The sequence below is a fragment of the Emys orbicularis genome, chromosome 13 (genome assembly GCF_028017835.1).
Source record: "Emys orbicularis isolate rEmyOrb1 chromosome 13, rEmyOrb1.hap1, whole genome shotgun sequence".
Lineage (NCBI taxonomy): Eukaryota > Metazoa > Chordata > Testudines > Emydidae > Emys > Emys orbicularis.
Window position 1 is genome coordinate 223,798 of NC_088695.1, and position 51,377 is coordinate 275,174.

Consider the following 51,377-nt stretch of genomic DNA (forward strand, 5'->3'; position numbering starts at 1 on the left):
GAGTCACAGCACGTTGCCGACACACAATTAATGACATCACACCCAGCATCACAGCGCGTCGCCGACACACAATGACATCACATCCAGCGTCACAGCACGTTGCCGACACAGCATTAATGACATCACACCCAGAGTCACAGCACGTTGCCGACACACAATTAATGACATCACACCCAGCATCACAGCGCGTCGCCAACACACAATGACATCACACCCAGAGTCACAGCGCGTCGCCGACACACAATGACATCACACCCAGAGTCACAGCGCGTCGCTGACACAGCATTAATGGCATCATACCCGGCATCATAAGTCATCACCGACACAGCGTTAATGATGTAATATCTTGTGCAGTACCGTGGGGCTAATTAATATTATCCCAGCTATGTCCTAGCCCTCCTGCTAGCACGTCGTTATACGGTCATTATATGGTATCCCGTGCAATGCTGTATACGTTAATAGTCTTCAGACCTGTCCTAATCTAGTCATTCTTGTATTAGAGACAGCCTAGCGCCAGGTCATTAATCGTAATTATATCCCGTGCTCAGCTCAAAGGGGTGCCAGATGACACCGAGAGGCATCCCTCTGCCATGGGCTGGGGCAGCAGGGAGGGTGCTGCCCTGGGTCTGCCGGCATCTCCCCTACCACGTGGGGCTGGGCGAGCTGCAGGGGCAGGAACTGTGAGCTAGCCTGGGACGCCCTGGCCTGACACCGCCAGCAATGTCCAGGAACTACCCACCTGGAAGAGCAGATGGGGGTTAAATGCTTCCCCACTACCCCCTGATTCTGGGGGTTCCCTGAGTCCTGTCTCCAGACCCTAGCAAGCACAGCCCTGGGGTGTCCCAGATGTGAGTTCTTGTTTGGTCCGTCCAGCACCACCAGGGGGATGGTTCAAATCACAGGCCATGTTTGGGCGTTTTCTAGGGGACCAGCGGGTGCAGCTCAGAAAGTGCCGGCTCCGCACCCCGACTGGTCCCTCCCTTGCAGCTACCGGATCCTGCCCGCCCTGCCCCAGCCCGCCAGGTGAGTGCAGCCACCAAGCCCTGCCGGGGGGCCTCAGAGGGGTGACAGGCCAAGCCCTGGCTCCCGACTCTGGGGAGCAGGAGAGGCCCACAGGGAGGTGCTGAGTGACAGGCCACCGACAGGAGCGACACTCGAGTGAGAGGCTGCAGGTACCCCCCCAATGCCCTCCGCACCTCCCCCACTGCACCCCTCTCTGCCCCATCCCCCCAGCAGTGGCCTCTATTTGGGCACTTGAACTGTGGGATCCCTCGGTGCCGGGGGTGCTCCCACGGGTGGGGGGGCAAAGGGCCATTGGGGGTTTTCTCCTTCCTCGCGCACATCGAGCAGGGATGGTGCCAGTCCTGACCCCTGGGCTGCCCCACCCCCGGGGTCACTGCTCTCATGGTGAGGGGCTGGGTGGGGGTAGCACCTGGCCATGTCCGGGGCGCTGGGGGGCGCTGGATGTGCTGAACCTGCCGGATATGCTGGGAAGCAGCTGCTTTGGGGACCCCAAATTTCACCCTCCATCCAGGGGGCAGGCACCCTAGACAGCCATCCTCCTGCCTCTTACACATTCCTGGGGGGGGGCTCCCCAGGGCTGGGGGCTCCCTGGGGGACTCTTCCCCCTCCCTGACTCTCCCGGGGGGGGGGCAAATCTCTCTCTGCTGCTGCCCTGCGGGTCTGGTGGCCAAACGAGGCCCAGGGCCCTTGGGAGGCAGGTGCTGCCTGCGTAGAACCGGGGGGTGTCTCTGCTCAGGGGGTGCAGCTCTCCTGCTGTAACCGGGGGGGGAGGACATGTGTTGTACTGCACAGGATCTTTTTGGGGGGATGAGGCAGAGTGCCACATTTCTTGGTAATACATGTATCAATCAACACTGTATCATATGCATATGAGATATATTACACTCACACACACACTCCATCTTGTTGTTGTTACCAACTAGTTGCTTCCCTTGACTGCACTGGCCAGGTGAGTTAGATGGGGGAGGGTTGGAGCCGGGCTTCTGCCGATCTGGATCAATGCTCCCATGTTGACAAGACAAGACCCGGGGTCCTCTGCAAGACACCTCACATTTATAGCAGCTTCCCTCTCATGCAAATCTGTACCAGATGCAAAGTCTGTGTCTGTGTCCATTGGTCATCTGTGGCGCTTCCTTCTGGGTGTTGTCTTAATGCTGCCACGTTTATTTTCAAAGAGGGTGTTTTCAAAAGAAAGTGCTCATGTCTAACCCCCGAGGCCGTCAATATGTCTGATCTTCTTTAGTGAGCCCACTTGACAAGTTTTATTGGTCTTGGGTCTGGCTTCTACTCCGGGCAAAAAGACAGTTTCCTTCTACCTTAACTCTCCTTAGGGGCAATAACATTACACCCAGGCTCAATACAAAGTTTCTATCTAAGGATTTGATACAAAGTTGTATGAAAATAGAGGTTATAGATGGAAAGACTTAATACAAGGTTCTATGAAGAGGCACAATACAAAGCCATGTGAAAATGATACACAGTTATGCGAAAATGCTTAATGAAGAGATTTATCTACACCTGGGGCATCTGGGCCCAGTGCGGCTGGCTCTGGTTTGGGCAGAGGGTCTGTAAGTGGGGTGGGGGTGGGGAGCCAGATGTGTTCATGGCCAACGTGGGGCCCAGAGATGTTCAGTGTCACAAAGGCTGCCTGCCCCTAAGGGGATCCGGGGGAGGGGACAACAGCCACCAGCCCCCTTGGAGCCGCCCTGGAAGGAAGGGAGCAGGGTGGGGAGAGAGGCTCCCTTCTTCTCTGGGCTTGTGGGGGGGCCCTATCCCAGCCTCCAGAGCCCACGGCCCCCTGGAGAGAATCCCCACACGCTATGGGGTGGCCTCAATATGGCTGCAGCTCAGAGCCCCCCCGGCCTGGACAGGAGCTGGGTGGGTGGAACAGGAGCCGCTAGCTCTGTTCTGGGGTTCGGGCAGGCATCTGCGCCTCGCAGCCCCCTCCCTGGCTGGGAGCCGGTGGGGTTCTTGTCCGACTGTGACTGCTGCGGGGTGGGGGGGCTGGGAGCCAGGACTCCTGGGTTCTCTCCCCGGCTCTGGGAAGGGCAGGCCGGGGCTGGGAGCCAGGACTCCTGGGTTCTGTCCTTCCCATCCACCCCAGCCCCAGAGCTCCATGCTCAGTGCAGGGATGGGGCAGAGATGGCTCTGTCCTGCTGGCAGTGCCCCTGGTACCTCCACAGGCAAGGGGGCTGGGGCCACGGCTGGTTTGAATGCACCGTCTCTGAGCACTGTCTCCTGCTCCGCCTGGGCCTGCCCCTGGTCCGGCTAACCCTGTGGGCAGTGCCGCTAGCAACACGCCGACGCTCAGCACAGTGGTGGGGCAGCGTGATGCAGTGAGACACCCGTGCCCTGGCCCTGCCGATCCAGCCCCTCTCGGCGACGTTGCTCAGCCCAGCTCGGGGACGGCTGTTGGGAGGGCTGGGGGTGAGCATAGCCTGAGGGGTCAGGGTGGCGTACTGGAGTTGCCCCATAGCACCGTACACCGTGGGGTTCCCTGTCTTGGGGGTGGGGGGAGCAGGAGGGAGTAACCTGTCCCTGAGAGCTCCCAGGCCATGGGGTGGGGGCTCAGTTCATGGTGTATGGAGGGGGAAGAAGCGGTGCTGCGTGGAGCGCTGCTGGGGGCTGCAGGTCCATGGTCCCACTCCAGGTGGGGGCTAGTGGCACCCCATTGGTGGGGAGCGCTTTGTCCCCCATTGCCACGGATCCCAGCGGCCGATCGGTATTCCCTTCCCCACAGCCTTAGAGCAGCCCTGGGTCTCAGCCTACAGGTCCCAGCAGTTCCTGCGGGGGCCGATGGACCCCCAAGTGGGGCTTGCTCCTGGGGGCCCTGGCCGGTGAGCCGGTCCTGCAGTGTGCTGGACAGCCTGATTGCCCCGTCCCAGGCACTCCCCCTCCTGACATGGCTGGGCCAGGCTCTAGCAGCCCCCTGTGTGCTGGGGGTCCCCGGCTTCGGGAACCCCCGGGGGCCCCCCAGCTACACCCCAGCGGGCGGGAGGGAAGGCAGAGCTGGGGAGAAGAGGGTTGAAGGTGGCTGGTCTGTGCACACAGTCACCATACCTCCCTGTCCCCCCCATGGGCTTGTATTTTCCTGGGTGCCGCTTCCCTGGTGAAATCCGCTCCGCGAGGCAGGGCAGCTCGCGACAGGGGATCTGGGTGTGCCCCCGGCACACGCACGGTCCTTACACAGATCTGTGCACTCCGCTCACGAGCTACCGCCGGGGGGGCGGGGGCACTGGCTGACACTGACGCGGCGGGGGGGGGGGAGGCACTGACGCAGCACGGAGCGGAGCGGGGCGGGGCCGGGAGGTGAGTGCGGCTCCTCGGGCCCCCCCTTCGCCCCCTGCCCCCCTCCCCTGCCACGTACCCGCCCCGGCTCCTGCCCCGCGTCCCCCCACCCCGGCTCCTGCCCTCGCCCCTCCCCCTCCGCAGCCCCTTCCGGCTCCTGCCCTCCTCGCAGGGCCGGCTCTGGCTTTTTTGCCGCGGGGGGGTGCGGAGCCCGGGGGGGCGGCGGCTGGAGCCCCGGGGCGAGGGTGGCGAGCCCCGGCGGGGGCTCCGCTCTCCCCCCGGCGGCCGGGGGCAGGGCGCGGGGGGGGCAGGGTGGCGAGCCCCGGCGGGGGCAGGGTGGCGAGCCCCGGCGGGGGCTCGGCTCTCCCTCCTGTGGCCAGAGCGCCGGGGGCAGGGCGGCGAGAGGGCGGGGAGCCCCGGCTGGGGCTCGGCTCTCCCCCCGGCAGCCGGGGGAGGGCGCGGGGGGAGGGCGGCGAGCCCGGCTGTGGCCCCGCTCTCCCCAGCGGCCCGACCGCCGCGCCGCCCCCCTCCAGGTGCCGCCCCAAGCACCAGCTTGGTTGCCTGGTGCCTGGAGCCGGCCCTGCCTCCTCGCTCCTCCCCCGCCACGATCCCCTGGGGCCCTGTCCCCCTTCCCCTCCACGGCCCCCCCGGCTCTTGCCCCCCTCTGGCCCCTGCCCCCCCTTCCGCTGCTTACCCCACCCATCCCCCCAAATTTCCATCCCCCCAGCCACTGTCCTCCCAGTCCCCCCTCCCCACGATGTGCCTCTGTCTTGCCTTCTCCCTCCCTCCACTGCCCCCAAGGGGGTAGCTGTGGGCCGGGGTAGTGGGGGGCTCACACTGGGAGGCTTTTCTGTGCATGATCCCCCATCTCTCTCTCTCTCTTGCAGGCAACCTCCACCACCTGCTGACCCCCCCTCACCCCGTATGGCCCCCCGGCTCTGCCCCGCCCGGCGCCCCTCTGCCTGGCTGCTGCGGGGGCTGCTGGCAGGGCTGGGGGGGCTGGCGCTTGTGAGCCTCCTGCTTGGGGGCACAGGGGAGGAGCTGCTATCGTGGTCACTGGCCCCCTTCCTGGGAGGCGGGGGAGGTTTCCTGCACGCAGACCCCCCCTTGCCTGGCCCCGACTCCTTCCTGCTGCCCAACGTGGATGGCTGCAGGCCCCGGGCCCCCTTCCTGCTGGTGCTGGTGGCCAGCGCGCCGGGGCACACGGCCCAGCGCCAGGCGGTGCGTGCCAGCTGGGGGGGCGCCCGCAGGGCCGGGGGGTACCCGGTGCGGACGCTCTTCGCCCTGGGGGCGCCGGGCTCGGGCAAGGAGCAGGCCCGGCTGGAGGAGGAGTCCCAGCGGCACGGGGACCTGGTCCAGGGCCGCTTCGCCGACACCTACGCCAACCTGACCCTCAAGACCATGATGATGCTGGGCTGGGCGGCCGCCCACTGCCCTGGCGCCGCCTTTGTGGTGAAGGTCGACGACGACGTCTTCCTCAACCTGCCCGCCCTGGCCCGCCACCTGGGGGCGCTGCCCAGCCCTCGCCGGCTCTACCTGGGCCGGGTCCACTGGCGGGTGCAGCCCAACCGCGACCCCGGCAACCGGCACCATGTCCCGGCCTCCGCCTACCCGGCCGGGGCCTTCCCCCCCTACTGCAGCGGCACGGCCTACGTGCTGTCCGGCGACGCTGCCCTGGGGGTGCTGGGGGCCGCCCCCCACGTGCCTCCCGTGCCCCTGGAGGATGTCTACGTGGGGCTGTGCGCTCGCTGGGCTGGCTTGGCCCCCACCCACACGGCCCGCATGGCTGGATCCACCCACTACCCCATGGACCCCTGCTGCTACGGGGAGGTGCTGTACAGCGTGCACCAGGTGGGCCCTCAGGCGATGGGGGCAGCCTGGGCTATGGTGGGGGGAGAAGGGGGAGCCTGTACCCCACTGCATAGGGGGCTGGGGGTGCTGAGGTGCAAGGTGCTAGCCCTGCTGGAGGGTCTGTGAGGGGCAGGGGGCGCTGGGAGCCAGGACTCCTGGGTTCTATCCTCAGCTCTGGGAGGGGAGTGGGCTCTAGTCCAGTGGTTCTCAACGAGGGGCACGTGTGCTATTGGGGTACACCAAGGTCTTCCAGGGGGTGCATTGTTGCATCTAGAGATTTGCCTAATTTTACAACAGGCTAAACAAAAAGTATTAGCTAAGTCAGTACAAACTAAAATTTCATACAGACAATGACTTCTTCATACTGCACTATGTACTATACACTGAAATGCAAGTACAATGTTTATATTCCAATCAATGTATGTTATAATTGTATGGTGAAAATGAGAAAGTAGTGATTTGTCAGTAATAGTGGCTGTGACACTTTTGTATTCTGATGTCTGAGTTAGTAAGCAAGTCGATTTTAAGTTAAGTGAAACTTGAAGGTACGCAAGACAAATCAGACCCCTGAGAGGGGTACAGTCATCTGGAAAGGTTGAGAGACACGGGCCTAGTGGGGGGGGCTGGGAGCCAGGACTCCTGGGTTCTAACCCCAGCTGTTAGTGCAATGCTGCTCAAAGGCGGCCCCTGGGCCAAATGTGACCCGCCAGCTCACCTTAAAAAAATATTTGTAACTAAATTCATGACCAGTGATGTGCTGCCTATGGCTTCCTTAGTAAGTAACGTACTGGAGCTTAGGTTCTCCGATAGCATCGGCTACGACTGGGTTGGGACGCCGCCTGTTTTATCATTGGTGATGTAAATGGAGCCGGAAACAAATGCGAGTGGGGGAGTAAACGTCACAAAGTCGCCAGCGAAAACCGAGCATTTAACCCAAGCTGCACAGCGGATTTTCTCTTTATTATGCCACTTCATTTAAAGGCAAAGCCTTTGTGTTTCCTCTGCCAAACCACTGGATCTGTCTGTAAGGTTGCCACTGGGAGGTGCCACTTTGACTCAAAGCACAGTGACTTCCACACGGCCTGGCCTCCTGGTGGTGCTGCAAAATGTGACAACACTGAAAATCGGAAGTCTTCGTGTCACACTTGAAATGTTCTCACGAGATCAGCAACTGTACAGGGGAAAGCAACAGCTGCCTCTCGTTGGAGAATGTGGGCACGAGCTAAAAGGAACAGGCCTTTTCTGGATGCCGAGCTTGTGAAGGAGCGCACATTGGAAACGCTGGAGGAGCTCATTGAGGGGGATAAAAACAAAGCTGACATTGTGACCCGTGTGACGCAGGTTCCCCTGTCTGATTCCATGGCAGTGCGAAGAGTGGCTGATATTTGTAATTTACGTGGATTGTCTGTCAGCACTACTTTCCGATTTAAAAATGCCAAACACACAGCTCCTGTGGTGGACAAATCAAGCAATTTAAGTGACGCCCCCCAGCCAGTGCTGTTTGTTAGATTTTATGATGGTGAAATTTTCAAGGTAGAATTTTTATGCTTAATACCATTAGAAACCTACCCCAGAGGAAGGAGCATTTTTGGAAAGGTAAAATTTTTTTTTGAAAAAAAAAAAATGGGTTTAGGTCTGCAGAAAGTAAACTTGCTTGTTACAGACGGAGGTCCCTCCGTGACAGGGAAAGAGATGGGCTTTGCTTCACGTGTGGCAGTGACACACCCTTAATGAAATACACTTCACTGCATCATTCACCAGACTGGCCTGTGCGTAAGTTCTCTGGAGACTTGAAAAAAACAATGGGTATTGTGATGAGATTAGTGAAGTACATATGCTGGCAAACAGGGGACATCATCCCTGCCCATCCGCTCAACTTCTAGCTTGCAACATTGTCTTTATAAAACTGTTTTACAAGACATTTCAGCCGAATTCAGTGACCTGTTGCAGCATGACTTTCGCTGGTTAAGTAGTGGGATGCATGATACAGGTGTTGTGCTCTTTAAAAAGAAATAATAGAATTCCTTTCAAACCACAAGACCAATGAGGTTGCAAGTTCCTGGAATTTATGAATGATGTCACAAGTAGCTTTTCTGTGCGATATTACTGGTCACTTGAATTCCTTCAGCTTGCAGCTCCATGGTCATGCAAGCAGTGTCAGGGATCTGTCTGAAAAAGTGTGTGCCTGTCAGAGGAATCTTGAAATCTTTCAGGCAGACTTAACAGGAAAGATGTTGCACTTTACCACATTGCATGTTGTTGCTACAGATGAAACCTCAGTGAAAACACTGCACGAATTCCTAAACAATCTGATCAACATTTTTAAAATGGGATTTGAGAATTTTTAAATTCCCAAGGAGTTGATTTTATTTGTTGTCTCTGCCGATGGCCCTCACCCTTCTGAAGCAAAGAACACTCTTGATTCAATCAATGAAGGGGCCTTTCTATTAGAAATTGTAAGGCTCCAGCGCTCAGATGTCTTGAAGGCAAAATCCAGAGAAGCGGGATGTTGCGAGTTCTGGACTCAGTCCGCTGACCAGTTTCAGAATAGCCAGCATCTGGCTTTTAACCGTGTTCGGACCAATGTACCTCTGCGAAGCTGGGTTTTCTGCCATGAACATTATAAAAAACCCAATCACCTGAGGGACGAGCATCTTCATGCGTGCATGGGCCTTGGCCTGACCGCCTACAACCCACTCGTCACGCTTGTCGCTGTCACCTCTCCCACTAGCGAGTGCCACAAACACGGGTAATAATGTTGCATTTTAAACTGTGTTAGAAGATAGAATTACTAATACTTACCGTGCACTCAGGGGCTGTATTTATTGGCAGCTGAAGTGTTTTTTGTCAGACATGTGCCAATGGGCTGCTTTGTGTCGTAACATTCTCAAAGAGTGGGTAGCTCTCACTGAATATCACTGGGCTAGTGGGTTAGAGTTTGGGGGGGCAGGGGGCGAACCAGACTCCTGGGTTGTGCCCTGGCTCTATGTGAGACACCTGGGACAAGTCACTAAAGCACTTTGTGCCTCAGTTTCCCATCTGTTAAATGAGACTCTTGCTCTTGTCGAGTAAACCGTGAGTGTGTTGGGACAGTGAGTGTCAGTGTGTGTCTGTGCAGGGCTCAGCCAAACCGGGGCCCTGATCTCGGTCAGGGTCTGGGCAGCGCCCGGCCCAATGGTGGGGGGAGGGGGGGCTTGCTCTCACTCATGGGTCTTGCCACGCACAATGAGGGCTGTCATAAACCTACAGATAAGGGCAGCTGTACTGAATCGCTTTACTGGTAAGGGGTTAAGAAGCTCAAATAACCTGGTTGGCACCTGACCAGAAGAACCAATAAGGAAAGCAGATACTTTCAAATCTGGGGGAGGGAGGTTTTGTTTGTGCTCTCTTCTTTTGTTCCAACGGAAAGAGAAGCCAGGCAGGGACAACATCTCCTGAAAATATACCTGGCATAATCCATCTAAGAATTACAGAAATTGTAAGTAATAGCAAGGAAATGTGTTAGATTATCTTTTGTTTTGGCTTGTTAATTTTCCTTGTGCTAAGAGGTAGTTTTATTCCTGTTTTTGTAACTGTGAAGCTGAGTCCAGAGGGGGAATCCTCTGGGTTTTAAATCTTTTTATTACCCTGTAAAGTTACCTTCCATCCTGATTTTTGCAGGTGTGATGCTTTTACTTTTTTCTTTATAATAAAGTTCTTAAGAACCTGATTGATTTTAGTGTCCTAAAGATAAAAGGTTTGGTCTGTGCTCACATGGTGAACCAAGTAGTTGGTATATTATTCTCAAGCCTCCCCAGGAAAGGGGGTGAAGGGGCTTGGGGGGATATTTTGGGGGGATAGGGATTACAAGTGACCCTTCCCTGAATTTTTGTGTAAATCACTTGGTGGTGGCAGCAATACTGTTCAAGGACAAGGGAAGGAATTTGTGCCTGGGGGAAGTTTTTAACCTAAGCTGGTAGAAATAAGCTTATGGGGGTCTTTCATGGGGGTCCCCACATCTGTACCCCCGAGTTCAGAGTGGGGAGGGAACCCTGACAACGGCCCTGTGCTGCACCCAGCTCTGGGGAGGCGCCGGGACATAGACTGAATGGGATGGGGTGTGGTGGTGGGCACCACACCTGTAATGAGCAGGGAGGGGACAGGGGACAGGAGCCCCCCCTTTCCCTCAGGGAGCTGGTACCTGCCCCCTCGGGTCCCTGGCAGTGGGGACGGCAGGCTTGGCGAGCCCTGTCCGATGTCAGCATTAACAGGTCTAACGTTGGCCAGGCCTCAGAGCCAGAGAAACAGCCAAGCCCTTTGGGACCCGTGCTCAGTTCGTGGGCTCAGCACCAGCCCGCGGGTGAATGTGCCCCAAGCCACTCAGTGCCAAGGGGCAGGGGTCACCACCCGCTCCTGCTGGGCCATGCCTGCCACTGTGTGAGGGACGTACAGCTGCCAGGTGAGGCGTTATGACGACGCTGACAATGGGGGTCAGGGATTCGTCGCCAGCCAAGGGGAACCCAGGCTCCCTGGCAGCCGGGGGGGAGCCCCACACAGTGGGTGAGGTCTAAGTCCTTAGCGTACGCACAACGAGCCTCAGCTGGCCCATGACCAGAATTATCACTGAACTTGGGCTTGTGAGTGGATCACTAGCTTCCCTGGGCCGGGCAGAGAGAGAGAGAGAGAGAGTGAGTGAGTGTGAGTGTGAGTGTGTGTGTGTGAGAGAGAGAGAGAGAGAGAGAGAGAGTGAGAACACTGATGCATGGCCCCCGGGATGTGAGTTTCCCCTGTGTGGTGCATGGTTAACAAGGGGGGGGGGGTTAAATGTGGGCTGCTGGAGGCAGGAAAGAAGCTTCTGGACTGGGATTAAAGAGGAGTTAGAGGGCTCTGGACGGATCCAGATCCACCTGGCTGTAACTTTCCATTGTCTGTGCTAACTAAAGACTTGCTACGCTGTGTTACAGACATCTAATAAACCTTTCTGCTTTTACACTGCTGGCTGAGAGTCACCTTAGATCAAGGGAGCTGGGGGTGCAGTGCTCCCTTTGAGGGTGCAAGTCTTCCCCGGGTGTCCAACTCAGGTGGAGTCGCTATGGGGCGCTCACAGCGTGAAGGAGGGATGCTGAAGGCTCCGAGGGTCAGTCCCAGGAGGTGACGCCGAGGGGCTGACCCCAGCGAGAGTGTGACACGCTAAGGGGGGCTGATACACTGAAGGGGTCCCCCAGGACTAAGCCAGAGCCATGCGAGAGCACCGGGCCTGCGGAGCCGTGTCTCAGCGCACAGCCAGTGACCGTTCAGGGGCAAAGCCGGCAGTCCCCCAACCTGCAGCTAGGAAGCGAACGGGCAGCGCATCGCCATTCTGAAGGCAGGCTCTCAGCCAGCCCGGGGCCTCCCTGGGTCAGCGCCTGTCCTTGCTCACCCTGGGATAAACGGCTCCAGCTCCACCTTGCGCCCAGCACGGGGGCTGTGACACAACAGCTAAACACCAGCCGGTGCTGTGCACAGCCCCCCTGGGGACTCCACGGGGGGCTGGCAGGGGCTGCAGCTCATCCGCAGCAGAGCAGGGACGCTGGGGAGTCATTCGCCTGCCTGGCCGGGGGGGGCGAGGGTGTAATTGCCTAAATCAGCACCTTTCCCCTCGCATTAGGAGAGCAAGGGGGTGGCGGCAGAGAGGGAGCGTGCGCGTTACACCTGCCACGCAGCGCATGAGAAGTTAACCTGTGACCCCGCATCTGGGCGAGGGGGAGTGAGTGCTGGAGCTGTGGGGGCAGCACTGGGCAGCCTGGCAGGGTGTGATCTCAGCTCTGGCCGGGGGGGCTGGCCTGTAGGTCCCCCCCACGCACAGGCTCCATTCCACTGCAGAGGCATAAAGCAGACGGGGCTCCGGGGCCTGGGCCCAGAGGGAGCATTTGCCTGGAGCCGAGCCCCCTCTGTGCCTGGGGGAGGCTGGTCCAGAACCTCCCGCTGACACCCGCAAGCCTTTGAATTTCCAGCCTCCCTTTGCTCCGGGCCTGTTTATCCCCAGCTGGCCGGGTGCTGGTATCGGCTGGGAGCTCTTCTCCCTCCCCACTGTACAGAGCCGCCCGAGCCCCCCCCTAGCCTGTGCTTGGCTCCCAGCCACGCTCCCCTCTGTCCCCCACCTCAAGTAACCCCCTCCCCCTGTCTGCCCCAAACCAGAGCCAGGCAAAGCCAACGCCAACTTTAATACAAAAATATCAGGGTGACAGTGCAGGGTGAGTGGGGGACCCCACCCTGCTCCCGCCCCCACAGCCCCTACCCTGGAGGGGATGGGTAACGCTCGTGACCCCTTTCGCCCCCATGGGGGGCAATCCCCTCCCCCCCAGCCTCCCCGAGGCTATTTCTTGAACCGATCCAGCGCCGGCCTCTGAGCCCGGGGTGCCGCCTTCGGTTCTCGCTCCATCGCCTGCTGCTGCTCCAGGCTCTTCCGGATCTTGGTCTGGGGGGAGGGGGAGCGGGGGTGAGCCAGGGACACCCCAGTAAATGGCCCAATGGGGGGGAGCAGCCCTGGGATCCAACCCCCCCACCCCACCCCCCAATTCACAGTGTAATGGAGCCCTGGGGTATGGGGCAGATGCCCCCGGACGTCACTGGCCCAATCGGACGGGGGAGTTGTGGGGGGCGGGGACACGGGAAGTCCCTGTTTGAGACAGGAAGTGGAGAGCTGGCTCTCCGGGGTGGGGAGCAAAGCCTGATGGGTAAGGGCTGGCCCAAGGGCGGATGGGACAGACAGGCGGACAGTACGGACGTACGTACCCGCTGCTCCTCGTTCGCCACCTTCTTCTTGCGCCGCAGGAGGCTCCCAGCTGAGCTGCGTCCCTTCAGCTTCCGGCGCGGCTGGAACGCCGGCTTGGCCTGGGGGTCGAAGCCCTGGGGGCGGGAAGGAGTGAGAGAGAGTCCTCCTGTATCCCACAATGCACCACGGTGCCTCCACCTCCCCCCGCTCCTGACGTGCCACAGCGACCGTGACACTGCCTGGTCCCCACTGTCCACCCGCCCCCCACTTCCCACAATGCACCACGGTCCCCCCCCCCCGCTTCCCACAATGCACCACGGTGCCCCCTGCATGAGAGCCACGGCACTGCCTGGTCCCCACACCCCACAATGCACCACAGTGTCTCATCCCCCCACTCCCCACAATGCACCACGGTGCCCCCCCCCCTTCCCCCCGAGTCGCTCACCAGCCGCTCCACTCGCTCCTGGTGCTTCTGCTCCATGGTGATGGCGTCCACCCGGCCCAGCTGCCCCGGGTCCAGCGTGATCAGCTCCGACGGGATCTGCCGGGGGCCAAGCTGTTAGGGGGGGCCCGGACCACCCAGGCTCCCCCCTCCCATGACACCACCCCTCCTGGCGGTGCCCCCCCAGACATCCCAGCTACCCACCCCGGTGTCCTCTCTCCCCAGCCCCAGAGCTCCCTCCCTTAGCATCAGCCCCCTTGGCCCCGGAGCAGTGGCCCACCACTGAGATCCAGCTGCCCCACAGCTGGGGCTCCATGGGGGAGGGCGGGGGGGGACGGACAGGGCTGAGTATTGTGTGCGGGGGAGGGGAGATGACGTTACCTTCTCCAGCAGGGCCTTGACCTCCCACTCCTGCCGCTGCTTCCGGCTCCGGAACGGGTTGTTCTCCAGAGCATCAAAATTCGCCTGTCCAGCACCTGGGGGGGGGGGGGGGGAAGACAGGAGGTTAGTGGAGGCGGGGAGCCATCCCCCCTCTGCCATGGGCAGACACACAGCCGTGCCAGGCCCCCGCAGGCTGTAGCAGGGGGCACATGACAGGCATGTCAGCTACCGGGCACATGGGGAGTTGTGGGGAGCCATACCTGGCACCAGGAGGCTGCTGACGCGGTGGGGGATGGGGAGTTGTACGGGGGGGCGCTATGGGGGGGGTCCGTACCTGGCACCAGGAGGCTGGTGAAGCCGTGGGGGATGGGGAGTTGTACTGGGGGGGCGCTATGGGGGGGTCCGTAGCTGGCACCAGGAGGCTGGTGAAGCCATGGGGGATGGGGAGTTGTACTGGAGGGGCTATGGGGGGGGTACGTACCTGGCACCAGGAGGCTGGTGAAGCCGTGGGGGATGGGGAGTTGTACTGGGGAGGCGCTATGGGGGGTCCGTACCTGGCACCAGGAGGCTGGTGAAGCCGTGGGGGATGGGGAGTTGTACTGGGGAGGCGCTATGGGGGGTCCGTACCTGGCACCAGGAGGCTGGTGAAGCCGTGGGGGATGGGGAGTTGTACTGGAGGGGCTATGGGGGGGGTACGTACCTGGCACCAGGAGGCTGGTGAAGCCGTGGGGGATGGGGAGTTGTACTGGAGGGGCTATGGGGGGGGTACGTACCTGGCACCAGGAGGCTGGTGACACTGTGGGGGATGGGGAGTTGTACTGGAGGGGCTATGGGGGGGGTACGTACCTGGCACCAGGAGGCTGGTGACGCCGTGGGGGATGGGGAGTTGTACTGGGGGGCGCTATGGGGGGTCCGTACCTGGCACCAGGAGGCTGGTGAAGCCGTGGGGGATGGGGAGTTGTACTGGGGGGCGCTATGGGAGTCCATACCTGGCACCAGGAGGCTGGTGACGCCGTGGGAGATGGGGAGGTGGTACTGTGGGGGGGGGGGGGGGTAATGGGGGGGTCCGTACCTGGCACCAGCAGGCTGGTGAAGCCGCTGCCGTGCCCTACGCCCAGCACATCCTCGAAGGGGCAGAAGCGCAGGCCGTGGGCCGCCCGGTGCAGCGTGTGCGACAGGTAGGGCTTGTGAGGTGGCTGCACGGGCACGTCCCGGTACACCTGGGGGGGGGGGGGGGGGGGCAGACATGGGGGATTAGTGCCTGCAGCAGGGCCTGGTTCACAGGGGGTGTCAGGGCACAGGGCAGTCCGAGCTCCCCCTCGGGTGGTGTCCAGGTTGTGGGTGGGGGACAGACGGGGCCCAGGCTCATAAGAACGTCCACACTGGGTCAGAACAACGGTCCATCTAGCCCAGTATCCTGTCTACCGACAGTGGCCAGTGCCAGGTGCCCCAGAGGGAATGAACAGGTAATCATCAAGTGATCCACCCCCTGTCGCCCATTCCCAGCTTCTGGCAAACAGAGGCCAGGGACACCATCCCTGCCCATCCTGGCTAATAGCCCTTGATGGACCTATCCTCCATGAACTTATCTAGTTCTTTTTTGAACCCTCTTATAGTCTTGGCCTTCACAACATCCTCTGGCAAGGAGTTCCACAGGTTGACTGTACGTTCTGTGAAAAAATACTTAAACCTGCTGCCTATTAATTTCCTTTGGTGACCCCTAGTTCTCTACACCAGTCATGATTTTATAGACCTTAATCATATCTCCCCTTAGCCATCTCTTTTCCAAGCTGAAAAGTCTCAGTCTTATTAATCTCTCCTCATACGGCAGCCGTTGCAAACCCCTAATAATTTTTGTTGCCCTTTTCTGAACTTTTCCCAATTCCAATACATCATTTTTGAGATGGGGTGACCACATCTGCGCACAGTATTCAAGATGTGGGCGTACCATGGATTTCTATAGAGGTAACACAATATTTTCTGTCCTATTATCTCTTTCCTAATGATTTGCAACATTCTGTTCGCTTTTTTGGCTGCCGCTGCACACTGAGTGGATGTTTCCAAAGAACTATCCACAATGACTCCAAGATCTCTTTCTTGAGTGGTAACAGCTAATTCAGACCCCATCATCTTGTATGCATGGTTGGAATTATGTTTTCTGACGTGCATTACTTTGCATTTATCAACACTGAATTTCATCTGCCATTTTGTTGTCCAGCCATCCAGTTTTGTGAGACCCCTTTGTAACTGTTCGCAGTCTGCTTTGGACTTAACTATCTTGAGTAGTTTTGTATCATCTACAAATTTTGCCACCTCACTGTTTACCCCTTTTCCCAGATCATTTATGAATATGGTGAACAGGACTGGTCCCAGTACAGACCCCTGGGGGACACCACTATTTACCTCTCTCCAAAGCAGTGCCCAGCTTCTTTTTTTTTTTCCTTTTTTTTTTGGGGGGGGGAAGGGGGGGGGGGAGTGGGTTTGAGCAATCCCCAGTCTGCGGGGGAAGGATGCAGGGCGGATGGGGCCCTGCTGAGTCCAGCGAGAGCGGGGGGACGTCCCAGAGTATAAGGGTCCCTCCTTTACCTGCACCACGGCCCCACAGCTACCCCCAGCTGGCTGAAGGCCCGGTGCCGGTGTGTGTGGGGAGTAGGGGGGTGCCGGTGTGTGCAGGGGGAGGTGGAATTGTTACCTGCACCACGTCCCCGCAGGCGGCCGCCAGCAGCCCCCGCTGGCTGAAGCTCAGGTGCCCGGCGCCCACGGGCAGCACCAGCGACTGCAGGGGCTGATACGCCCGGAGGTCGTAGACACGCAGCTTCCGGTCCAGCCCCGACGTCGCCATGTACCTGGGGGGAGACGGGGAGAGACCACAGCGTGACCCCCCCACCCTCCAGTGTCACCCCCCAAGCCTCCCTTCCTCTCCCACCCCAGCCCCGACGTCGCCATGTACCTGGGGGGAGAAGGGGAGAGACCACAGCGTGACACCCCCACCAGCCCTGACATCACCATGTATCTGGCGGGAGGCGGGGGCAGACCCACAGTGTGACCCCCCCCCTCCAGTGTCACTCCCAAGATCCCCCCCCACGTCCCACCCCAGCCCTGACGTCGCCATGTACCTGGGGGGAGACGGGGAGAGACCACAGCGTGACCCCCCCACCCTCCAGTGTCACCCCCCAAGCCCCCCCTCCTCTCCCACCCCAGCCCCGACGTCGCCATGTACCTGGGGGGAGAGACCACAGCGTGACCCCCCCACCCTCCAGTGTCACCCCCCAAACCCCCCTTCCTCTCCCACCCCAGCCCCGACGTCGCCATGTACCTGGGGGGGAGACGGGGAGAGACCACAGCGTGACCCCCCCCCACCCTCCAGTGTCACTCCCCAAACCCCCCCTCCTCTCCCACCCCAGCCCCGACGTCGCCATGTACCTGGGGGGAGATGGGGAGAGACCACAGCGTGACCCCACCCAGCCTCCTCCTCTCCCATGCCAGCCCCGACACCGCCATGTACCTGAGGGGAGGCGGGGAGAGACCCACAGCGTGACCCCCCCACCCTCCAGTGTCACCCTCCAAGCCCCCCCTCCTCTCCTACCCCAGCCCCGACATCACCATGTACCTGGGGGGAGGTGGGGAGAGACCCATAGAGTGATCCCCCCCTCCATATTCTACCCCTGCCCTGATGACACCATGTAGCTGGGGAAAGTGGGGGGAGACCCCCCCAGCTGCCCTCCTTCCCCCACATGCACCCCTGCAGCCCCCTTTCCCTGCTCACCCCTCAGGCCCCCTCCCCACCACAGCAGGGCTGCCCCCCCAGTCACTCACGTTCCGGAGCTGTCGACGGCCACGGCCCGGACCCCCCCTTGGTGGCACAACATCCGCACCAGGGGTTCCTTGACGTTAGGGCTCCACAGGGTCACCGTGCCTGGGGGGGACACACAGAGCACGAGGAGTTAATGGGGGGGGTCACCCCCCATCGGGCACAAGGGGTTAACGAGGAGTGGAGGGAATGGACAGGGCCAGGTTCACGGCTGGGGGGGGCGCTAAGGGGGAGTCATAGCACTGGGTCTGACTAACCAGGCCAGGCTGCGGGATGGGGCCAGGGGTCCCTAGGGCAGAATGGGGCCACGCTGAGCCCAGTGCATGCTGGGAGGTTGATGGAACGTCCCTGTCTGAGCCGGCGCCTGCCCCAGCGATGGGCCCTGCCGGGGGGGTGGGGTGGGGATAACACACTGACACACACAGGGCCTGAGGGCCCCGGGAGAAACGCTCCTAGCAGCGTGGGGCAGGGGATGATGGCGCAGAGGTGGGTCTCACTGCTGCTGTACCAACAGTGGATGATGGCGGCGCTGGCCAGGCTGCGGGTCGGTTATGGGGTACAGAGGTGTCAGGGGATTATGGTGGGGCACAGGGAGGTCTCACCGTTGCTTTGCCCTGGTGGACGAGGGCAGTGGCTGGGCGGGTGGTTGGCTATGCAGTACAGGGGGGTAGCAATGGGGTTGGGGGCGGGGTTGGGGGGTAGCGGTGGGGTTGGAGTCGGGACGGGGTTGGGGGAAGAGTTGGGGGTAGCAGTGGGGACGGGGTGGGGAAGCAGTGGGGCGGGGGAGTAGCAATGGGGCAGGATTAAGAACATAAGAACATAAGAAAGGCCGTACTGGGTCAGACCAAAGGTCCATCTAGCCCAGTATCTGTCTACCGACAGTGGCCAATGCCAGGTGCCCCAGAGGGAGTGAACCTAACAGGCAATGATCAAGTGATCAAAATGAGATATCCTATCTCCTAGAACTGGAAGGGACCTTGCAAGGTCATCAAGTCCAGCCCCCTGCCTTCACTAGCAGGACCAAGCACTAATTTTGCCCCAGATTCCTAAGTGGCCCCCTCAAGGATTGAACTCACAACCCTGGGTTTAGCAGGCCAATGCTCAAACCACTGAGCTATCCCAGGGGCAGTCTCACCATTGCTGTGTCCCAGGTGGACGATGGCATTGGCTGGGTTCTGCCCCATCACGCCCAGGCGCCCCCCCCGGGTGCAGATGGTGGCAACTTCCTTCCCCACCGAGATGTCCAGGTACTGCAGGAACCCCGTCTCGCTCTGCACAGGGCACGAGGGGTCAGTGGGGCACCGGCCCCCAAACCCTGGCGCCCAAGCCCACTCCCCGCTTTACCGCATTGGCCAGCAGGAGCCCTGGTGTCCGGGCCCCCCCCTCTTTCGCTGTGGTGAGCAGTGGGAACCCCGGCATCTGGACCCCCACACAGCGGGACCCCCCCCCCATTCACTGTGATGACTAGCAGGACCCCCCTCCCCCCGCTCACCGCAGTGGCCAGCAGGACCCCCCGCTCACCACGGTGGCCAGCAGGACCCCCCCCTCTCACCCCGCTCACCACGGTGGCCAGCAGGACCCCCCTCTCCCCCCACTCACCGCAGTGGCCAGCAGGACCCCCCGCTCACCACGGTGGCCAGCAGGACCCCCCCCTCCCACCCCGCTCACCGCGGTGGCCAGCAGGAAGTGGTAGGGCAGGAACTCCATGCGCAGGACCCCGTTGAAGCGCTTCAGGCAGTTCAGCTCCACGCCCTGGTTGTCGTAGACGTACAGCCAGCGCCGCTGGGCCACCGCAAACATAGTCTCCGTGTGCAGCCACCTGGAAACGGGGGTGGGGGGGTGGGACGGGGGAGGGGACGGGGGAGGGGACGGGACGGGGGGGACCACGAAGTGTCCCATTGCACGGCTCAGCCTGCGTGCAACCTGCCAAACGCTGCCTGTGCAACACGCCCCCGCGTGCAACCCAACCAGCCTCCCCAGCCACGAGCAGGCAGGGACGTGCACACTCGCTTTCCCAATGCTCGCCCACATGTGCAATGGGCACGTCCCGCTGATGCACCGTTACACCTGCAGGGAGCAGTGGATGCAGCCCCCGCCCCCCCTCGACTCCTCTGTGTTGCACACTCCCCGGTCGCCCATCCGCGCCCCCCCCCCCGGTCGCTCATGTGCCCATCTGTGTCGCACGCCCCAAGTCGCACACTCACGTGACGTCAGTGACCGTCTCCATGACATTGATCTCACACAGCAGTGACTTGGTTTGCCAGTCCAGGGCTGCCACGTGGCCCCGCCGGCCCCCCAGCAGCAGGTGCCTGTGGGGGGAGATGGGAGGGATGAGGGGAGCAGCCGGGGAACCCCCCGGCCATGGACCGGGGAGACTCATCTTCTAACACACACAATCTAGTCTCCGTATGTCTCCTGACCTGCCCCTATGGGACGCTGCTGGGACCCCCAGAGCAGCTCAGGGGAGGCCTGTGGGGTTAGGGGTCCCTGACGCAGACCCTCCCCCACACAGGAGAACCCAGTCGGGCCCTGCCTCTCCAACCGCTGCCCAGAAGACCTGCCACCTAGGTACAGCCAGCCAACCCCCCACTCCTTCCCCACTGATTTCCACCTGCCCCACGGGTCCCCCTCCCTCCTACTCTCCCCCCACATGCTCCTCCCTGCCCACCCCCCCACTCACCGGCCAGGTCGGGTATAATCCATTCTGTAGGGGCCAAACTGGTTCAGCGTCAGCTCAAAGTGCTATGGGGGGGAGAGACCTGGTTAGACACAGCACAGGGACCCCCAACCCCGGGTGAACCCCCCAGAGACGCTGCCTCGGGATCCCCCCGGTGACGCCCATGCACCACTGAGACGCTGCCCCGGGATCCCCCTGGTGACCTCCCTGCACCACTGAGATGCTCCCATGACCCCCCCCCACATCCTAGGGGCGACCCCTCCCCCTGCCATTCCCCCCACCTCACGACACACACACCCCGGCGCGTGGGGGCGTCTCTGACCTTGGTGGCGCTGGCGATGTCGGCAGCCTCTGCAATGTCGGCCTGGGCGATGGTGCAGGTGTCCTCGCCGGGGTCCCCCTCCAGGAACCTGCGGGGGGCGGGGGGTGAGAGCTGGGAATGGACGGCACTGGTGGGGGAGGGGAGCCGGCTGGGATCGGGGGCATGTGTGTGGAGTTAAGGGTGTGTGTGTGTGTCACCTATCCCATGGGGGGGAGGGGCTAACCAGCGGGTAGCCCCGGCTCAAGTGGCAGCACTGGGCGGGGGCCCGAAGGTAGGGGATGATGGGGGCACTGGGGCAGCTGCCCCAGCTCCGGGGGGGCACTCACCCTGGCTCCTCGGGCAGCAGCAGCTCCATGCGTGCTGCCTGCTGCGCTGCCAGCTCTACCTTCTGCTCCAGCGAGGCCAGATGGTCCCGGAGCCGCCGGCTGGATGCCCCTGCCTGGGGGGGTGGACGGACAGACAGACAGACGGGGTGAGAGCCACACGTGGCCCCGTCCCTCCCGCCCCCCACCACTGGGGGTCAGTAACCCCCAGGGACCCATCTGCCCCCCCGATTTCCGCCACGCCCCTCAACTCACCAGCTGCGATTTCTGGCCCCGCTGGAATTTCTTCACCTTGTGGTGAGGGAGGGGGGCGGCGCCGGGGAACGGGTCCCTCTTCTAGGGAGAGAGACACACACACACACACACAGACAGACGGGGGGTGGGGGGCCTGCTACAGGCCCCCATCCCCCCCAGAGCCCCAACGGTACTCTCTTTTGTCGTGCAACCCCCCGTCCCTCGTCCCCCCCGACCTCAGCCGCCCCTCCTCCCCCCATGGCCAGCCCCCCAGCATTCCCAGCCTTACCCCAGAGATCCGGCCTGCGGCCTCTGACGCCCGCGGCCCCTTCCTGCCCTCCAGGCTCCCCTTTGCCCCAGCCCTTGGCCTGGTCTTCTCATTGCGACGACGCCTCTTGGCCTTGGGGGGGGCAGCTGCGGGGGGGTCCGGCTGGGGGCCCCCTTCCCAGTAGCGCTGCAGCTTCTTCGTCATCTTCTTCTTCAGGGGGTGGGGGGGAGAAAGGGGTGATGAATCGTGGGGGAGAATCAGTTACCCCCAGCTCGGGAGGTGGGGAGATTGGTGAGGGGGTGAGACATGGGGGGAGTCAGTTCCTCCAGCTGGGGGGGGGGGGCACAGACGACAGGGACTAAAACTGCCCCCCAACTTGTGGGGAGATACCTGCCCCACAGGGCAGAATAGCCAGCCACTCCCACTGGCCTGATTGGGAGCGCCGCCCCCCCAGGGGCAGAACCACCAGCCACAACACATATTCGGGGGGTGAACTGCCCTCCAGCCCCCCCCCCCCGGGAAAGACTTGCCCCCCTAACCCAGCAAGGGACTAGGTGCCCCAGACGTATCCTCGGGGCTGCCCCTGCTGTAGCCCCTGCAAGAGGGCCAGCCCTGCCCCCCAGATCACTCCTCGCGGGACACCCCACAGATACAGCCAGCTCCTCCCGCATGTCCCCAGGTTACTAGAGTTGCCGTAGAGACCCCGCCGCCCCACAGACACGGGGGCAATAAACTCCCCCCAAACCCCTGTAATTGGGTGTTCGCCCCCTGGATGCACCCGACTCGAGTTAGTGACCTGCCCCCTCCCTGCTCATGACACGGGGTAACCACCGCCCCCCCGGGGGAACCCCTGCCCCACAGACACAGGGTGGGAACTGCCCCCCCCCCCCGGGGGATCCCTGCCCCACTCCCGAGGGGAGGGGCTCACTGCCCCGGCACTCACCTTCTTGCCCCCCCCGGCTGGCCCCCCCTGCGCCCCGGTCCCAGCCACCGCCTCCATCCTCAGCGCCTGGAACCACGTGCAACCTCCAGCTGCGGGCCAGGCTCTTCCGGTCCCGGCCGCCGCACCCAATCACAGAGCGAGGCGACTGAGCTCGCGGCCAATCAACGCGGCGACAACCTGCGCGGTAGTGAAGCCGTACAGGTGACATCATGGGTGAGGGCAACTATTCGGCCGCCGAGACGCAGGGCAAAAGGGCGAAGTCAAGCGGCGGCCATCTTGGATGAGGGCACAGGCCTAAACTATCCCATACAGACCCATCGGCAGGGAAGCCAGTGAATTCAGCACAGCCCACGTGGTAGGGGGAACTCACCAGGGTCACGCTACGGGGCATAGGGATGCAGCCACCTCTGGGGAGGGGCAGGGGGTTTCACAGATCCCAAGGCCAAAAGGGACATTTGTGCCCATTAGTCTGACCCCAGGGCAGTGACTGGCCCCACCCTAACCCCTAGTGCAGAATTCGTTTTAGAGAAGCAGCCAATCCTCATTTAAAACCCCACCATTGACCTCCCGGAGCCTAGCGCCGGACGGCCTTTTTCATTCCTCTCTTCGTTCTCACGGATCTTCTCTGACTCCGCCAGCTTGTCAACAGCCTTCTGGAATTGCGGGCAGCAGAACGGGACACCCGATTCCAACCGCGGCCGTGCCAGGGCCCCCTCCGGAGGGAAAATAACCTCTCTGTTCACAACTCCCCTTTCTGCATCTCGGCATCCCGTGAGCGCTTTTGGCCAGCCTCACACGGGCAGCCCCTGTGCAGCTGATTATCCACCATGACCCCCACATCCTTTTCAGAGCCCCCTTGTCCCAGGACAGTGCCCCGTGGCATGGCCGTGTGCATTGAGATTTAGCTTAATTAAAACACTTTCTCTGGGGCCATCTTACCAAGCACCGTGGCTCCTGCTAAATTAGTGACCAACCATATTCATTATTACCCACTCCCCTAATTTGGACACAGGGACCCACCTGCAGCTGCCCAAGGTGGGGCATGGGGGCTGTTTATGCAGGGATCCCTCAGGGGACACAGTCATGGATGGGGCGAGGTGCAGGGTCTGAAGCACTGCACACAGGCCATGAGGAAGCCTCCTGTACCCCACCCCCAATTGGGGGTAGTGCAGGATGCAGAATGGAACCCCGCACTCCTGCCCCAACCCCGCTGGGGCCTGCACTGACCACCCTTACCCAGTTCACAGGGGGAAAGGGCCCCCTGAGACTCAGCCCCACATCAACCCCCTCCATCTTTGGGGCCCAGGCCAGAATGATACTTGCCCAGCTGGGCCCTGTGCCCACGTTTACTCCTCCCCGTTGCCTTTCCACTGAGGCGATGACAACCCCCTAATCTCTCCCCGTTGGGGGTCACTCCCTAGTCCCAAAGATCCCCCCCCACACACACAGCGCGAGGAGGCAGCTCTGAGAACAGCACTTTATTGCAGACACAGGGCAGACACTACTTCTTCTTGGACACACCGACGGTTCTGCCCCGGCGCCCGGTCGTCTTGGTGTGCTGGCCCCGCACGCGCAGCCTGGGGGAGAGAGGGGAGTGAGATGGGACCAGACCCTGGCCCGGTTCCAGACCTGCCCCCCAACTCTGAATCCACCCCCCAGCCAACTCCCTATGGCCCTGCACCCCCAGCTCTGCATCGTCCCATAATCCCACTACACCCACATGCAAAGGCTCTGCGCCCAGTTCCCCCTCCCCTTATCCAGCCCAATGACCCCTTTTATCTTCAGCCACCGTCCCCACTGCACAGCAAAGGATGAAGGGAACCCCCACCCCCATCTCCCAGGGAGTAGGCAAAAGGCCCCACCCCAGTTCATTAGGTCCCACCATTCACCCCTCCCACCCCCACAGCTCTCACTCCTCTCGTACCCCCAGAAGTGGCGTAGGCCCCGATGCGCCCGGATTTTCTTTAGCCGCTCCAGGTCCTCGCGCAGTTTGTTGTCCAGCCCGTTGGCCAGAACCTGAGGAGGAGAGAGACATGGGGATGGGGAGGTCAGGCACAGCTGGACTGGCTCAGAGACACCCAGCCCAGTTTCCCTCTGCAATAGGGGCCAGCACCAGCTAGGGCAGAGCCCCACAGGAGCAGCTGTGGGACAATCTACTCCAAGTCAGGGCTCGTCCTGATCTGGAATCAGCAGAGATCGGCTCAGGCCCTGCAGCACAAGGTCTGAGATCCCTGCCCATTGTCAGCATGAACAGAAATGGCCAGTCCCTTTGTGAACCTGGCTCAGCGACATCCTGTGGCAGTGAGTTCCACAGGCTAAGTACAGGGCACATATGAAAAAGTCTTTCCTTGTAGCAGGTTTGAACTTGTCCCCTTTCAATTCCATGGCGTCTCCCCTCATCCTCACGGCAGGAGTCAGGGAGGCCAGAAGCCCCCGATCCGCCCCTCTTGAGTGCCGAGGGCGTGCATGCTGGGACAGGAGTCTTGTTAACTCTGCAGTGACAGCCAATGGGCTGGTGCCCCCCCAACGCACTGGGGTGACAAAGTCCCCTACTGCCTAGGGGACCCCAGAGCAGCCCCTGCAGTGGGGGGAGGAACGAGCCCAGCCCCACACTGCTCTGAACATCACACACACCCAGCAATGGGCTCCGCACCCCGCTCTCACCTGGCTGTATTTGCCATCTTTGACGTCCTTCTGCCTGTTGAGGAACCAGTCGGGGATCTTGTACTGCCGGGGGTTCTGCATGATAGTGATGACACGCTCCACCTGTGGGGGGCACAGAGATGGGGTCAGGCAGGGGGCCCCCTTCACCCCAGAGAGACCTCCCTCCTTCACCCCAGAGAGACCTCCCCCCTCCGAGACATTCCCACGCTCTTGACGCCAACCTCCAACTAGATACCACAAGAAACCCACCCCCACCAGACACCCCTCAGCTGGCTCCCAGATACACCCTAAGCCTCAGCCCCCTACCCAGGTCCCCAAGTGAGAGCCATGCCACCTTCATCCCAGAGACCCCAGCTTCCCTTAGACCCCCCCACCCCATCTGAGACAAGTGCCACCCCCCATGGTCCCAGAGAGACCACCCCTGCCCTCCCCCCTTGCCCACCTCATCCTCAGTCAGCTCCCCAGCCCTCTTGGTCAGGTCAATGTCTGCTTTCCTCAGCACCACATGGGCGTAGCGCCGACCCACACCCTGGAAGGGGGAAGAAACATTAAGAAAGCCCCAGGGTGGGGACTCAGTACCACCCGCCGCATAAAGTGCCCAGGAAGCTCAGTCTCTGATGCCGAGAACAAGACCCCCCCCACACACCAGGACAGAAGAACCTGCTTCAAGAGACACCCATGGTACAGCCCAGCTTTAACCCCGCCCCCATACATGTCTCCATATACACCCCCACCCTTGCCCATGTAAGACAGACCGTGGGATCGAACCTGGGGCCTATACTGCATGAGCTAAACGCCACTGGGCTGTTAGCGATGGCTGTAGAGCAGACTCGTTAATCTCTCTCTCTCTGAGTGGTCTTGGTGCCACTAGATGGGACAGACACCACACCCCGGAGGTGTGTGGGTTAAACCTGCACCCTGCTCAGTGAGACCTTGTGACAGGGAGTTCCCCAGGCTAACTGCAGGCGTGAGAATCTTTGGGAGCTTGACCCCCTTCTCCATCCCAGCTGTGCAGCACCTCTCCTTCCGCCGGCCTGCCCGCTCCACCACACAGGGTCAGCCCTGACCCCTAAGTCTTAGATGGGGCACCTACAGCAGAACCCCATCTCCCCAGGGAGGGCGCCCCATGGATGCACATAGAGGCACTGGGATGTTTTTGACGTTCTCTCTCTGGTACAGAAATCCCAGGGCTGACGGCAGGGACACCCAGCCATGCCCCATTGGGGGTGGGGGGGGGAGATACCCCACAGCCCCCTCACCTTGATGGCGGTGATGGCGAAGGCGATTTTCCGTCGCCCATCTATGTTGGTGTTGAGCACTCGCAGGATGTGCTGGAATTTCTCAGGGATCACAAGAGACTGCGGAGAAAAGGAACGGGGTGTGTGTGTGTCAGCACAGGAGAACTGCCCCCTATCAATGCCCCCCGACTAGGGACACACTCCCCACAAGGCAGGGGTCAGCCCCAACCCTCTCCTCCAGGATGCAGCACCCCCCAGACCTGGTTGCTATATATAGCAGCCAGCCCCCCACCCTCCCACATACTAGCCTGGTCTCCAGTGCAAGTCCCCTGGAGCCCCCAACTCCCCCCCCAGCAGCCAGCCTTCCCGCACCCCCAACAACCCCCTCCTACTCCCCAGCAGCCAGCATGTCCCAGCCTCTTCCCCCCCCCACCCCCCCGGGCCAGTTCCCCTGGAGCCCCCCACTCCTCTCCCCGCAAAGCCCCGCTTCTACCCTTCCCAGGGAGCGCTGGCGGGCCCCGCTGCCCCCTGCTGGGGGCGGATGGACCCCGATCCCCCCCCTCCATTCCTCCCCCCAGGTCTGATCGCAGCTGCTCCCCCCAGGCCCCTTCCTGCCCCCTATCGGCTCCCCAGGGAGCCCCCAGCGGGAAATGGGGGGCGCCCCGTAAAGCCCCGGCTCCGCCCCCTCGGACAAGCCCCCGCCGGCCCCGCTGCCCCCCTCCCCGGGGCGGATGAACCCAGATTCCCTCCCGCTCTCACCATGGCGGCTACTCCGCGCTCTAGTCTCACCCCGTCCGGAAGAGAGAAAGGAAGTGACGCGCTGCCTCTTATAGACACTCCCCCTACAGGCAGATAAACTTCCGGTCAGGGCAGTTCACCTTCCGGCAGAGCAGACAGACTTCCGGTTCTCTCCGTAGTCTTTCCGGTCATCCTCCCGCAGAGTTCCACTAGGGACACCGCTACCGGGTTGGGCAACAATATGTGCGGTCCGGGTATGAAACCTGCCCCATGACAGAAGGTTCCTATGGGATTAAATCACCCCTATTGGATAGGGACTGACCCCCTTCGATTCCGGGGGGCATTTTCATGCCAGTCACCCACTCACGTTCCCTAAAGGGGGGCTTTGTTACCCCATTTCCGGTAGACTCCCGCCCACCCGGTGCATCATGGGAGTTGTAGTTTTTTAAAGGCGCACGGCCGGAAGTGAGCCTTGGAAGCCCGGATGCGGCGGAAGCGAAAGAAGGAGCGGGGCGGGGATGATGGCGGCGTTGAGGCCCGATGAGGAGCTAGGACTGCGGGCGACTGAGATGGAAGAAGAGGACGGCATGGTGAGGTTCCCCCCAGCCCTACTTCCGGTCCCCATGAACCCCACTTCCGGTCCCATTCAAAATAGGCCCGTAGTGGGGAACCGCCCCCTGCTGTCCAAATTGGCCCCCACTTGTCATCTACCCCCCCCCCAGCGTGCTGAGGGGCGGTTCTGGGTCTGGGAAGGGTTTGCATGTGACCCCGTTAAGTGTTGTGTTAAATGTGGGAGCCTGAAGGTTCTGTGACCTTTGATCCTGACCCCAGTGACCTCAGGCCCTTGCTTGGATCACCCTGACCCCAACATGACCTCATCCCACTCTGTCGCCCCCATGCCTGTTCATGTGACCCCTGATCCTTGTAACCTCTGACCCCACCCTGAACCTCCTCCCCCCATGCCCCTGACCTCTGCCCCTCCCCCGCTCTGTTCCCTCTCTCTGCGCTCCCCCCCCCCCGACTCCGCTGCCAAGGCCCCCACGTTGCCCCTCCCATCCGGACCCGGTGGCGTCCGTCCTGTGTCTCAGCCGGCGCATGAGGTTGCTGGCCTGGCGCGTGGGGCTGCAGCACCTGGTGACCGGGCCTCTGTCATGCAACATCCTGAACTTCCTAAACACCGTGTGACGTTAGCGACCCTCGCTGCGCGCTGACCAGTGTCCCTCTCATTTTTCCCACCCATGTGCGGAATGAATTTTGTTATGTGCCCCAATATGGAGGTGACATGTGTTAGCCAATTCGGCTCGTTTCCCCCTGGAGCTTGTTCAATTACCCCAAGGAGGCACGGAGACAAGGATACGGGCACCAAGTGTTTATTTACGATCAGCTGACGGGTGCTCTATCATGGCCACTGCCAGAGGAAAGAGACACACCTTACTGGCTCAGAATGCCCTCTTATATACTAGTGTACAAACATGTTTACGTGCAACGGTATACATTTCTTAAATTCCTTTTTGGACATACTAGGGGTCTGTTTAACATCTTTCCCCTAGGTATTTTTGTGTACGTGTATCTAAGAGAGATTACATACATGCAGAGATCAACTGGGATAATAAACAGAGGGTATGGATTAACTGAGGTGATAAGCAAAGGAATGCCCCGAGCGAGTAGCTGTCTTTAACTATTTCTCTATCAGTTATCCCCCCTTAAAAGCATTTTGAGAGCTTCTAGACCCCCCAGTCCTCCGTTTTTACTGGTTGATATAGTGCCATCATTCGCTGATATACAATCTGATTAGTCATGCGTTTAACTAATGCAACTAAACAAGGAGCAAAGCAAGCTAGGGTTAATAGGGTTGCGATACAAAATACAACAAGGAGGAAACCCTTTCGGAGCCATCCTATTTGTGGTAGCCAGGAGGTAAACCAGTCTGTGTCCCACCCACCCCAAGTTTGGACTGGGACATGGGTTAACTTTCTCATTTCCTTTGTTAGCTGTTTTACCACCTTTCCATTATCATCTATTTGTAAACAGCAATTGGACTCGTTTAATTTTGCACAGACTCCTCCTTCTTCTGCCAGCAAATAATCAAGAACCATGTGGTGCTGATAAATTGCATTTCTCATTTGGGTTGACTGATCAGCCAAAAGGTCGAGTGCTGTGGCTGTCTGGTTAGTGACTATTTCCAGAACAGCCTGCAATCTAATTATCCGGTTTAGGTTATAAATAGGCTCCCTGGCCCCAGATATTAACTCGCTAGGGTTCCAAGTGGCTGGTCCATAATGTTCTATAATTCTTTCAGGAGGCCACTCCTGAGCTCCCCACTTTTGGGAACTCCCGGCGGTTAAAGAGGAGTCCACGAACCGCTTTTCTCTAACTAGGTCATCATATACTTTGACTCCCAACTTATTTCCCAGTGTTTGGGGTAGCAAAAAGAACAGGGGCCTAATGTACCCAACATAACATATGCCCGTCCAATTTGGAGGCAACCTTCTGTAAGCATATTGCCCGCAGATCCAATAGTGACCTTTTAGGGCCCAAGTCCCTTTAGCAAAGGGACCATCCCAGGTTTCAGAATCCTCCAATGTTGTGTCAAAATATAAAGAATTGCCAGCTCGAAAAGGCGCTCCCGTAATGGTAGGTTCACCTTCTGAGTCACAGTAGTGGCATTTCCAAGCTCCGGCCCCCGCCTTCCAGATACAATTACAGCCTCGTCCGGGCTTATCGGTGCTAGACCAAAAATGATTGAAGAAGGTCCGGGTCCCATTATGGTGCTGCCATGCCCACTGATACCACCGTACCACATGATCTTTACTAGTGGTATTGTCTCGCTGACAACTTAGAACGAGAGCATCAAAGAACCCGTCTAATCCTACTGCCTCACAGCCTTTGCCCCTGTGACGCCAATAGGAACATTTTACCCAGCTACTATTAGAAAGTTTCACATGGGTATGGTTCCATCGTCCTTGGTACCTGGAACAATCATACGTGTTACAGTTGGAATCATAGCAATCGTATCCTAGGGATAAAGTCCAATCACATTTGCTTTCTCCTAAGTACACTCCCCCTTGCCTCGACCGGTTAAGGCAAAAGGTTCCTATTCCGGAAGAATAGAGTCGCCAGGGACTACTATCCTCAGTCCATATTCCCGTTCCTTCGTGTACTATGCTTAAGTTACTGACCCACCATTTGGGTTGCACCGGCTGAGCTACCCAAGGCCATTCATTTAAACCTCCTGGACCCCCACATACCCAACATTTACTAAGATTAAAAGAGCTTGCTACTGTTTCCCCTAATTGTAAAAACCTATTTTCCCAACCATAGCAATAATGGGAATACATAAACAGAAATATTATAAATGACTTCATTGCTTCTTTCTTTTAAACAGTCCCTTTAGTCCGTCTAATCCTTGGTACTCCCAGATGGAGTCTTCGCCTGTGCCACCCCGGGCTTCCGGTGCCAGGGCGGGCAGAGGGCTGGTGTCCTCTTCTGTTGGCTCGTTCTCCTGACTTTCCTTGTTAGGGTTTAGAAAACGCTTTACCCGTGTATGGTGTGTCCACTTGTCGCTTCCAAGGATCTTAACTGCAGTCTGACTGATGAGCGAGACAGTATACGGGCCGTCCCAACGTGGAGTGAGGGGATCACGCTTCCACCTCCTGATAAGGACTTGATCCCCAATCTGGAACGGATGCACGGGCTGATCCAAGGGGAGGGCCTGGAAAGATGCCGCGTATCGATGTAGCTGTAACAAAACAGATTGCAGCCCAGATACCTGTTTCCATAAAGAATCGTTCCCCACTTCCCAGTTTACATCTTCCCGGAATCCTGGGATAAGTACTCGGGGGGGAAACCCAAAGACCAGTTCAAAGGGTGAAAGTTTAAGACCCTTACGTGGGGCCCTTCGAACGCGGGTCAGGGCAAGTGGTAGAGCATCGAGCCACTTTAAACTGGACTCTGTACATATTTTAGTAAGAGTGTCCTTGAGAGTTCTGTTCATTCTTTCTACCTGTCCTGAGCTTTGCGGCCTCCAGGGTGTATGCAATTTCCATTGTATACCGAGGGCCTGAGAAACCTGCTGAACCACTTGTGAAGTAAAGTGGCTCCCCTGGTCAGACTCAATTACCTCGGGGAGATGGAAGCGAGGAAGTATTTCATGTAACAAAGCCTTAGTGACAGCTCGGGCTTGACAATGTCCAGTGGGATAACATTCTACCCATCCAGTGAGCTGATCCACAAACACGAGTATGTATTTATAGCCCCTACAAGGAGGCATTTCAGCAAAATCAACCTGCCATCTCTGAAAAGGGAAAGCAGCCCAGGGCCGTCCTCCCCTTGGGGCAGGAGGGCCGCACCCTTTTTGGTTTGTTCGCTGACAAACAGGACAATTACTGACAATTCTTTGAGCTTCCATGTGCATGCCCAGCCCCTTAAGGGATCGGGTAGCTAAATCAACCATGGCTCCCGACCCCATGTGTCCCTCTCCATGCAAAAGCCGAAGAATTTCCTGAAGCACTGGTCGAGGGACAAAGATTTCTCCCCCTGGTAATTTCCACCATCCAGAGGAAATCTGCCTGGCTCCTGCAGCCTTCGCGTGGCAAATTTCCTCAGCTGTATATTGGGGAGGAGGAGCCTCAGCCTCTGTGTCCTGGACCATCAGAAGCCAAGAGGCCCCGTCTTGGGCGGCCTCCTTCGCAGCCTGATCAGCTAGGTGATTATACCTACGCTGCTCGGGCTCAGGGGCTTTCCCATGGGCGCGCACATGTATCACGGCGACCCGGAGGGGAAGCATCAGTGCCTCAAGAAGCACTTTAATGAGACTTCCGTGTGCAATCTTTTGGCCTGAAGCTGTAATAAACCCTCTTTCCTTCCATAGGGTTCCGTGCGCATGCACCACCATGTAGGCATAACGACTGTCAGTGTACAGGTTAAGAGTTTTCCCGGTTCCCATTCGGAGAGCCTCTATAAGGGCCACTAGTTCTGCTGCTTGAGCGGATAGATTAGGGCTGAGTTTAAACCTGTGCACTCCCTTGCCCTTAATCACTACCGCTGCCCCAGTAAACCGCTTGCCGTTCACTATATAGCTAGATCCATCAACATACCCCTCGATATCGGGATTGGGCCAAGGCAAGTCCGAAAGGTCAGGGCGGGGTTTAGTTTCCTGTTGCAAGACTTCAACACAGTCATGAGTGGGGCTAGCCCCACGGGAAGTCTGGGGATCAGGTAGCAAGGTAGCTGGGTTAAGGGAGCTAACGGTCTTAAAAGTTAAGTTAGGGGCCAGCAAAAGCCCTACCTCATACCTAGTATGTCGGCTGGGATTTAAATGTTTTTCTCCTGCGCCTGTTCCCAGTATTTGAGGCACCCCGTGGGGGACCACAACCTCAGTGTCCCCACCCAGGGTCAATTTTTCGGCTTCCTGGACAAGGAGGGCAGTGGCCGCAACAGCCCGTAGACAGGCAGGCCACCCCTTGGCGACAGGGTCCAACACCTTTGAATAATATCCAATAGGTTGCCATGTTGGTCCCGACCTTTGGCATAGGACTCCAGCTGCTACCCCCCCTCTTTCATGAACATACAAGGTGAAGGGTTTCCGGGGATCTGGGAGGGCTAGAGCTGGAGGCTGAACCAAGGCTTCTTTAAGCTCTCGAAATGCTTTTCCCATTTCCCTATTCCATGTCCAGTGAAGCAGACCCTCCTTAGTCAAGGATTCATATAATGGTTTAGCCTTTCCCCCATAATCAGGGATCCAGAGCCGACAAAAGCCAGTCAAGCCCAGGAAAGCCCTTAACTCACGGGGATTCCGGGGTTCAGGGCTGTCAAGTATAACCTGGATTCTTTCCTTGCCCAAACTACGTTTCCCTTGGCATATATGATATCCGAGAAAGGTAACCTGTTGTTTAACCAATTGAGCTTTTTCCTTTGAAACCTTATACCCCTGTGCCCCGAGGTAGTTAAGGAGTTTTACTGTCTGTTCTTTACAGGCTGCTTCTGTTTCAGTGCTTAAAAGCAGATCATCGCAGTACTGAACTATATTGCATGAGGGGTGGTTAGCCAGAAACGGAGCCAGGTCCCTTTTCAACTGGCTGCCAAAAATCTCGGGTGCACAAGTAAGTCCCTGGGGGACCACAGTCCAAAGATACTGAGCCTTGTAGTGAGTATCTGGGTCCTCCCATTCAAAGGCAAACAGCCTTTGAGATTCCTCATCAAGGGGTATAGAAAAGAAAGCATCTTTTAAATCTATCACAGAGAACCAGCTATGGTTCTTAGGGACCTGTCCCAAGATAGTATGAGGGTTTGGGACTACTGGATAGGGGGCCTCTATTAGTTTGTTAACCTGCCTTAGATCTTGAACCAATCGGTACTGCCCATTAGGTTTAGGGACTCCTATTATTGGGGTGTTATATGGGGACGTACCTTCCGTGAGCCACCCATACTGCAGAAACTTTTGAATAAGAGGCTTTAACCCAATCCGAGTGGTTAGCTTAAGGGGGTATTGTCGAATTTGAACCGGGCTGCTCCCTTCCTTAAGAGGGATATGCACCGGTAAGGCATTTCTGGCACGGGCTACGCCTCCCTCCTCTGCCCATACTTCTGAATGGACTCCTTGCAGCTGGTTCTCATCCCTCCCCCGACCCTCCAGAGAGAGGTTTCTAGCACTCACAAGTGCCATCTGGTAGTTAGAGGCTTGTTGCTTAGGAAGCCTGACCTCCATAGTTCCATTATCAAATGAAATTTCTGCCTGTAACTTAGTGAGGATGTCTCGTCCAAGAAGTGCTATGGGACAGGAGGGGCTACAAACGAACTGATGGGAAATCTGATGGTCCCCTATCTTTACGAGGAGAGGCAAAGTCTTTTCCAAAGCTGTAGTTTGTCCCTCAATCCCCTGTACCATTGCACATCCCTGAGCCCTACCTCGGGGAGCCTTATTAAGGGGGAGCAAACTAAGGGTGGCCCCAGTATCAATAAGGGCTTCAATTGGGCGGCCCTCTATTCTGATTTTTACCGTGGGATCCAGGCTGGCGGCTTGTGCTGCCAGGAGGGGCCGCTGGGTCCCCCGGCCTCCCTATGGGGAGGATTCTTTCCCCGGGAGTCCTGTATTGTAGTAGAAGATAGGGAGGGGCGGAGTTCTATCCTTACACTCCTTTCCTGTAACCTGTCGTTGGGGGCATTCATTTTTCCAGTGCCCTTCTTCCTTACAGATGGCACACTGATTCCGACCCAGACGGGGGCCTTTTCCCTTTCCCAGTGGCCCTGTCCGTCCCTTACTTTTGCCCCCCTTTTCCTCATATCCTCCCCTCAGGGCCATGGCCAAGGCGCGGGCCCCTTTCTTTCGCTCTTCATCATCCCTTCGATCATAAACCTTCATGGCAATTACTAACAGTTCCTCTATATTTTTGCCCGCCGCCCCCTCCAGCTTCTGCAGCTTTTTCCTAATGTCCTCATAAGATTGCCCAATAAAGAGAGGAATTAGTACCTGTTTCCCACTAGCACTTTCAGGATCTAAGTCTGTGTATCTTTTACAAGTATTACAGAGCCGCTCATAGAAAGCAGCTGGATTTTCGTTCTTTTCCTGTCTTATGTTATACAGCTTGGACCAATTCGGGGTTTTTTGGATACAACGTTTCATTCCCTGTACTATGGCCGCGGCGTATTCTCTATGTTTAGGCTCGCCAACTTTATTCTGTGGCCAGTCAGGGGGGCTCTCAGGCAGCAGATCATTCACCTCAGCCGAGGTTTTCCCTTGCTCAAGTAACTGTTCGCGAGCTTTTGAGAGAACCAGGCGTCTCTCTCCTGCGGTTAATAGAGTATTAAGCGCAACTCTCATATCGCCCCAGGTAGGATTATGAGCCGTAATTAAGGTCTCAAATACCGCAGTTAGTGGGGCGGGGTCCTCCGAAAACGGGGGATTCTGCTGCTTCCAATTATATAAGTCACTAGTGGTAAAGGGAACATATATCATATTAAGCTCACCACCGCGGTCCAAAACCTCTCGAAGGGGTGCTTGAAATACTACGCCACCCTTCTTACCCGATGGACTAACAAATTTTATCTTCATTTCCCCAGGTGGATAAGTGGAATCTATGTCCCAGTCCTTGGAGCCAGCCTTGCCCCTTGTGCGACTAGCTATCGGGCTATGTAAGGGGTTTGGGGTGGACTCTTCTCCGGAGGAGTCTTGGCTATTTGACTCATCCCCTGCTTGGTCACTCGGCTCCTTTTCAATTTTTACGGGTGAAGGGTCACTTGATTCCTTTCTTATTTCTACAGTTGAAGCGTTACCCTGAGGAGGCGGGGAGGGGCCCCCATTTTGGGGTGGGGAAATGGGAAGGCCAGGGTACAAGGGAGGAGGAGGCATCGGATCGGGGGCCGAAGGAATTACAGCTGGCGGGCAAGTTTTCTTAACAGGAGGACAGGGTTTCTTAATAGGGTCACGGGCCAGTAAAGTTTTAATGGTCCTTGCCTTACATTTTTGCAACCATGGGGGAGGGCTAGCCACCAGGTCCTGCCAGATGTCTATATAGGGGTATTGGTCCCAATGCCCATCCCTGATCACAATACTATGTACTGCCTGTACGGTTTCTGGCTTGAGTGTCCCCCCCTCAGGCCATTCTACCCCAAATGTTGTCCATTCAAGAGTACAAAACTTTACAAGATTATCCTTACATAATGCAATTCCATAATCAGTATGGTCTCTAAACCTTTTCCAGTTATTTAGCATACATCTTAAGGGTGTCCCGGAAGAGGTACTCTGTCCGGACCCCATCGTGCTCTTATCCAACTTTCGAGATAAGGAAAAGACAGGGCTCTAGCCCTAATTTAGGGAGACACTTGGTCACGAGGTTCGGCTGACCCCCCTTGCAATCAAGATATCCTGGTCACCGGGTTTCCCCTCGCAGGAGTCTTGGGGCGGCTGAAGTCAGCTTAAGCCTCGGACCTGGTCAATGTTACTTTACATAAATAAAATCACAGTCTTTTATATTTTTGGTTTCCAGCAGATCATTAAGAGGAAAAACAAGATTACTCCTCCTATGAACAGGAGCACTCCCTGGGGCTTTTCTAAGTCCCAGTAATTATCCAGAATGGCCCACGGACTCGTAGAGTTAGTGGAATTATACATGGGCCATTCCTTATTTACTTAACAACACAACAACACAATAACAAGGTATACACAGAATACAACAATGCCAATATACCCTTCCTTACACAGGCTGCCTAGAGGGTATCTACCATCCAACCCACACTTCGGGGGCGTTATTCCTCAAACCCAGGAGGTAAACGCACTTACCGCCCGGAGTGGCCGCGTCCGGCAGTTGGATCTTCCCTTCTTTGGAGCCGTCCTGCTTCCGTGTCTTTTGGAGTTCTCTTTAGAGGGGACACAGCCGCCCCGGCCGATTGTAACAACCTGAGGCCCGAGCAAACCAACGCTCAGGGTGGCCACTCCTCAGAATTGCTCTCGGCCGTCGGTCAGAGTCCCCTACAGGGAGAGAAGTCCCGGCGGAGTCGCCATTTTGTTAGCCAATTCGGCTCGTTTCCCCCTGGAGCTTGTTCAATTACCCCAAGGAGGCACGGAGACAAGGATACGGGCACCAAGTGTTTATTTACGATCAGCTGACGGGTGCTCTATCATGGCCACTGCCAGAGGAAAGAGACACACCTTACTGGCTCAGAATGCCCTCTTATATACTAGTGTACAAACATGTTTACGTGCAACGGTATACATTTCTTAAATTCCTTTTTGGACATACTAGGGGTCTGTTTAACATCTTTCCCCTAGGTATTTTTGTGTACGTGTATCTAAGAGAGATTACATACATGCAGAGATCAACTGGGATAATAAACAGAGGGTATGGATTAACTGAGGTGATAAGCAAAGGAATGCCCCGAGCGAGTAGCTGTCTTTAACTATTTCTCTATCACATGTGACACATCACCTTCATATTGGCGCACATAACAAAATTCATGTGGTGGGGGTGGGGTCAAGGGGTTCGGAGAGTGGGAGGGTCTCAGGGCTGGGGCAGAGGGTTAGGGTGTGGGGGGTGAGGGCTCTGGCTGGGGCTGTGGTGTGGGGCCGGGGATGAGGGTTTTGGGGTGCAGGCTGCCCCAGGGCTACGGTGGGGAGAGAGGACTCCCCCCAGCTCTCTCCACACAGCAGCACCTGGGCTGATGGGGGAGAGGCACCTCTCCCCGCCATGGCAGCTCTGGGGTTGGGGCCGCAAGATAAGTGCCCCGGCCCCAGCAGGTCTGAGCCCGGGCTGGGGGAGGGGTGCCGCAGCAGGTCTGGGTCGCAGCAGAGTTGGGGCCGGGGGAGGGACGCCCCAGCCACGGTAGGTCCCCAGGTGGGTTCCCTGAGCACCTGCGCGGCGCTAAATAGGCTGCTGTGTGGCTGCGCAGCTTACAGGGAACTTAGGCACTGCCCCTCGCGAGTGCTATTTATCCTCTGTCTCCATGTGTTAGCCATGATCTTTCACCCCCTGCGGTGCCCTGACCCCCCCATAACCTCAGATTCTCCTATCCCCATCCATCCACCCTTGCTACATATCCCCTGAATCCACCCTCAGCTCTCATCTTTGACCCCACACTGCCCCCCATGACCCTGGGACCTCCTGTTTCATGGGTGATAGAACCCCACTGGCCCCTTTTTGTGCCCCACACCCCATAGCTTCCAACTCCTATTCCATGTCCCCGTAGTCTTTGATCTCTGCAGTGAGCCCTACGTTCTGTGCTCCCTCCTTGACCCCCACTTGTCCCTCTGTTCCTAGCCCACCCCCCGTAACCCTGAGCTCTATTCCCTGAACATCTATAGCACTTATACCCCCCAGCCTCTGGCCTGCCTAGCCTGGTCACTGGGTGTACCTCTAAGACCCCTTCCCCAGAGCCTGCTGGAGCTCACTGCTCCCCCACAGCCCCCCGTAACAGCCTGACCTGCACACCCTAGGGCCGTGGAGAGGAGCTGTCGCTGCAGCTGAACTTGGGGGACCTGGACCTCACCTCAGATGAGTTCATCCTGGATGAAGTGGACAGTAAGTGTGTGTGGGGGGGGGGGCTTACCCCTGCACAGCAACCAGTGGGGGGCGACAGTGATCTGGGAAAGTGAGGGGAAGGCCGTGAGGTGGGGGAGGCCAGGAGTAGTTTGGGTGGATGTAGGCAGGTGGGGGAGCACTGTGGGGTGTGGGTACTGTGGGGAGGTGGGTTTGGGGGACCACTGTTATGGGAACTGACCCGGTCTCCCCTCCCCCAGTTCACATCCAAGCCAATCTGGAGGACTCCCTGGTTCAGGAGGCGCTGAAGACAGTAAGTTGCCCCCCTCCTCCCTCTCCTGGGGCAGGGGCCCAGCTGAGCCCCCCCCCGCCCAGGTGACTCTCCCCTCTCTCCCCAGGGCGTGGATCTGCGGCAGTACTCCAAGCAGGTGGAACTGGAGCTGCAGCACATTGAGCACGCCTCCATCAGGGACTGTATCCTGCCCCGCGGAGTCCCCCAAGAGCCCACACAGTGTGGGTGGGGGGAGGGGGCAGATGGGGGGAGGTCTCAGTGTCAGGGGGAGGTCCTTGCACCCTGGCTGTACTGCTTCATACCCTGGGGTGTCTCCCTCCACACTGGCAGAGGGGGTGTCAAGGGGCTAACCCCTCCCCAGCAGAAAGAGTAAAGTGGCCCCTCCCAGGGCCTCTCCCAAGCATTCCCCCCACTGCCTGGCTGGCTGGGCCCCCCATGCCCATTTCCTTAGCAGCCTGCCTGCCCTGCAGACATCAAGGAGAGCAAGAACATCACCTCCCTGCACAACCAGATCACCGCCTGTGACGCCATCCTGGAGGTGAGCCTCTGAACCGCATGGGGCCCCCACCCCTCCAGCCCCCCACCCTTAGGTCACTGCCTGGGTTACCATCCTGGAGGTGAGACCTGGAACCCCATGGGGCCTCCCACAACCTTCTGATGCCCCCAAACTCTCCCCACTCCCCAGAGCACTGTCTGCAGTCCATGTCTCTGACTGGTCCCCCTCCCCCCCCCCCCCCCCAGCGCATGGAGCAGATGCTGAGCTCCTTCCAGTGTGACCTAAGCAGCATCAGCTGCGAGATCCAGACGCTACAGGAGCAGTCGGTGGCCATGAACCTGCGGCTCAAGAACCGCCAGGCCGTGCGTAGCCAGCTCAGCCAGCTGGTGGACGAGCTTGTGGTGCCAGCCGCCATGATCAGGTGGGGGGACAGGCTGGGGGCTGGCCACCATGGTCAGGTGGGGAGCTGGGCTTGGGGCTAGCTGCGAGGCAGGGGGATGGGAGGTGTGAGGAAGTCACCATGGGGGGACAGGCTGGGGGCCGGCTGCCATGGTCAGGTGGGGGGCTGGGCTGGGGGCCGGCTGCCATGATCAGGTGGGCGGCTGGGGGCTGGCTGCCAGGCAGGGGGATGGGAGGTGTGAGGAGGGCACCATGGGGGGACAGGCTGCAGGGAGATGGGGGAAGGCGCTGGTGGGTAGGGGGGTTTGGGGTGCTGGCCACCACCTCTGAGCCGGATGCGCAGGCTGTGAGGTGTGACCCTGGGATGCCTTTGTCCCTGCCCCCCCCAGCACCATCCTGGAGGCCCCGGTGACCGAGCAGGACTTCCTGGAGCAGCTGCATGAGCTGAACAACAAGATGAACTATGTGAAGGAGCAGGCCTTCCGCGAGACCATGGCCTGCACCGACGTGCACCACGTGCTGGACCGGCTGAAGGTCAAGGTGAGCCCCGCCCAGGGAGTCCAGGCTCGGCCCCTCCCCCAGAGCCGGGCCAGCTGGGCTCCGTCTCCCCCAGACCCCAGCGGTCAGGGGTCATTGGTCAGGCTGCGTCAGCCCCTCCTGGGGGATCTCTGTGCACATGGGGTGGCCCTGCTGGTCACAGGGGTTTTGCGGGATGGAGGTGCGGGAGGTGTGGAGCTGAGGTGGTGGGGAGGCGCTGGGGGGAAGGAGAGGGTGTCCGTGTGGGCTCAGCCTGCCCTGTGGTCCGTGATCCGCACCCCCTCGACCCTCTGCAGGCTGTGACCAAGATCCGGGAGTTCGTCCTACAGAAAATCTACTCGTTCCGCAAACCCATGACCAACTACCAGATCCCCCAGAATGCCCTGCTCAAGTACAGGTCAGCCATGGGGTGGGGGGTAAACGAGAATCTCCCAGAATGCCCTGCTCCAGTACAGGTCAGCTATGGGGGGGAGGTTAATGGGGATTCCCCAGAATGCACTGCTCCAGTACAGGTCAGCCATGGGGGGGAGGTTAATGGGGATTCCCCAGAATGCACTGCTCCAGTACAGGTCAGCCATGGGGTGTGGGGTGGGGGTCAATCAACGAGAATCTCCCAGAATGCCCTGCTCCAGTACAGGTCAGCCATGGGGTGGGGAGGTTAACGGGGATTCCCCAGAATGCACTGCTCCAGTACAGGTCAGCCATGGGGTGGGGAGGTTAACGGGGATTCCCCAGAATGCACTGCTTCAGTACAGGTCAGCCATGGGGTGGGGGGTAAACGATAATCTCCCAGAATGCCCTGCTCCAGTACAGGTCAGCCATGGGGTGGGGGGGTAAACGAGAATCTCCCAGAATGCCCTGCTCCACTACAAGTTAGCCAGTGGGCAGCAGGGGCTATGGAGCTCTCCCAGAACGCCCTGCTCCAGTGGCGGGCAGTTCCCCAGACTGACGCGCCTTGGCAGGTTCTTCTACCAGTTCCTGCTCGGGAACGAGCGGTCGGTGGCACAGGAGCTGCGGGAGCAGTACGTGGAGACCATGAGCAAGATCTACCTGTCCTACTTCAAATCCTACACCAGCCGCCTCATGAAGATCCAGGTGAGGGGAGCCCGGGGAGAGTGGGGCAGCCCTCAGGGTGGTGGTGTAGGGAGCCTCATGGGGCAGGCGTGTGGGGGTGGGGATTCCCACACAGTGTGCTCTGGTTCTCCCCCATGTGAATGACAGGGTCGGGATGGGGAACCCCACACTAACCCCCCCCCCGTCTGTCCTGCAGTACTGGGAGGAGGGGCTGGGAACCCCACACTGACCCCCGTCTGTCCGTCAGTGTTGAGGAGAGGGGCTGGGGACCCCACACTGACCCCCCCATCTGTCTGTCTGTCCTGCAGTACGAGGAGGTGGCGGAGAAGGATGACCTGATGGGAGTGGAGGACACGGCCAAGAAAGATATCCTGGCTCCCCTGTGCCTGGACAGCCGCATTCCCAGGCACCCTGCGGGGCAGGGAAAGGGTGTGGGGCTGAGGGTGGGGGGGCTGGCTGGGATGAAGAAGTGGGGTGGGGCTGGGGCTGGGGGGGACTGGCTGGGAAGGTGAGGGGGGGCAGCATCTCCCTGCTCTTTCCCTTGACCCCCGCCCCCCACGGTTTTTCTCAAAGCCGTCCCTGAAGAACCGCAACACGATCTTCACGCTGGGGAACCGGGGCAGTGTGATCGTGGGGGCCGAGCTGGAGGGGCCCATCATTGTGCCCCACGCTGCCCAGAAGAGCGACGTCCGCGTGAGCAAGGGGGGATTCGGGGGGGGGGTCAGGCTGGGGGGGGGAAGGAGATGGCGGGGACAGGAGGCTTGGCCTGGCTAGGGGGGGAGGGGCGGGAGGCTGTGACCTCTTAGGGCCAGTGGATCCAGGGGGGTCACTGGGGAAGCAGGTTGGGGGCGGGGCTGGGTGTGTGTCCCTCCCCCCCCCCCCCAGCAGTACCCCTTCGAGTCGCTGTCCCGCAGCCAGAGGGGTGGGGTGGGGGCTGTGTCCCCCCCCCCCCCGGCTAACATGCCCCCCCCCCCCGGCAGTACCCCTTCGAGTCACTGTTCCACAGCCAGAGGGGTGGGGTGGGGCTGTGTCCCCCCCAGCTAACACGCCCCCCCCGCCCCCGGCAGTACCCCTTTGAGTCGCTGTTCCGCAGCCAGCACTACGCCCTGCTGGACAACAGCTGCCGCGAGTATCTCTTCCTCTGTGACTTCTTCCTGGTGACGGGGCCCAGCGCCCAGGAGCTCTTCAACGCCGTCATGGGCAAGACGCTGGCCATGTTCCTGGTGAGCCTAGGGGAGGGGGGGCTTGGCGGGGGGCAGGCCGGGGGGGCGGAGATGGGCAAGACGCTGGCCATGTTCCTGGTGAGCCTAGGGGAGGGGGGGCTTGGCAGGGGGCAGGCCGGTGGGGCGGAGATGGGCAAGACGCTGGCCATGTTCCTGGTGAGCCTGGGGGAGGGGGGGCTCGGCGGGGGCCAGGCCGGGGGGGCGGAGATGGGCAAGACGCTGGCCATGTTCCTGGTGAGCCTGGGGGAGGGAGGGCTTGGCGGGGGCAGGCCGGGGGGGGGGAGATGCTGGGGTGTTGTTGCGGGGAGGGGGGCGGGAGGGGGCGGGAGGGGGCGGCTGGTGGGGGCTCTCGGCCCCTTTGACTCCGTGTGTGTGCCCCCCAGAAACACATGGACGCGTACGTGTGCGACTGCTACGACAGCATCGCCGTCTTCCTATGCATCCACATCGTCCTGCGCTTCCGAGCCATCACGGCCAAGCGCAACGTCCCCGCCATCGACAAGTGAGTGTGGGACCCCCCCCCCCTGCTCTGCCGCTGGGCCCCACAGCCCGTCTGGGGCTGGGAGAGCCCCCCGGAGTCCCGGCTCCCAGCCCTCTGCTCTGCCGCTGGGCCCCACAGCCCGCCTGGCGCTGGGAGAGCCCTGTGGAGTCCTGGCTCCCAGCCCCCCGCTCTGCCGCTGGGCCCCACAGCCCGCCTGGGGCTGGGAGAGATCCGGGGTCCTGGCTCCCAGCCCCCTGCTCTACCCCACTAGACCCCACTCCCCTCCCAGAGCTGGGGATAGAACCCAGGAGTCCCAGCTCCCAGCCCCCTGCTCTGACCACTGGGCCCTGCTGCCCGCCCAGAGCCAGGAGAGAACCCAGGCATCCGGCTCCCCCCCCAGGTACTGGGACACGCTGCTGGAGATCCTGTGGCCACGGTTCGAGTACATCCTGGAGCTGAACATCCAGAGCATCCAGAACACGGACCCCCAGAAACTGGGCTTCCTGGACACGCGCCCCCACTACGTAGGGGGGATGGGCGCTGGGGGGAGGGGTGGTGGGGGTGGGGGCTCACCCTGGGAAGGGTGGGTAGTGTTGGTGGGGGGGCTTTACAGGATGTGGGGAGTTAGTGGGCGCTCATATGGGGCGAAGGGGGCTAGAGCTGTCGGAGGAGTGGGGGGGGCTGGCCTAGGGCAGGGTGAGTAGTTTGGGGGGTTGGGGTGTCGGGTGGAGGTCAGGGAACACCAGGGGAGGAGTGTCTGGGGGTCCCCGGGAACCCTGCTGTGCCCTCAAACCCCCCCCCCCCCGTATCCCCCCAGATCACGCGGCGCTATGCGGAGTTCTCCTCTGCCATTGTCAGCATCAACCAGACCTTCCCCAACGAGCGAACCCACACGCTGCTGGGGCAGCTGCAGGTACGGGGGGGCCTGCCCTGCTAGGGGGGAGACACAGCACAATGGGGGGTGCAGTGGATACCAGGGTGGGCCCTGTGCTGCCAGAGGGCTATGGGTACCATGGGAAGGGAGTCCTGCAGCTGGGGGGAGCTGGGCTCCCTCGGGCCCCTGGGGGTGGGGCACACCCAGCCAGGGGACCCAGGAGTCCTGGGGCACAGGGGTGACTGGCTCGGCCCCTCAGCTCTGGCTCTGCCCCAGGTGGAGGTGGAGAACTTCGTGCTGCGGGTGGCGGCTGAGTTCTCATCGCGGAAGGAGCAGCTCATCTTCCTCATCAACAACTACGACATGATGCTGAGTGTCCTCATGGTAATGGCCCCCCACGTGCTCCATCCCCCCAGAGCCAGCCTGTGTCCCCTGCCTGGGGAACTGGCGCCCCCCAGAGGGGACAGGCTCCGTGTCCCATTCCCTGCCCCCCTGAGCCAGCCAGTCCCTGTCCTGGGGCCGGATGGGAGCTGGCGCTCCCAGAGGAGACAGGCCCCGTGTCCCATTCCACCCTCCCCCAGCCATTTACCCCCCTGCCCTGGGGCTGGCTGACGGCCAGTGCCCCATAGAGGGGAGAGGCCCCGTGTCCCTTTCCCTGCCTCCTTCCACCCCCCATCCCCTGTGCCAGGCAGCCCCTGCACCTTGGTGCTGATGGCCTTGGGGTGACAGGTCACGCCCCCTGCCCCGTTCCCTCCCCAGGAGCGGGCGGTGGAGGAAAGCAAGGAGGTGGAGGGCTTCCAGCAGCTGCTTTCAGCCCGGTCCCAGGTGAGTTCCCATGCGCCCTGCAGCTAGGGCCAGAGCGTGGCTGTGGGTCCAGGCGGTGGGCACTGACCTGGGGGGCAGGGCTCTGGAACAGACGGGGGGCACAGTAGGGGGTGGGGGTCTGGAACAGATGAGGTGGGGTGGGGGGTGCGGTGGGGTGCGGGGCTCTGGAACAGAGGGAAGGCAGGGTGGGGGGTGCAGTGGGGGGTGGGGGTCGAACAGATGAGGTGGGGTGGGGGGTGCGGTGGGGTGCGAGGCTCTGGAACAGAGGGGGGGGCAGGGTGGGGGTCTGGAACAGATGTGGGGGGGCGCGGTGAGGAATCAGCTGAGCCCAAGCTCCATCCTGGGGTCACAATTGTCCTTTCTGGCCTTGGAATCGAAGAATGCGTCACGTGGCCCTTTGGGGGTGTGTGTGGAGGGGTCTGACCACCACAAGGCCCCCCCCACATGGGGTCTCCTCACCCAGCAGGAAGCTTCCTGGGGTGCCCTGATCCAGGCCTGGGACCCAGGGCTAGGAGATGGGGGGGGGGGGAGGGGGAAGGTGCAGTGCCAGGGGTGGGAGTGTGGGGAGGATGGGGGGGCAGGGCCGGCGCTGGGCTGGAAGTGGGAGTGTGGGGAGGATGGGGGGGCAGGGCCGGCGCTGGGACGGGGGGTGGTTGTGGGGGGAGGATGGGGGGGGGATAGGGGGGCAGGGCCGGCGCTGACTCTCTCCCCCCTCCAGGAGTTCATCGAGGAGATCCTCTCGCCCCCGTTCGGGGGGATGATCGCCTTCGTCAAGGAGTCGGAGTCACTCATTGAGAAGGGGCAGCTCGACCGGCTGCGTGGGGAGGAGGGTGAGACACGGGGACCCCCCGCCCCCCACACGAGGAGGGTGACAAACAGGGATCCCGTTTCTACCCCCCCCCCGGCTACACCAGCAAGGGAGCTGGAGGGGTCCCTCGGCTGGCGGCGTGAGCCTGTCCCCGGTGCTGGGTTCTCTATACAGGGGTTCCCCAGAGTGGGGGGTGGTTCTAGGCTCTGCCCCCGCCCCGGTGGCACTGACCCCCCGTCTCTCCCCAGCCCGGGTGACCCAGCTGGTGCGCGGATTCTCTACCACGTGGAAGGCCTCGGTGGAATCGCTGAGCCAGGACGTCATGAGATCCTTCAGCAACTTCAAAAACGGGACCAGCATCATCCAGGTGAGACGTTGGCAGCGAATCACGGAGCCGGGAGGCTGGCAGGGACCCCCAGAGGCCACCGAGTCCAGCCCCCTGTGCTGAGGCCGGGCCAAGTAAAGCCAGCCCCGCCCCCCCGGGAGCTTGTCCAACCTGGCCTGAAAAACCTCCAGGGACAGGGATTCCCGGGTGTGGGGGCTGGGCTGGGGCCCCAGCCTCCCCCGGCGCCTGGTCCGGGTCTTCGCTGCCTGGGGAGTTAGAAAACGTTTCATCTCCAGCCGGACTCACCCCTTGCTCCGTGTCCTGCCTGCTGGGGCCACGGAGAGCAAGCGACCCCCCTCCTCGCTAGAACAGCCCGGGGCAGAGCTGAAGGCTGCTCTGAGCACCCCCCCCCCCCCCCCGGACTAACTGAGCCAGGTGGTTTTAACCTGTCCTCACCGGTCGGGGTCCCTAACCCTGTGTCACTTGTGTTCTCCTCTGGACTCTCCCACTTGTCCCCCTTATAGCCATTCCATGGAGCCCCCCCGGGCCGGGACGGACGTGAGGGGGGCTGGGATGTTCCTTAGAGCCCCGTTACCCTGTAGCTGCTCCCCTCGTGAGGGACTGAGCACAGGGCGTGGCAGCTGTACTGGTATTGATGTTATGTATGGGGGGGGTCAGCCTGAGAGCCAGCTCCTGCCAGGTGGTGGGGACTGGAGTGCAGGGAGCTCCGAGGTCTGGGGGGAGGCGGCACTGCCTGGTGGGGGATGGACATGGGGTATTGGGGGGCTCTGACTCCCCCACTCTCTCCCCTGCAGGGGGCGCTGACCCAGCTGATCCAGTACTACCACCGCTTCCACAAGGTGCTGGCGCAGCCGCCCCTGCGCGCCCTGCCGGCCCGCGCCGAGCTCATCAACATCCACCACCTCATGGTGGAGCTGAAGAAACACAAGCCCAACTTCTAGGAGAGGGGAACCCACGGCCCCCAACCCCGCCCCCGGCCTGGGCGGGGGGGAATCGGCACAGCCCCCTCCCCCGCGTGGGCACAGGGGGGTCTGTGCCCCCTCTCCCCGATGCACTGGGGGAAGTGGAAGATCCTTGTCCCACTCTTCCCTTCTCCCCCTGCTGCTGTAACCCCCCGGGACCAGTCCAACCCCAGCGCTCCCCACCAACCTGTGGGGCCCCTATGGTTGGGGGGCAACCCCAGCGATCCCCACCAACCTGTGGGGTCCCTATGGTTGGGGGACAGCCCCAGGCTGTCAGCACCCCTCTCTGCCCTGCGGTGGCTCCCCACGAGGGAGGGGGAAGGTGAGGGACCTGCAGGTGGGTGTTGGGGGGCTCTCCCCTCCCCTCCAGGTGGCTTGTGTATCTGGCTTTGTACAGTGACAATAAACTCCCTGCTACTCACCAGCTTGTCTGGGACCCCTGGCATGGGATGGGGGAGGGGCAGAACAGCAAGGAGGACCCCCCCTCCCCCATCCTAGCACAGGGAGGGGAGATGGGGTGGGAATCAGGGCCTGCGTCTGGTACCCGGCTCAGACACGTGCTCCGGCGGCCTGAACTCCCCCAGCTCCGACCAGCGTGTCCAGTTCACCCAGTACCTCCCCTCCACAACACGAGGGGGAACCAGGACTCCTGGGCTCTATCCCAGCTCTGGGAGGGGAGTGGGGGCTGGTGGGTTAGAACAGGGGGGTCTGGGAGCCCAGTTCTGTGAAAATGGAGCCCAGGCTCCTCCACCTTGCCCCCGAACCCCAAGAGACTCAGACGCTGATGCTTCAAAGACCCAAATTGCTTAATGAGCCACAAACAGCAGAACCACTTTGAAAAGCCCCCAAAGCGAATCCCACCCCCAGCATGGGGGGAAGCAGCAGGCGGCACCCCTGTGCAGAGGGGACAAAGCAGAATCTAGGGGTGCCCCTACACAGCCCCTTAGGGGCAGGCGTCTGTCCTGGGAGCAGCACCCCGTCCTTGGGGGATGTTTCCAGCTTTTTGGGGGCCCTGCTTGGGCCCCAGCCCTGCCGGCTCCAGCAGCTGTACACGGGGGCGCAGCAGCAAGGCGATCGCCGGGCTGAGTTCCATGGGGGGACGGGTCAGTCCTGGTCAGAGGGGCCCCCCTACTTCTGCTCCTTGGTGGGGGCATAGTACAGCTCCAGCGGCTTGGTGACCTTCCAGAACTTCTCGTTCACCAGCTCCAGGGTGAGGGAGCCGTTCAGGGTCTGCGGGGAGACGGGGTTAGTGGGGGGGAGCGCCCTCTGCTGCCCCCACCCCCCCACAGCCTCCGCCCCCCTACTACTGCAATGGGGCCATCCCTGGCTGCCAGGGGAGAGCGCTCCCTGCTGCCCCCGCCCCCCAGTGCTGCAATGGGGCCATCCCTGGCTGCCAGGGGAGAGCACCCCCTTGCTGACCCCCACCCTGCAGCACAGGCCCCTAGCACTTCCCCGGGGCCAGCGCTGCCTCCCAGCCCCCGTACCGTGAAGGGCCCCCCGGAGGTGGTGATGTAGATCGTGTACTGCTTCTCGCTCACGTCCTCCAGGCCGGGGGCCTCAGGGCCAGGGGCCGGCGCTTCCTCCAGTGCAATGCGCAGGGCCAGGTACTTGGAGAGGTGGTCCACCGTGGCGTTAGCCGTCGTCTTCACGTATCTGTTGGGCATGGGGCAGGGTGAGGGGGATTGCCAGGCCCGGGGGGAAGTATGGGTGCTGGGGGGGGAGAGGGCTGGGGGGCCCTGGGAGGGGGGGGGTATGAGTGCCAGGGGAGGGGACAGCGGGGCAGGTCACTTTGGAGGCTGCACGTGGGAGAGGCGCAATGGGGTGGGAGTGGGCAGAGCTCTAGGGGGCATGTGTGACAATGGGGTGCTGGACTTTTGTGGTCCCCAGGCTCTCCCCTCTGCTGCAGCTGGCTCAGGGGGATCGTGGAATGGAGGGGCCCCCGGAGCCTGGGTTCTCGAAGGGGGACGCTGGGGCTCAGGGAATGGATCAGCCCCTGGCTGCTCTCACCTGGTCTGGGAGTATTCCCCTTTCTCCACCAGCACGGGGTGGGGGCGGAAGACGAGTTCGATCTCGCTGCTGCCCGGCTCGGCGCCCGGCTCAGGGGTCCCGCAGCCCCCCCCGTCATGCGAGGTCTCAGGGTCGGGCTCGGGCCCCGAGTCGTCGGAGGCGCGTGAGCGCTTGCGGCTCGGGCCGGCCTCGGGGTGGCTGGGGGCCGAGGCGTTGCTCAGGTGGGAGCGGCTGTCGCAGTTGTCCTCCCCCCCGCTGAACGTGGTGTTGTCGGACTCCTGGTGCAGCTTCCGCACCCGCTGCGCCCTGGGGTGGGGGCAGCAGAGGGGGGTTATCTGGGGGAGGAGCAGCAGAGGGAGACCGGCCGGGGGGGGACGGGGGGGGGACACTAGGAAAGTCCCTGCAAACCCTGCGTGAAATGCCGAACTGAGCCAACAGACGCAGCACTCGCTTTGGGCTGGACCCCTCAGCCGGCCCCAGCCCCCCAGAGCAGGGTGTTGAGGGCAGAGCTAACGGGTGGGATTTAGGGAGGGTCCTGAGGGACGGGACGGGGGCGGGGAGGGGAGGGGGCACGGCTATAGCGACGCCCTGGTTCCTCTGCACAAAAAAACGGTGGTAAAAACCCAGGAAATTCCCTGCCAACAACTGTGTGAAATGCAGCCATGATCCCGGGGAGACCCCTGCCCCCCACCCCCCGGGCGCCTCGGTCCTGCCCCCCACCTGTGCATGGCCTGCATGCGGAGCCCCTCCTCGATGCTGCTGCTGAGCGCCTGCTGGTTGTGGAGCCGGCTGAGCTTGGCCAGCACGCGGTCCTGGTGCGCCTCGTACTCGTCCCGGCTCGGGTAGATCTTGGAGATGAGGGCGTCGAAGTTGGGGTCGGGGCGGAGCGAGCGCTTGGAGACCAGCTTCTTCCGGCAGGTGGGGCACTCCTTGTTCCTGCACCGAGAGGGGGTTATCCCGGGCATGGGCCCCCCGACCCTTCCCTGTCTGCCCCCCACAGCCACCCCCCAGGAACCCCCTGATCCGCCCAGCCCTTCCCCATCCGCCCTCTGCAGCCACCCCCCACCCAATACACCCCTCAGTGACCCCCCGACCCACCCAGCCATTCCCCAGCCACCCCCACTCAATGCGCCCTCCAGCAACCCCCCCACAAACCCGGGCCTTCTCTGACACGCTTCCAGGCGGCCCCATCCCTTCCCCAAGGCACCCCCTTCCCTTCCGCCTTTCCCTGCTGCCCCTCCATGCCCCGCCCCCCCCGTACCCGCTGCGCAGGGCGGTGACGATGCAGTCGGAGCAGAAGCGGTGCAGACACTCCTTGGTGGTCATGGTGTTCTTCAGCATGTCCAGGCAGATGGGGCACATCAGCTCGCTGTGCAGGCTGCGCGGGGACACCGCGATCTCCGTGCTGTCCATGATGGCCTCCTGCCGGGGGGGGGGGGGGTATCAGAGCCCAGGCACCCACAGACCAGCACCCCCCACTTACAGCCTGGTCTCCCCATGCCTCCCCCAGCCTAGTGCCCCCACAGCCACTTCCAGCCTGGTCTCCCCCAACCCCACCTCCCACTTTGGTGTTCCCCCACCCAGCCCAGTCCTGGCTCCTCACCCCCCTACCCCACCAAATCAGACAAATGGGTCCATCCAACCCCCTCCCTCCGAGCCTGTTATCCCCCCGCCCTGTCCCCCAGCCGAGTCTCCCCCCGTGTCTCTGGCCCCGTCCCCCCAGCCGAGTCTCCCCCCCGTCTCTGGCCCCATCCCCCCAGCCGCGTCTCCCCCCATGTCTCTGGCCCCGTCCCCCCAGCCGAGTCTCCCCCCGTGTCTCTGGCCCCGTCCCCCAGCCGAGTCTCCCCCCGTCTCTGGCCCCGTCCCCCCCTCACGTGTCTCACCTGGGGGGTCCGGTGCAGTTCATACAGACTCAGCTCCCAGGTCTTGCTGGCGCTCTGAGCATTGGCTGGGGTCGCCATGGCGGTGGGGGCCGAGGGGAGGGGAGCTGGGGGGGAGACAGATTAATGGGGAGCAGCCAAAGCTGGGGTTACCCAGGAAGCTCCCCACATACACCGAACTCCCCAGGGGCTGCCCCCTGAGCCTCCCACTCTTCCCCCATCTCCCAGCCCCAAGGGTCCCCCGAGCCAGAACTGTCCCTCCTCGAGTCACAGGATTTCCCCCCTATTCCCAGCCCCCTCTCAGAACCTCCCCAGCTGCAGGGTGCCCCCCATTCCCAGCCCCCCAGGGTCCCCCCAGCTGCAGGGTGCCCCCCATTCCCAGCCCCCCAGGGTCCCCCCAGCTGCAGGGCCCCCCTATTCCCAGCCCCCCAGGCCCCCCCAGCTGCAGGGCCCCCCTATTCCCAGCCCCCCAGACCCCCCCAGCTGCAGGGTCCCCCTATTCCCAGCCCCCTCTCAGAACCTCCGCAGCTGCAGGGTCCCCCACATTCCCAGCCCCCCAGGGTCCCCCCAGCTGCAGGGTCCCCCCCATTCCCAGCCCCCCAGGGTCCCCCCAGCTGCAGGGCCCCCCCTCACCGACTCTCCGGGTCCGACACACAAACAAGGTTTTTTTTCCTCCTTCACTTTCGGGGGGGCGGGGCCTCCCCTCCACCAGAGACGTCACTTCCTCCCCTCCCTCCCCGTGACGCCAGGTACTCCCCCCTCCACCGCCGGTGATGTCACCCGCCCAGCCACGCCCCCTCCCGAAGCGGAACGGGGCGGGCGGGGATCCCGGGGAATCCCCCCGAGACAGAGACCCCACGGCCCCTCCCCCAGAGAGACCCCCCTCCCCTCTGGAGAGACCCCCCGGCCCCCCTCAATGAGACCCCCACGGCCCCTCCCCCAGAGAGACCCCCCTCCCCTCTGGAGAGACCCCCCGGCCCCCCTCAATGAGACCCCCGCGGCCCCTCCCCCAGAGAGTCTCCCCCCTGAGAGACCCCCCCAGCCCCCCAACAGAGACCTTCCCCAACGCCCCCTCCCACAGCGACCCCCAGCCCTGCCCACAGGGAGGTCCTGGCCCCAACAGACACCCCCGGACCCGTTTCCGAAGGGATTTAACCACCCCCCCCCGTCCCTCCCCTGCCCCCCCCCCGATCCCTCACACTAGGCAGAGCTTAACCCCCTAGACCAGGACCCCCAGCCCCCCGAGACAGAGACCCCAGAGTCTATT

At 60.9% G+C, this 51,377-nt stretch overlaps 5 protein-coding genes across 5 annotated transcripts; 2 read left to right on the top strand and 3 right to left on the bottom strand.

Moving 5' to 3' along the window:
* The first annotated feature begins 3,925 nt into the window (after nt 1-3,925).
* On the top strand, nt 3,926-6,288 carry B3GALT4 (beta-1,3-galactosyltransferase 4). Its single transcript, XM_065415478.1, is given in 4 exon segments — nt 3,926-4,164; nt 4,166-4,255; nt 4,291-4,332; nt 5,199-6,288. Coding segments are annotated over 4 exon segments (1,461 nt in total).
* A 6,208-nt stretch (nt 6,289-12,496) lies between these two features.
* Nucleotides 12,497-22,353, bottom strand: WDR46 (WD repeat domain 46). Its single transcript, XM_065415910.1, has 16 exons — nt 22,297-22,353; nt 21,375-21,563; nt 21,107-21,187; nt 20,855-20,967; nt 20,529-20,616; nt 20,210-20,271; nt 19,734-19,838; nt 19,198-19,348; nt 18,665-18,800; nt 17,535-17,634; nt 16,411-16,564; nt 14,791-14,938; nt 13,719-13,813; nt 13,341-13,436; nt 12,916-13,029; nt 12,497-12,598 (listed from the first exon to the last, which is right to left on the bottom strand). The coding sequence occupies exons 1-16, from the start codon at nt 22,351-22,353 to the stop codon at nt 12,497-12,499; spliced, it is 1,791 nt and encodes a 596-aa protein (XP_065271982.1).
* Nucleotides 22,354-23,761: 1,408 nt separating this feature from the next.
* RPS18 (ribosomal protein S18) lies at nt 23,762-27,128 on the bottom strand. Its single transcript, XM_065415516.1, is given in 6 exon segments — nt 23,762-23,873; nt 24,221-24,312; nt 24,961-25,062; nt 25,403-25,489; nt 26,220-26,318; nt 26,958-27,128. Coding segments are annotated over 6 exon segments (627 nt in total). The 3' UTR covers nt 23,762-23,797.
* Nucleotides 27,129-37,921: 10,793 nt separating this feature from the next.
* VPS52 (VPS52 subunit of GARP complex) lies at nt 37,922-46,202 on the top strand. Its single transcript, XM_065415476.1, has 18 exons — nt 37,922-37,948; nt 38,305-38,380; nt 38,669-38,736; nt 38,940-39,115; nt 39,483-39,633; nt 39,927-40,027; nt 40,593-40,725; nt 41,013-41,070; nt 41,264-41,397; nt 41,772-41,927; nt 42,311-42,429; nt 42,809-42,932; nt 43,226-43,321; nt 43,559-43,666; nt 44,042-44,107; nt 44,826-44,937; nt 45,164-45,282; nt 46,056-46,202. Exons 1-18 carry the CDS (start codon nt 37,922-37,924, stop codon nt 46,200-46,202), a joined length of 1,971 nt encoding a protein of 656 aa, XP_065271548.1.
* An 809-nt stretch (nt 46,203-47,011) lies between these two features.
* On the bottom strand, nt 47,012-50,811 carry RING1 (ring finger protein 1). Its single transcript, XM_065415490.1, has 7 exons — nt 50,744-50,811; nt 50,114-50,217; nt 49,492-49,652; nt 48,951-49,166; nt 48,231-48,536; nt 47,708-47,876; nt 47,012-47,453 (listed from the first exon to the last, which is right to left on the bottom strand). Exons 2-7 carry the CDS (start codon nt 50,189-50,191, stop codon nt 47,352-47,354), a joined length of 1,032 nt encoding a protein of 343 aa, XP_065271562.1. The 5' UTR covers nt 50,192-50,217; nt 50,744-50,811; the 3' UTR covers nt 47,012-47,351.
* Nucleotides 50,812-51,377: the final 566 nt, after the last annotated feature.

What these genes read in the sequence shown, in the direction of transcription:
- WDR46 (XM_065415910.1), bottom strand. Translation starts at nt 22,353, where the DNA reads ATGGAGGCGGTGGCTGGGACCGGGGCGCAGGGGGGGCCAGCCGGGGGG. An exon ending in GATTATACCCGACCTGGCCG is followed by an intron (nt 19,839 to 20,209) that starts GTGAGTGGGGGG and finishes CTCCCCCCACAG; the next exon opens with GCACCTGCTGCTGGGGGGCC. An exon ending in ACTTCCTGCTGGCCACCGCG is followed by an intron (nt 18,801 to 19,197) that starts GTGAGCGGGGTG and finishes TGCCCTGTGCAG; the next exon opens with AGCGAGACGGGGTTCCTGCA.
- VPS52 (XM_065415476.1), top strand. Translation starts at nt 37,922, where the DNA reads ATGAGTTCATCCTGGATGAAGTGGACA. An exon ending in CCCAGAAGAGCGACGTCCGC is followed by an intron (nt 41,398 to 41,771) that starts GTGAGCAAGGGG and finishes CGCCCCCGGCAG; the next exon opens with TACCCCTTTGAGTCGCTGTT. An exon ending in CGCTGCTGGGGCAGCTGCAG is followed by an intron (nt 43,322 to 43,558) that starts GTACGGGGGGGC and finishes GCTCTGCCCCAG; the next exon opens with GTGGAGGTGGAGAACTTCGT.
- RING1 (XM_065415490.1), bottom strand. Translation starts at nt 50,191, where the DNA reads ATGGCGACCCCAGCCAATGCTCAGAGCGCCAGCAAGACCTGGGAGCTG. An exon ending in GTCACCGCCCTGCGCAGCGG is followed by an intron (nt 49,167 to 49,491) that starts GTACGGGGGGGG and finishes CTCTCGGTGCAG; the next exon opens with GAACAAGGAGTGCCCCACCT. An exon ending in CGCATGCAGGCCATGCACAG is followed by an intron (nt 48,537 to 48,950) that starts GTGGGGGGCAGG and finishes CCCCCACCCCAG; the next exon opens with GGCGCAGCGGGTGCGGAAGC.